The sequence below is a fragment of the Juglans regia genome, chromosome 13, assembly GCF_001411555.2.
Source record: "Juglans regia cultivar Chandler chromosome 13, Walnut 2.0, whole genome shotgun sequence".
NCBI classification, from domain to species: Eukaryota; Viridiplantae; Streptophyta; class Magnoliopsida; order Fagales; family Juglandaceae; genus Juglans; species Juglans regia.
This window is the reverse complement of record NC_049913.1, coordinates 10,383,582-10,450,788: the sequence shown is the minus strand read 5'-3', so window position 1 is coordinate 10,450,788 and position 67,207 is coordinate 10,383,582. Positions and strand designations below refer to the sequence as shown.

General features: G+C 35.3%; 4 protein-coding genes and 1 long non-coding RNA gene across 8 annotated transcripts; 2 read left to right on the top strand and 3 right to left on the bottom strand.

The window, feature by feature from the left end:
* Positions 1 to 19,562: 19,562 nt before the first annotated feature.
* On the top strand, positions 19,563 to 23,196 carry LOC109020913 (phosphatidylinositol 4-kinase gamma 5-like). 2 transcript variants are annotated; one of them, XM_019003445.2, is made up of 2 exons: positions 19,563 to 19,825; positions 20,615 to 23,196. In XM_019003445.2, exon 2 carries the CDS (start codon positions 20,889 to 20,891, stop codon positions 22,830 to 22,832), a length of 1,944 nt encoding a protein of 647 aa, XP_018858990.2. In that variant the 5' UTR covers positions 19,563 to 19,825; positions 20,615 to 20,888; the 3' UTR covers positions 22,833 to 23,196. The 2 variants fall into 2 exon arrangements, with proteins under 2 accessions (XP_018858990.2, XP_035539893.1); XM_035684000.1 differs by having other exon boundaries at positions 19,566 to 19,825; positions 20,909 to 23,196.
* A 3,082-nt stretch (positions 23,197 to 26,278) lies between these two features.
* Positions 26,279 to 29,354, top strand: LOC118344152. Its single transcript, XR_004797925.1, has 3 exons — positions 26,279 to 26,442; positions 28,278 to 28,363; positions 29,244 to 29,354. It is a non-coding gene; the product is annotated as an uncharacterized LOC118344152 (long non-coding RNA).
* LOC109020914 (DNA-3-methyladenine glycosylase 1) lies at positions 27,295 to 29,548 on the bottom strand. 2 transcript variants are annotated; one of them, XM_035683999.1, is made up of 6 exons: positions 29,142 to 29,548; positions 28,421 to 28,478; positions 28,255 to 28,338; positions 27,980 to 28,121; positions 27,725 to 27,880; positions 27,295 to 27,624 (listed from the first exon to the last, which is right to left on the bottom strand). In XM_035683999.1, the coding sequence occupies exons 1-6, from the start codon at positions 29,512 to 29,514 to the stop codon at positions 27,565 to 27,567; spliced, it is 873 nt and encodes a 290-aa protein (XP_035539892.1). In that variant the 5' UTR covers positions 29,515 to 29,548; the 3' UTR covers positions 27,295 to 27,564. The 2 variants fall into 2 exon arrangements, with proteins under 2 accessions (XP_035539892.1, XP_018858991.1); XM_019003446.2 differs by having other exon boundaries at positions 27,296 to 27,880.
* Positions 29,549 to 38,734: 9,186 nt separating this feature from the next.
* Positions 38,735 to 42,843, bottom strand: LOC109008265 (UDP-glycosyltransferase 89A2-like). Of its 2 annotated transcripts, XR_004798000.1 has the most exons (2): positions 40,825 to 42,843; positions 38,735 to 38,748 (listed from the first exon to the last, which is right to left on the bottom strand). XR_004798000.1 is itself a non-coding variant. In XM_035684490.1 (1 exon), the coding sequence occupies exon 1, from the start codon at positions 42,522 to 42,524 to the stop codon at positions 41,097 to 41,099; it is 1,428 nt and encodes a 475-aa protein (XP_035540383.1). In that variant the 5' UTR covers positions 42,525 to 42,843; the 3' UTR covers positions 40,429 to 41,096. The 2 variants fall into 2 exon arrangements, 1 of the variants encoding a protein (XP_035540383.1); XM_035684490.1 differs by lacking the exon at positions 38,735 to 38,748 and having other exon boundaries at positions 40,429 to 42,843.
* A 17,398-nt stretch (positions 42,844 to 60,241) lies between these two features.
* Positions 60,242 to 62,076, bottom strand: LOC108989420 (UDP-glycosyltransferase 89A2-like). The gene has a single exon (XM_035684028.1). It carries the CDS (start codon positions 61,811 to 61,813, stop codon positions 60,386 to 60,388), a length of 1,428 nt encoding a protein of 475 aa, XP_035539921.1. The 5' UTR covers positions 61,814 to 62,076; the 3' UTR covers positions 60,242 to 60,385.
* Positions 62,077 to 67,207: the final 5,131 nt, after the last annotated feature.

Genomic DNA, 67,207 nt, shown 5'->3' with positions numbered 1-67,207 from the left:
GTGCAGAAAAAGTTAGAACCCGGTCCGTCCGTGCGGACCGACCTGACCCGACCATAAAAAGCGGGTGGAGCAACTTGCGGGTCGAATCCGCTGAAACCGATATTATAAATTTATAAGAAATCTCAAATTCATTTCAAATCGTCAAATTTGAACTCGTAGAACTCTCAAGAAAATACTTTCTCGTCCTTTCCTATTTGCCAAAACTCTCGAGAACCTCCGCCAAGATCGCCAAGAAATCTAAGACCAAAAAGATGGAACGCGTCAAGACCAGCCTCAAGGAGTCGAGCCGCAACCTCTCCCTCTTCAAGTTCAAGTTCGGTGCCGTCGTAGCCCTTGTCCTCTTCATCGTCTTCGGTCTTCTTTACACCCTCTTCTGAGGGTTTTCACCACCACGCAGCGCCAGCTATCTCCGTAATATTTTCAACCAATAAAAAAAGATGGATCGTGAGAGAGGACCAACCATATGAAGCAAGCAAGAGAGGGCCGAAGACGAGGAAGCTAGCCCAGAGACTAAAAGCAAGAGCAACACGATTCATGCTATTTCTGCTTAGAAATTGAAGCGGTCTGACAGCATTAGCATTCATGGAATTTGAATGGAGTGGTTTAATGTTTCTGTTCATGGGATTTGTAATTTTTGCCTAATTGTGCATTTATCTATGAGTTCTTGAGAAAATTGGCTCTGTTTGTATCGGCAGATGCTGGGTTTTGATCGGATTGTATAGGGATAGTGGGATTTGTAAGGTTTTTGTTGGATCTGTTTGTATACGATTTAGGTTCCCTTTCAATCTCGGGTCGGGCCGGGTCAGGCCAATACATGAGTCGGATTGGTCAGGTTGCAGCCCTACACCCAAGTTGTTGTTCACAAAATGAATTAATATTAAAGACATTTTCATTAAAGTTGGTTTGGAGAATGAGATGATATGAGAATTTTATAAATAGTAGTAAGATACTTTGTGAACATTAGTAAGATGGTTTGAGTCGAGTATTTTTTGGATTTTGGAAAAGATGAGAGAAAAAGTTGAATAAAAAATATTATAAAGTTAAAATATTGTGACAATATAATTTTATAATATTATTTTTGTTTGAAAATTTAAAAAAGTTTGAATTATTTTTTTATTTTTTATTTGAAAGTTTGAAAGTTTTGTATTTGAATTATGTTTAGAAATAAGATGAAATAAAATGAAATGAAATTAGATGAAAATTTTGTAATCCTAAGAGTGTGATGCAGCCAACGAAACCCCAACATGTGGAATCTTTGTATTCATTCTTGGGGTACAGCATTTCTTGGGTCAAGCAATGAAAGTAACCGTAAGAACCTACAAGTCAAATGGGTCTGGCGTCGGATTAGGATACCAGACACTGGTCGTATTCGTAGGTTTGATACACGCACTGCGAACCTTGCCTCGCGCGCGCGCGCGCATAGCATCCCGCTTCATACGTACACACAACTCCAATTAAATGCATGTTATGATGTCTGGTCCAAAAGTTAAAACACTGCCCTGAAAGCATACGAACAAAAAAACAAATAAACCGGGCAGTAGAATCCATGTGCGCCCACCGCCTTTGGTGTCTCCGACTTTTTTTTAATTTAAGCGTATTGGATTACAATTTTCATGTCTCATCCGTTCACAGGCATCTTGCTTGTCTGGATTTTGTCCCTTGTGATTTTGTATGCATCTGCCCTCACTCGCCAACCGCAATGCTCTGCGATACCGTTCTTCATTTTGAATTTCTTGCTTCCTTTTAAAAAACAAGAAATGATATTTGTCAGTCATAAGATGAATAAATAAAATTTAGACATTTTAAATTGTATCTAACATTACTTCTTGAAAAAAGATCGACAGATCAAAGTTAAAACAAATTGTCCCCTCCCGATTGGTTGACAGTCTCGAATGACATTAAATATAATTTTGGAGTGTATAAATATCGTATTATATTTTTTAAAATATTTGTGTGAGACTTACAAATTTTAAAACTATACGAAATATTTTATAATGAAGAATAATTTGGAGGATTAGAATTCAATTTGATTCGAGTAGATCAGCATGGAAACGATCATATCTCATCATCTATGTGAAAGTAAATGGATTTTCACATACTGTGCATGGTCCATGCAAGACCTACTTGTTTAATTACAAAAGTGATTTTGATTTTGTGTCTCTCTTTTGGGGCACTGACCGAACAGTCTACAATCAATGGAAATGATTTTTGAAACAATTAAAATCTACCCATAACTAAAATAGATTTTAGGTGGAACCATCCCATGACTAATCATTGAATTTTTTTTTTTTTTTTCTCAACAAAAGGAGTTAGAGGAGGCGATCAAAGATTGCTTCCCTATTAGGACATGATCACAATATTACTCAATCCGTTGGAGAGCCAAAAATGAAGGATTTAGACGGCAAGAATCGCAAGCACTCCCTACAAGTCGGATTTGAGTCATAGTTTGACCCCAACCTCGCAAGAGTGTCAATATAAGTCCACGAGCCAATAAGTCATCAATAATCTCGAGTGCTTTCTGTTGCGGGATTCGATCCAGGACCTAGTGCCTATTGTCAAACTCATTGAAATCACCTGGTCATGCGTTTAACTGTATAAGTAAATTTAGTGTGAATATATCATTTATTTTCTGTTGCTAGAATATGCAACTTCGCAAGAATAGATCACACCAGTAATTCATATAAAAACAGTAATGTTTAAAGCACAAAAATAGATTCTGAAAGTGGACATGGTTCATGAAAATACTGTGATGTATGGGAATGAATAATCCGAGTTTCAAGCATTATAAAATCATTTGCTTTCCCACATCGAAATTGCGTAGAAAATAGGTGTTTGGTGGATAAAGAATCATACCATGCACTGCTGCATTCAAATACACTGCATTCACTGTTAATAATAGTTGAAAATGATAATAAAATAAAATAAAGTCTTTCGTTATCCAAAGAGAATAATGAATTTTCGATGGGTACGGAACGCAGGCTGCTTTGCCTCAGCTTTACTTTTTCCGCTTGCGAAAAAAAAAATAATGAAATCGACAAGAACGCGTGGCATGAAAAAAACGACAGGTCTGATCGGATAATAATACGATAAACAAAAATCGGCATAAAAAATTAAAAAAAACATACGATACACAAAAATAATAATAATAATAATAGTAAATAAAGGATCCCACGATTCACCATCACATGCAGTCTCGTGCAGGGCTTTAGTTGACTGCTTGATTTTAGTGGGATCCGTGACCAATCATAGCCGTTGGCATCAATCCTCACGATTATAGATACGTTAGAATCTTGCATTTATTTATTTATTTATTTTGTTGTAGCCCAAACAGACCACGGACGGCCCTAATGTTTTGAATATCATATTAGGTATTGTATCGGTCAAAACACTAAAACGAAATATTTTAATATTGATACCATTTAACAATAGCATTTCAGGATAATATTTCGAGATAATATTTCGGAATAGTCGATATATAAATAAATTATATTCTAAAATTATATTCTAAAATAATAGTATATATATAAATAAATTATATATAAATACATATATATAAATTATAAATAGTTTAGTCTGAATTGGAGGTTAAAAAATAAAGTTGTAGTTTGAAAAAAAAAAAAAAGCCGAAATTGAAGCCGGTACAGGTCGAAATTGAGACCGGTACGGCCAGTATTTTGGCCGGTATAAAATAGATATAGTATCTGTACTGGCCGAACGGCCAATACAAAAAATTTCGACCGTACCGATCAGTACAGTACGAAATTCACAATTATGGACAGCCCTGCACGTCCTCACTTTTTTTAATCATGCAAACTCTCTATGGGTTTGAACGGCCAATATTCCATGTTTGCTTTCTAAGAAATTCTAGAGAGAAACAAAATAAAAGAAACATTTTATTATTCAGCAATTGTATACATATATTAACATCCTATTGATTAAGATGTTGAAAGTAAAGTAAGTACATATTGTAACACTCTAATAGAAATCCAAATTATATGACCTATATTTTAAAAGGACTAGTCAATGATATAATTAGAGCTCCATTAGAATCTTATAAAGAGCAAGAACTTCTCATTTCCAAACAATATGGGATCTCATGAGATATCACACATATAGATGAATTTTATTAAAAAAAATTAAAAAAAATTTATGTAAAATTCGCACATTTTAAAACTATATAAATTATTTTACATGATTAATAAAGTGATCGTGACTCTTTTTATTTGAAGACCCCTGTAAATTATTTATTTATTTGTTTGTTTTAAATGAAAAAAATATAAATTTAATGCTTCCTTAAAATTATTGGTCATACTAGTGTGCATCTTTTAGCATGGTGGAATTGATTAGACTAAATATCTCATAGTCTTCTTTTATTATTAACAAGTCTTGTTTTTTATTAATAAATAATTAAAAATTATTATTTAAACGTCTTTACACTACACGTCATCTGCATGACATAACTTAATTTTTAAGATTGAGATTTTAAAATCTATTTTTAAAATCTATTTGTAAACACTTTAAAATATAAATATTTATTTAAAAAAAAATATTCAAATTAAAAACATTTATACAACACACCATGGTAACTCACTCCCTAAAATAACGTTTAGCATTGCAAACTTTTGCCACCTTTCGATTTTGTGATAAAATGCCAATAACGTGTATGAGCCAAATAAAAGAAGTGTAACAAATGAAAATAGAAGAGAAGATCAAGAATGAAGAGCAGATTCCGAAATGGGAAAAAGTTTTCTGTAATTCCCTTGCTATTTCTGGAATGAAACAGTACACCCTTATATACAAAAACAGAGAGAATATGCTAACTAACTCTTGCTATAAAAAGACAGTATTGCCCTCTATATACAACTCAGCAAAATAACAGAATTTCAAACGTGTGTGTCATGTGATTGCAGCCTTCTCCTTTTCTTTAATTTTCTGTTGCGATGCATTCTCCAACACCCCCCCGCAAGATGGAGCGTAAAGATTTACGACTCCCATCTTGGATAAGTGATTTTGGAGTACTTTAGATGATAGAGCTTTGGTCATGGTATCGGCAACTTGAGCAAAGCTTGGGACATAACGAGTGCATACACTGCCATCTTGAATTTTGTCCCTAATTAGGTGGCAGTCGAGCTCGATATGTTTAGTGCGCTCATGGAAGATTGGATTTGCAGCAATATGTATGGCGGCTTGATTATCACAGTGGAGCATGGCAGCTTGTGGATGGTGAACTTGGAGGGCAGCCAAGATAAACCTAAGCCATGTTAATTCAGAACAAGTTGCTGCCATGGAACGGTATTCTGCTTCTGCCGAGGATCGGGAAACAACAGCTTGCTTCTTGGACTTCCAAGAAATTAGAGATGAGCCAAGAAACACGCAGTAGCCACTGACAGATCTCCTTGTTTCTGGGCAAGAGGCCCAGTCAGAGTCACAGTATGCCTCAAGTTGAAATGAGGAAGAACTAGGTAGAAACAGTCCTTGACCAGGAGCAGCTTTAAGGTAGCGAAGGATTTTCTGTGCTGCCAAGAGATGAGCATCAGTAGGAGTGGCCATGAATTGACTTAGAGTTTGGACACTAAAACTGATGTCAGGTCGAGATATGGTGAGGTATAGAAGACGACCAATCATGCGTCTGTAGATACTTGGATCACAGAGTGGTACTCCAGTAGCTTGAGTCAATTTAAGGTTTTGTTCCATGGGGACTTTGGCTGTGGTGCTGCCGAGATTGCCTGAGTCTGCTAGGATGTCAAGTGTATACTTTCGTTGGCATAGATAAATACCCTTGGAGGATCTTGCAATTTCAATACCAAGAAAATACCTTAATTTACCTAGGTCCTTGATCTTGAAGTTGCTGTGTAAAAGGGACTTTAATGCATGGACAGAATCAAGATCATTACTTGCCACTAGTATGTCATCAACATACACAAGGATGGCAACAAAAATGCCATGTTTCTCTCGAGTGAAAAGACTGTAATCAGCCTTGGATTGTGAAAAACCTGAGTTAACTAAAACAGTTGAGAGCTTGGAGTACCATTGCCTCGATGCTTGCTTGAGGCCATATAAACTCTTGAGTAATTTGCAAACTTGGTGAGGAGATCCTTTGTTGTAACCAGGAGGTGTGTTCATGTAAATGTCTTCATTGAGATCCCCATGGAGGAAGGCATTGTTTACATCAAATTGATGTAAATGCCAACCTTTAACTGATGCAATAGCAAGAAGACAGCGTACAGTGACCAATTTTGCAACAGGAGAGAATGTCTCTTGATAATCAACCCCTTCAAGTTGAGTGTAGCCCTTAGCTACTAGCCGTGCCTTTAACCTTTCAACACTTCCATCTGAATTGTACTTTATCTTGTAAATATACTTGCAATCGATGGGAATTTTTCCAGGAGGTAAATCAGTGAGTTGCCAAGTATTGTTTGCTTCCAAGGCAGCCAGCTCAAGATCCATTGCTTTGCACCATCCAGGATCCTTAAGAGTTTGTTTATAAGTCTTGGGTTCAATGTGTGATGAGATGGTGGTGGAGAAAGCTTGATGTGGTGGTGAAAAAACATGATATGAAAGAGTGTTGTGTAGAGAAAAAGGTTTACCTGAGGAGGACAGTAGCTGCTGGTTCAACTCAGGAACAGGTGCAGTTAGTGCAGTCTTTTGACAATGAAAATCCTGTAGGTATTGAGGGGCACTTCGAGTTCTAGTTGACCTTCGAGGAGGAAGGGGAGAGAAGGTAGGAAGTGGAGGTGGAGTGGGAATGGAAGAGGATGTTGTGGAGGGAGAAACAATTGGAGATGAAGTGCTGTCTGTATTTGAGCTGACAGGTGTTGGAGGTAGTGATGGTAAGGAAACTGGTATGGAATGTGGTAAATTTGAAAGAATAGGAGGTGGAGAAGGTAAGGAACTAAGAGATGAAGGAGATTGAGTGAGATGAAATGGAAAAGTGGTTTCATGGAAATGAACATCTCGGGACAAAAAAATTTGTCCAGTTTGAAGGTCAAGTAATTTGTATGCTTTGACACCAAAAGGATAGCCTAAGAAAACACAGGCTTTGCCTCGAGGATCAAACTTTTTCCTCCCATGAGACAAAGTAGAGGCATAAGCAAGGCAACCAAATACTTTTAAATGGTTGTATTTTGGTGGATTATTGAAAAGGATTTCATATGGAGTCTGATTTTGCAAAAGGGGAGTGGGAGTACGATTGATAAGGTAAACTGCTGTGAGAACACAGTCAGTCCAGAATTGAATGGGGATATGGGACTGAATTTTCAATGCTCGAGCAACATTCATGATATGTTGATGTTTTCTTTCCACTCTTCCATTTTGTTGGGGAGTCTCTACACAGCTCTTTTGGTGTATAATGCCTCTAGTTTGAAAAAATTCTCTCATTTGGAACTCGGGTCCATTGTCACTTCTAAGGACCTTCACTTTAGTTTGGAATTGTGTTTCAATTAAATTGCAAAATGAGATAATACAAGACCTTGTATCTGACTTATTTTGAAGCATGTAAACCCAAGTTGTCCGAGAATAATCATCAAGTATGGTGAGGAAATATCGAGATCCATCATTTGCAATGGTGGAGTGGGGACCCCATATATCACAGTGAATAATATCAAAGACATGTGAAGATGAATGCTGTGATTGAGTAAAAGGTAAACGATGCTGTTTTGCTAAAGGACAAATTGAGCAAGGTGTATGATCATTGAACTTGAAACTGTTTCTTACAATAGGATCAGTTATCAAAGATAATCTTGAGAAGGAAGTATGGCCAAGTCGATAGTGCCATAAGTCAGAAATTGGAGTCATGTGAGTGGCAGATGCATATGGGGAAGAGTATGGTTGAATGAAGTTAGGCAAAGCATCAACTAGAGCTGAAGGTGACACTTGGGACCTGAGGAGATGATAAAGACTGCCTCTAACTTCACCCATCCCAATCGTTGTCCAAGATGCTAAGTCCTGGAGAAAACAAGAATTGGACATAAAGATTAGGCAACAACAATTGTCTTGGGCAAGTTTCTTGGCAGACAACAAGTTAAAATGGAAAGAAGGAACACATAAGACATTATTTAGAATCAAATGGTCAGAAAGTCTTACTACACCAATATGGGTTACAGGGACAGCTTCTCCATTTGGCAATTTGACTTGATAACAAGTAGTTGCTGTAATGGATGTGAAGAGGGAGGTGCAACAGATCATGTGATCTGTTGCACCTGTGTCAAGTATCCAAGATGAAGTGTGTGGTTGTGAAGGGTGCTGTGTGTGAGTGGAAAGACAAGTGGCCATACCAGAAACTCGTGAAGAGCTGACTTGGTGGTTTGAAGGTGAAATAGGAGATTGAGCTACTGTTAGTGAAGCCATGGCTGAGCTGGTGTCCTTGGAATGCAGCAGAGAAATGAGTTGCTGGTATTGGCTCTTGGTGAGAACCATAGAGTCATTTGAGTCTTCATCATTGTCACTATCTGGCTGTGCTCGAGAATGAGTGACAGTTGCTGCAACATGCTTGGTTTTGCTGTGGAGCTTATGGCCAGGGGGATAGCCATTTAATTTATAGCATTTTTCCATGCTATGACCAGTCATATGACAATGTGTGCATTGTGGTGGATCAGCATTGCCTGCCTTAAAACAAGTATCAAAGGAATGGCCAGGGATTTTGCAATGGGAGCAATAAGGGCGATTGTTTTTCTAGTTATTGAATTTGGCAGGGGTTTTGGATGAATGATAGAAGGGTTTGGCTTGCATGGCTATGGAATCAGAGGGGTTGGGAGTGGAAATGATTTGATGTTGGCGTTCTTGTTGCTGAATCATTGAGAAGACACGGTTAAGAGGAGGTAATGGATCAAGCAGCATGATCTGGTCTCGGGTATGAGAGTAGGAATCAGATAGGCCCATGAGAAATTGAATGACACAATCACGGTCATATCTTTCATGGAGAACCTTGAGTTTTCCACATTCACAGTTAGGAATAGGATCATAAACAGCAAGTTCATCCCATAATCTTTTCAAAGTACCAAAATAGATATTAACAGGATTTTGATTTTGTGATAGACTAGCTAAATCTCTTTTGAGTTGGAAAATGCGAGGACCGTTTTGTTGAGTAAATCGATCTTGAAGTTCCAACCACAAGGTTCTAGAATCATCAACTAAAGCCAAGCTAGATTTCACAGAAGAACTTACAGAATTCTGCAACCATGAGACAACCAAGTCGTTGCATCTCTCCCAAGCTTCGAAAATGGGGTCGGAAGAAGTAGTTGGTCTAAGCAATGTGCCATTGATGAAACCTAGTTTATTTTTGGCACGAAGAGCACGACTAATGGTTCGTGACCAGCTGACATAGTTATCAGCCGTGAGAAGATCAGAAACCAGGGCAGCAGCTGGATTATCACCATTCTCAATTCTGAATGGGTTGAAAGGGTCTGAGAAATTGAGGTATCTATTTGGGGAAAGGTTATCATTGGTGGATTTTGACGTATTTTCATCTTCTACATTGGCCATTGGATCGATTGGAGTCTGATACCATGTAACAAATGAAAATAGAAGAGAAGATCAAGAATGAAGAGCAGATTCCGAAATGGGAAAAAGTTTTCTGTAATTCCCTTGCTATTTCTGGAATGAAACAGTACACCCTTATATACAAAAACAGAGAGAATATGCTAACTAACTCTTGCTATAAAAAGACAGTATTGCCCTCTATATACAACTCAGCAAAATAACAGAATTTCAAACGTGTGTGTCATGTGATTGCAGCCTTCTCCTTTTCTTTAATTTTCTGTTGCGATGCATTCTCCAACAAGAAGCATATTTTTTTTTTACGTAATAATTAAGAAAATATTTTTTAATAATATTATGAATTTTTTATTTTTTTTTTTAAATATTTGTGATAATTAAAAAAATATATGAGAAAAATGAAAAGAAAAATAAAAAAAAACTAGTTTTACCTTTTCGGTGGGTTATCGGGCAATATATTACTCGATGACAAAACTTCCCCTCTCGATCAATGACAATTGTATCAATCAAAGGATTTTGATCGGACAGGACCGGTCGGAATAATGGATTCGTACAATTACTTTATATAATAAATTTTCTTCAAGTGTATGTTTGATAGATAAACGCGTTCCATTGTACATCGTACCATCTAATTCGATTAAGTTTTGAAGATGATAATTACAACTCAAAAAATCTTCACAACCTCCTAACACTCCACACTCCACATTATTTTTAATTTTTATTATTTTTTTCTTTTATTAAATATTTATTATATGAATAATGAATAAAAAATTTGAAATAATTTAAAAAAAATAAATTTAAAAAAAAATTTAAAAAAATTTAAAAAATTTAAAAAAATGTGGAGTGTGAAGTGTGGTGAAGGTTGTGTAGCAATGCTCATTACAACTAACCAATGAGCCCCACTTCATCAAGTGAAATTAAAATAGAAAAACACTTAAAAAGGTTTCGTTTGTTCTTATAAAACTTATTAATTTATCTCATTTTATTACATATCATTTCATTTAATCATTATGATTTTTTTAAATTTTCATATAAAATAAAATAAATAATTTAACTTTTTCAAATCTTAAAATAAAAATAATATTAAAAAAATATATTCTAATAATATTTTATTCAACTTTTAACTTTTATTTCAATCTATTTCATTTCATCTGTAAAAACAAATGCATAGTCACAAAAGAATTATATAAAAGTAATCTCATAAATTGATGTGATTTATCATATTGTAAAGTTACTTTCATTGTAAAATATAAATAATTGATCACATGAAACTATGCCTGTTTATAAGAATACTTTTATGTAATCTCTTTATGGATATAGAAGTTCTCATTAAAATATAGAACAAAATTTATTCAGCAACCTTACACTACACAATTTTTTTTTCCCGATGTGTGATGTAGGACTACTAAGTAGAATAACTTTAAAATATAACTATTCATTAAGAGTAATGATATTTGAAGGTCTTTACATTACACATCATCCACATGACATAATTTGATTTGTAAAATTTAATTTTTAAAATTTATCTTCTAAATCAAATTATATTACATAAAATGTGTGTGTTGTAAAAACTTTCAAATATAATTATTCATTAACAATAACAAACAACTCTACAAATGAATGATAGTTCCATTATTTTAAATCAGAAACTGATATTGAGATACACCCATTTTAAATCATTTTTCCAAACATATCCTTTCCATTTTTCACATGGTGAATGTAAAACTCTCCAAATGGCCATTTTATGATAAAGAACAAATGAAAAGGAATTGATTGAATCTACACTAAATCTATAGGATTCATTTGAAAAAAAAGACAAAAAAAGAAATGGGTATAGGATTGAATCTAGACTGAATCAATGTTTTGAAATGGGCATTATATTTTGGCTTGTTGAATAAAAAGTAGTCTATACTTTTTCTTTTTCTTTCCATATTTTGTTTCCACTGGGCCGTCGGCTCAAAACCGCTGAAATGGGCCTAAAATGGCCTAGAAGTTTAAAATTAGAAGTTAAAAAAAAAAGAGTTAAAAAATCTGATTAAAAAAAATGTTATATGAATAAAAATAATATATACATGATACAAATTTACTAATTTAGACTCTAATGAAGTACTACTACAGACTACAAGTCTACCACCTAATATTTAATAAACTAATAACTAATAATAATAACTAAACTATTACAAAAATAAAATGGAAAGTCTAAACAATTACAAAATTACAAACAAAAAAGTGTCAAAGAGATATTATATCAACATTACAAAATTACAAATCAGATACATAATACGTATAAATGATTCAAATTTCAATATTCTAAAAAATTAAGAATCTAAAGATAGAGGCATAGAGTTATTTGGGTCTTTGATTGTGACATTTAGGATGGCCCGGATGGGTAACCTTTTGAGGCTTTAACACATATTTATATTGCAGTAGAGGTAGACATCGTCTGAGTCACCTCATGTGTTGCTACAACAATTAATACTAAAATTAATACCGATGAAATCAAAATGAATATAAATAAATCGAAATAATAAAATAAAAACAACAATTACCAAATGCTCCAGATCCAGACTAATCACCACCCTCTTCGTCTGTCTCCTTAAAATCTAAAACATCCAGAACATAAATATATTTTTCCATCGTCCAACTCTATATGCATATCAATACCTCTATAATTGTAGGAGACAATGAACTACGAAAATGATCCAATATGCATCCTTTAGTACTAAAGGCTGACTCCGAGACAATGCTGCTAATAGTCTTTTTATTTGACAAAATTTAATAATCTTTTTTATGAATAATCTAATCAGAATCAATAAAATGAATAGTCAAAAATATATAATTAAAATTTTAGACATAAGTCCAAGTATCGGTAGTGAGGCAAACTACCAAACCCGCCAATTGGCCCCTCAAAACATCTTTATATTTCCAGTACATCTTTTTAATATCGTTTGTCACAGTGTGGCGAGAAGGAGGCGTAAATCTAAGTTCCAATTCTTTGATAAATTCTTGAAACTGTCTCTCATTCACAAACTGAAAAGGTAGCTCGCCTATAATTAGGGGTGTCAAATCGTGTTAACGGGTCGTGTTCGTGTCGTGTCAAGGCCTGTACGTTACACTTAACGGGTCAATACGAACACGACCAGTTAAGGATTTTGTGTCAAAATTTCAAACCCGAACACGACACGGTAAGATAACGGGTTGACACGACACGACCCGTTATGACCCGTTAATGAATAATAAATAAATTGACACGATATGACACGACACGACCCGTTCCGTTTCAACCCGTTTACGTTAATGGGTTGAATAAATACGATACGACACGACACGACCCGTTTGACTTAATTGATTTTATATAAATATTTAAATATAAATAATATTTATAAAAAATAAAAAACTAACAACAAGTCTAAAATTACAATCCAAACAAATATGATCCACACAATTTATAATAATATTCATTATCAAATATAATAAACAAAACATATAATGTTAATATATTAATATTACAATCCCAAATATAATAAAAAATTTAAAATACAGATCTCAACAAATTTAGAATTTAAAGAAGAAAGTGGAGCATCCTCATTGCCCTTTAGGTCTAAGGGTATAAAGGTAAATTTAATTTTCTTAACGAGTCATAACGGGTCATAACGGGTTGACCCGTTAGTGACCCGTTAAGCAATCGTGTCATAACGGGTCAACCCGTTTTGACCCGAACCCGTTAAGGCTAAACCCTAACCCGCTTTTATCGTGTCGTGTTCGTATTGGGTTAACGGGTCGTGTCACATATTGCCACCCCTACCTATAATAACCATACGAGCTAAATTTCTTCTACACTCATCAACATTATACTTCATATGCCCCCTCAACGTTGGACTCCAACTACTCCCATCCGCCATTTTTTTAGTCCAATATCTAGTCTAAATTTACTCTTTTCCAGTAAGGATTTTAATATTGGACTCTTCTTGCATTGTTCCTTTAAATGGGCATTTAACTGGAATGTATCATATTTCCTATAGTGACATCTATATATTTCTCACAATAATTACATTTAGCTTGTGGGTTATTGGGGTCACCACACTCAAGTTTGGTAAATGAGACCAAACTACGGAAACATGTTTATTGCCTTGTGTGTGCTTGGGGACGAGACAATGTGTACTCCCACTCTCAGGGGTTGGAGTATGGTTAGGTTATGGGGCAGGGGTACTGGTAGGGGCAGGAGTACTGGTAGAAATAAGAGAGCTATCACTGAAATTCCTTTGACAAGACATTTATGATTCTACAATACAATAAAAAATTATAAAATTAATCAACACAATACACAAAAAAAATCATAATAATACACCACACATGAAAAAAATAATGTAAAGTGCAAAACCAACACAATTTAGGGGTTTTGGATTGAAACCCCTAAATAAAATTTCAATCGAAATCCCTAAATCAATTCAGGATTTCGAATTGGATCCAAATCCGAACACCCAGAAATTACAAACTACCAAAAATAAAAATAAAAATAAAAAAAAAAAATCAAACATAGTGATAGAGGCGACATCAATTTCAAACACATGCACAAATCAGAATCTACAATACACAAATTTACAATCGTTCCCATCCTCCATCTCTGATTCAACTCATCCTTCATCCAATCTCCAATCCAAAACTCAAAAATAAAAAAATAAAATAAAAAAAATCTAGGTCCGAGAGTCTTACCTTTAGAGTTTGGCGCAACGAAGTTGCAAAGTTCAAATGACCGTGGGTCGGTGGTGCTCATATAGTCGTGTGAGAGAGAAGGGACCAAGAGAGAGCGCAAGAGAGTGAGTATGAGAGTACGAGATAGAGAGAGAATGAGTCTGAGAGAGCAGAGAGTTCAAGAAGACGTGAAGGGGGGAGGGGGGAACTTAACTTAAGTTGAAACGGTTTTTTTTTTTTAATATATAGTTTTAATTTTAATTATATAAATATTTATGCGGGGTAGAGGAAAAGTGGAGTGGGGCTTAGCCCCCTCCGTCCCCCGCCTCTGCTGGCCTCCAAGGGTGCTGGCGGGGCCCCCCACATCCCGCTCGAGCAAGACGGAACCCCCGCCCTGCATGGGCGGGGGCGGGGGCAGGGGTAGGGGCGGGGCGAGGCAGTGGGGTGCGGGGCCTCGCTGCCCACCCCTAATAAAAAGTATTACATATATATGATTATTTAAGCAATATACCGGGGAGGGGGGAAGTGGTTTGGATCATAGTTTTAGATTTCGTTTCAGAACGGATGGAATTTTCCATTCCAGTGTTGTATACGGTACACTATACCTCCTTATTCTGTTTCGCTTCAAATTTTGGCCCTTATCGACTATTCTGGTTGGATTTGTCATTTCGGCTCCATTCTCTATTGTTTTAAATATCATCATTTTTTTATATTATTTATTTTTTTTCTCGACTCAAGTGTGTATTTTCTCAACATATATTTATTTTATAAATCATCAATTCTTCCATATATATACACACATACATGATACACACTTATATATACACGTATTTATTTTATTTGTTGTTAGTTTATATATACATATAAATATTTATATGTAATATATAGTTAATCTTGAAACAATATACAAGAATGTACTAGTATTTAGATATTTCGTTTCAATACTTAAACTCGAATGATCATCGAAACGGAATTTAAAACATTAGTTTGGACTATGTGTGATATGGGTTTGGTGCAAAATATACTTAATATGAGATAATATGATACAAGTAATATTATATATAGTTTTATAATGTGCAAGTTTCACGTATTCATTTAAAAAAAAAAAAAATTTACTATTAAAAATGAGCAATGATATTCCACCGACAAATCCCACCGAGGATTTGTACCGATTATTTTTTTAACTTAATGGCTAATTAAGTGTTTTTTAATGAGTTTGTAATTTTATTTAAATGTTAGGAGTTTGAAAATTGAAAAAGTTTTTGCACTGTCAGTAGAAATCCTCGGTGGGATTTCTAAGGGTGAGTTTGGATCCCAAACTCATCTCAATTCATCTCAACTCATCATTACAACTTTTTTAAATCTCAATACAAAATATAATAAATAATTCAACTTTTTTAAATTTTAAAATAATAATAATATTAAAAAATAATATTCTAATAATATTTTATCAACTCAACTCAACTCAACTCACTTCAACATCCAAACACAACCTAAGTAGACGTAGCAGGGTCATGAATATAAGTATGAGGAAATGATATTCCCACTGAGAAAAGCCAAAGACAAGACCCATCGATTGTATTTTTTTCCCTTAACAGTTAATAAAGTGTTTTTTTAAATGTTTAAAGGAATTAAAAATGTTTAAAAAAAAAATAATACAAAAAGCAAAATTTTCACTCAGTAGGAACTTTCGGTGGCTTTTCTCGGTGGATGTATCATTATTATCCTTAAAAAAAAAATTTTTTTTAATCAAGTTCCAAGTTTGTTTATTTATATTTTTTCAAATGGATTACGATGAATTTTCACGCCACAAGACCGCAAAAATTAATTATATATATTATAGTCTCATCTAAGGCAAGAAGTTGTGGATAAAGTTATCTTTAATGAACGTAACGCCTATAATTGGCTGGTTGTGGCCTTGTGGGTAGTACTTGTAATTAGTGTGCTGTAAAAATAGAGTAGTATTACTCATAAGTCTCACATTATATATACTCATTTAAAAATGTCATTTTATTTTTTTCATCCTATTTTACGTATAAATATGTCTGAAATCATTTTTATTACGTGAATAAAAATATAAAATAATATATTTTTAAATGAATATATATGGTGTGAGGTTTATGTCTTAAATTTTTCATATAAATAAGTAGTTGGTGGTGTAATGATTAATATTGCAATTTTACTAAATGTAAATCAATTGCTGACGTGTAAATCAAATATATGAATTGATGTAATAAGCGAATTATTTGACAACTTGGCATTTTGTTATGAATGATCATGACGACATTTCGTGTTTTTATTCTTTTCGTGTCTTCAAAGAAAGATTAATTATATTATTTACATTAGTTAAAAAGGTATTATATTTAATTATATAATTAAATAAGTTGATTTGGGAAAATCCAAATATGATAACAATTTATCAACACAAAACATATAATGGGAAATTTCCTATGATTGTACTAATTTGGTTATAAATATAGGATTATGACACTTTTACAATGTAATTTATATAAATCACAATTCCAATTAATAATTAAATAGTCTTCTCCCATTCCAATAATTAATTAGCTAATCATTTTTAAAAATAATTAATTAGTTAATGAAAAATAATTCTTCTCATCAGTCACTATTTACTATCTCACCTCCCACATCTTATCAAAAATACTCCATATTCTATAAAACTGTTAAGTATGAGGTGTGAAGATGAATAGTAACTGATGTATAGTAAAATCTTTTTACCGAAATGTGATCCCCAAATCGAGGTAGTGTAATATGCACATTACTCATGACTTGTATCTTAAAAAATTAACAAGATACAAGTATTTTTAAGAAAAGCAAGATACAAGTATTCTTATAAAAGATTAAAAAATTATTGGATCATGTCGAATATTTATATATAAAATTTCTATATTCAATGAGTATTGTCTCAATTTGCAACATGGACCGACAAAGAAAGGAGAACAAAGAAGAGTATACCATAATTGGACAATCGGATGCTACACTTGAAGAAAAGCAAGATGCAATTAGGGCTGCAAACGGGCCGGTCCGGTCCGGTCCGGCAATGGACCGAAAATTTTCGGTCCATTATTTTTCCGGACCGGACCGGTCCAGTCGGTCCGCCCTCTTTTTTTTTTTTTTAAATAATTAATAAAAAAATTTATTTAAAATACTAAATTAAATTAAGTGACTTATTAATGTGGATTATATAACAAACTCAATAAAAAAATATTTTATATGGTCAATGATAATAAATTAGATGAAAATTATATTATTAATTTATATAATTACTATATAATTAACTAATTGATATTATATATTTATTAATTCATAGAATATTAACAAGTGTTAATAGTATATTTAAAATTTTATATTGTTAATAGTGATAGGTTAAATGAAGATATATATAAAATATTGTTAATTTATAGAATATTAACAAGTATTAATAATATATTTAAAATTTTATATTGTTAATTGTACAATTATTATATATAAAATATATATAAAAAATATATATTTTTTTTTAATTTTTCATTCGGTCCGGTCCGGTCCGGTCCGAAAAAACTGTGGATCGTGGACCGGACCGAATGATTTCGGTCCTCTAAAATATGGACCGGACCGGACCGGTCTAAGTCTTGATCCGGTCCGGTCCGGACCGAAACGGTCGGTCCGTTCGGTCCGACCGGACCGTTAATCACCCCTAGATGCAATTGAAAAGACAATATGAAATTAGATGATTAAGAAGTTGAAAAAAATGTTAATCCGTGGGTTATATTTTTGCATTATTATTTTTTTTTAATTTTATTATTCATACTATATATATATATACCTATAAAAAACATAAAAATGTTTCGATTTTTGTTATATTTTTTTCTTATTTTTCTAACTTTTATTTTCATATAAATAGTCAAGTAGTTGAATTTGTAAGCTAAGTTTTTGTTTGGCTGGTCGAAACAAGGAGGCATTGTCTTGTGAGCAAGCAAAGTTGCATCCAATTTTCTTACCTAGATGAACAAATTGTGATAACTATAAAGCAAAATGTACTTTTTTTTGGGCATGGTGGTGAGGTGACTTTCTCGAAACCCCATAAAAGCAAAGAAGGCACTCAAGGTGTACGGTTGCTTTTGAATCAATTTATTTTGATAGGGTGCCATGATTGTTGGGTGTGGAATTAGGTAAAATTTAATTTTTTAAATATTTTTAAAAAATATAAAAAGTACTAATATATTAATAGTTAATTTTTTAATTAATAAATAAAATAAAAAAATAATTTAATATATGAACGATTAAAATAAAATATAAAATTAGACCGCATAATTTGATTATTCATTTTGTTATTCTTTTTAATCACTAATAAGTAGAAAAAGTATTGGTATTGAAGCAGCTATTAAGGCTTTATTAAAATGTAAATATAAATAATAATTTTTTTTACATCAGTTAGAAGTATTTTTAAGTAGAAAAATAATATTTATAATTTTAAAATATGTAAACTTTGTATATATATATATATATTTTAAAAAGTAAATAAATTTAGGATTTACGTAAAAAAAAAAAAATCATATTTTAAAAAAGAAAAAGTACGCAGAACTTACACACTTTTTTAAAATAAATGATCAGTTCATATAATTTTAAATAAAAAATTATAAATTCAAATCTTAATATTATACTTATTAATTTATTTAAATATTTTAGGTCTGAGAGAATATTAAGATATAAATAATAAAATTTATTTATTTTTTAACTTAAACTTTTGAGATGAAAAATGATTTAAATCTTTGATAGACTTTTTATATTTTAATTTGAAAATTTATTTTCATTAATCACTATTTATCATATCATTTTTATACCTTATAAAAAATATCTCATAAATTTTTTTTTTCATATACTATAAAAAAAAAAAATTATAAACGGAGGTTGTGAAATTGAATAGTGGCGTAGCATTCCTCTCAACGATTGTCTTGACCATGTCTTTAGGCCCTCCTGTTCCTCCGCTCGTTGAAGGGTAACTTCGATATTTCGTGGCCAGTAGGGGGATAAGATAGGGATTTAAATAAAATAATAGTTTTTAGGAATTTAAAAGAAGTAGAACCGCCGCAATTTACTGACACTGTATTAAAGAACATTCACTGTGACGCCCAACACATCACCACCCAATACCTTATCTCCACGCCAACAGTCATAAATCCTTAGGGACTAACTCATCAAGCGTCCCAGATTTCCCTAGCTCCCTCAGATCCAGCGGTCCCGATTGCGTGTTCTAGAGCCTTCGAATCTCAACCTAGGTAGAGAGTACAGAGACAGAGAGTGGGGAAGTGCGGTCAGATTCTTGACCAGGGTTAATTAGCTTCTAACCCAGGCTTTACTCCCCGAGTTAAAGAACATTCCGAGAGAGTCGCCCCCGGAGAGAGAGAGAACAGAGCTGAGAAGCTCAAGGAGGGAAAAAGAAGAAGGAACAGAGAAAGTGAGCGGAGGCTATCCCGAGTCAACTCGGATCGATCCTTGGCCTTGAATCCATTTTAATTCTTCTGACTCGGTTCGTTGGCCCTTTTTGGTGCTTCTTCAATTTGAAGAAAGTTCTCTAGCGGCCGGTGTCGTCCTCCGGAGGGCGTTTCTGACTCCGGCTTCTTCCAGATCTCTCATTCCGGTAAGTCTCTCTCTCCATTTCGTCAACTTAGGGGGAATTTCTTCTCTCTAATTTGGTTTTGGGACGGTTCAACATCGTTACCATAATCTCTTTCCCCCAATGTTGGTTTGGCTTCACGAAACAAAAAAAACGACTTTGCTTCCGATTTTATTTTTGGGATCTCTTCAAGCGGAGCTTTCTGGCAGCTGAGAATTGATCAATGTGTTGCCGCTGTTGGGATAATGTGCTCAATAATTGTATTCGAGTCGCTTTTATCTTTTATCTTCTTCTTCTTCTGTTTTCGCGGCTGAAACTCATTCCTTTTTATTTTCATCTTTCTCCGTTACCAAACGTAGCTTCCACGATTTTGTCGAAATAGTCGCTGTCGTCTAACCTTTTTCGGTTTATTGAAGTTTGCTCGAGTTGTGAAAGGATTTGATTCTTTTTGAGACTCGGACGTTTTTAATCCAAATTAATGCTCCGTGTTTATCGCGAGGGAGTTTGCATTTACTTGCGGTTCCGAGATCTTAAGGGTGCGCTAATGAATTCTAATTTTAAAGGCTAACGAAGCTTACGGACCTGTCTCGTTTACAACCGATGGCATATCGCAGATTCATTTCGCGGTCCCCAAATATCATTTTACTATTTTTTTCCACTTTCTGGTTGTTTTTGGAAATGGGTGAGGGGCGGTGTTTATTTTAGTCCAAATTAAGTGAATTACTAATCAAGATCGAAACTCTTGTTGGCCATTTATGTATTATTTGATGAAGTTAATATATATTTTTGATTCATTTATCATCACTTTTTCAGATTCCTTTATTATTTGGGCACTATGGCTCACTCGATGTAGCATCGAGCTACATCTTCTCCTTCCATCACGGTCATGTTATTTTGCTCGGTTCTTTGAGAATCTTGGGTGGGATTTGAAATTGATTTCATCGATTGATGATTTTTGGGGTGACATACTTTGCTCTCCAACAATTGCTGTCGGCTTTGGAGTTTGGTGTCTCCTGGGGAGGGAAGAAATTCTCTTCCGCCACCGCCTCTGTTGCCGGCTGCAAAAACAATCAGTTATATATATTTAATGTCTCGTGAATTGGACAGTCCTGTTCAGACTCAGATGGCAGTGACAATCTTCAAGAGCCCGCTTAGTGGGGAATACCATGGGAGCATGAGAATGGAAGGGAAACAGCCTGCTGGGAGGAGACGCGTTTTTGTGCAAACTGAAACTGGATGTGTTTTGGGGATGGAATTAGATCGTGGTGATAATGCCCATACCGTGAAGAGGAGGCTGCAGCTTGCTTTAAATTTCCCTACAGAGGAGAGCTCGCTCACTTTCGGGGATATGGTGCTGAAGAATGATCTTAGTGCTGTTCGAAATGATTCCCCTCTTCTTCTTAAACGGAACCTTATCCATAGAAGCTCCTCAACCCCATGTCTGTCACCCACTGGGAGAGATACCCAGCAGAGAGATTGGAGTGGTCCTATTGAAATATTAGGGCAGTCAAATCGCTTTGCTAAAATGAAACAACTAGTCAAGGAAATTGTGAAGGCGATTAAGAACGGGGTTGATCCAATTGCTGTTAATGGTGGACTTGGTGGTGCATATTATTTTAGGAATAGTAGAGGTGAGAGTGTTGCGATTGTGAAGCCTACCGATGAAGAACCTTTTGCACCGAACAATCCAAAAGGCTTTGTTGGCAAAGCTCTTGGACAACCTGGTTTGAAACGTTCAGTGCGAGTGGGGGAGACGGGGTTCAGAGAAGTTGCGGCTTACCTTCTCGACAATAATCACTTTGCGAATGTGCCTCCCACTGCTCTTGTGAAGATCACTCACGCAATCTTCAATGTCAATGATGGGGTGAATGGTAATAAGCCTCACAAAAAGAAGCTAGTCAGCAAGATTGCATCTTTCCAACAGTTCATCCCACATGATTTTGATGCCAGTGATCATGGCACCTCTAGTTTCCCAGTTGCGGTTGTGCATCGAATTGGGATCTTAGACATTAGGATTTTTAACACGGACAGACATGCAGGAAACCTTTTAGTGAGAAAACTTGATGGTGTTGGGAGGTTTGGTCAGGTGGAGCTCATTCCTATTGATCATGGCCTTTGCCTGCCAGAAACTTTGGAGGACCCATACTTTGAGTGGATTCACTGGCCCCAGGCTTCAATTCCATTCTCAGAGGATGAGCTTGAGTACATAAAAAATCTTGACCATGTTAGGGATTGTGAGATGCTGCTTAGGGAGCTTCCTATGATTCGAGAAGCTTGTCTCAGGGTCTTGGTTCTCTGCACCATTTTCCTCAAGGAGGCTGCCACTTTCGGTCTCTGCCTTGCTGAAATTGGTGAGATGATGAGTAGAGAATTTCGTAGTGGTGAGGAGGAGCCTAGTGAACTCGAGGTTGTATGCATGGAGGCAAGGAGGATGATAGCAGAGGAGTTGTTATCCCCTAAAGCTGATTCTATAGATGAGAATTTCCAGTTTGATATAGACTGCGAGGAACTGGAGTTAGACGTTATGCCAAAGAAAATGGTACTAGATGATTATATGGCCAGAGCACCATTCCAGTCTGGAATGAGTGGCGGTTATGTTCGCTGTCCACTGTCTAGACTGGAAGAAAGCATCGAGGAGGAGGATGAGGATGAGGATGAGGAAAGTCAAGGAGAAGAAGAGCAAGAGGGAATTGCAACTCTGCCAGCTGCTGAAACTATCCCAACAATGTCAAAGCTTTCCATGTCGTTGAAGAATACTGTTTTATGCGAGAAGAATAAAAAACACCAGAAACATACTGGAGCAAAACTTGAAAGTGGCTATTTATCAAATACGTCCTCTGGGCATAGGAGTGCAAATGAGCAGCTTCCTGCAAGCATGAGCTTCGTGAAGCTGGCAGACATGAGTGAGGATGAATGGACAATGTTTCTGGAGAAGTTTCAAGAGCTGCTTTACCCAGCATTTGGAAAACGAAAGTCTGTGACCCTAGGTCAGAGGCAGAGACAGAGGCTTGGTACGTCGTGCCAGTTTTGAGATTGAGATTTCCTAGAGTTGCTTGACAGAAGAGGACTATAAGAAGAAATATAAGACTTGTAGGCTTGTGGGGACTTGAAGGAGTGTTAGGATAGGTTTGGTTTATTATGCCTTTTCTTGTTCGCAGGAGTTCTGGGAGCAAAGTTTGTAGCGACTGCTGTAAATATTCTTGGCTGATGGCCGAGTAGAATTGGTTGTATTTTTTTTTTTCTTTTTTGTCTCTTCCCCCCCCCAACAACAAAAACCCTCTTTCGTTCTTTCTTTCTTTCACTCGTTTCCTTTATGGACTTGTTTGATAAATAACTTGTAGACTGAAATCCAAAAAGGAAGTTATGTGAATATATAGTAGTGTGTTCAACTTGAACTTGTTTGGAAATTGCTTAATATTTGATTGTATGCTATCAGAGGTGTGGTGTTTGTGTTTCGCTGTACAAGTATTGCCCTTTCATAATGGGGAAAGTTTTATTGATGATGGCACTGATATAAGGCATTGATTGGCATTTCAATGGCCAGTCTTTTTAGGTAAAAACTGGTACAGCATACCAAAGCCTTTTTGGGTCAGACCATTCTTACATACTCTCAAAATTTTTCATAATTTTTTTATCTAGGCATTATTTTAATATAATATTTTTTAATTTCAAATAATTAATTTTTTTTATCTACTAATTATCTAATCAGCATTCAAACACAAAAGTCAGTATAATTTTTTTAAATTTTTATATAAAATATAAAAAATAATAAAATTTCAAAAGAAAAATAATATTCAAATAATTATTAAACTTTATAATACATTTATTTAATTATTTTTTTCTTCTTTACTAAAACTCAATATTTATTCAGGTTAGATTCAATTAAAAAAAGCTAAGCTTGGGCTATTCTGAGATCTTCTTGATAGATTGAACTGGATTTACAATGATATTTTACGTGAAAAGGGGCACTTGAGATGAGCAAAAACCAAATGGGTACGTGGTAAAACGTTGGCTCCAGATCCAGTCAAATGTTGCTTGCTACTTTTTCTCAACGAATTATTAAAAATGTAATCAATTAAAATGTTCAGTTTCAGCGTGCAAAGACTTGGAAGTGCTTGTAATCATTGCCACCCAGGCAGATGGGATCCCCGCAATGGATTTTGGGTGTTAGAATGTGAACTGAAAAGTGAAAAAGGAATGACCTGTACGCCGGTTTCCATATCCAAATGCCTTTTTTTTTTTCGTTTTTTTCATAATCTTGGTGGAAGGAAGGTTGTCTTATCATTATCGTCTGGATTTCAAGCTGATAAAAAAAAGAAAGTATTAACTTTGAATGATTACTTATCTATAAACAAAACGCATGTAATCGATCTGTTACCTATTCTATATTGATGACTTTTCCGTGAAGCTAGATTTTAAGGTTGATGCTCTTGTAGTCCAAATTTGCCCATCAATTGGTTCGTTGCCAGTACTGATATCTCTGTACAAAAAACTTATTCCTCATCATTAAAAAAAAGGTAAAAAGATGTAGCAGACAATGTAAAATCATCACAAAACAAGAGAAAGTCGGCTTGATTTGGACCTACTAATGGGTATTTCAATGTTCATGCCTTTATTCAAAGTGTTCTAGGTCCTCTCTGTTCTCAAAACACCTGGCTGTCTTCCATTTTCTATTTTTTGTCCCATTGTTTTCGCGCCGTCTATATTTTGTGGGTTTTTATTTTGGTCATGTGTTATCACTTCAAATGTCACTGTGAAAAAGAACAAAGAGTCTTGTTTATGTCATGGTTGTTCAAATTGGCTATTCAGGAAGAACGACTACAAAAATCCTTTTGTCAATGCTGACATAGAAGGCAAGAAAGACATTAGCAACCAACAAAGTTACGTCATATGTTCCGGTCCCACGAACATCTGGACTTTGGTAGGGTCAGTGATTGGCCTTTCAACCTGTTTGCAGGGTCAGTGCTCAATATATATATATATATATATCGATTTTAATCTGTTTTTCTTGTCAATAGGTAGGAGTTTCCTGTGGTTTGTGCTCTTTGGTATCGGTAGGCTCGTGGGTTTTGCTATATTTGGAAACTGAGAGTTAGGAACTTTGTCGTTGTCTTGGTATGATAGGCCGAATCTTGCCTTAGCATCTGAAAAGTTACATGAATTACATCTCTGTACTAATAAAATTTATTTGCCCAAAGGCATTAGCTATAGGGTCTTTAGTATTTATACACCAATTTTTTTGCACTCTGAGCTCTCCAGATTCTCTGGTAAAAGGCCAATAAATTAATTCCTTGCCATGCCAGGAGTTTTGGCCAAGAGTTCTGCTAAAAAAGGTGACCCAGGGTATCATCTCTAATACATCTGTGGGGCAGGCTCGTACACATCTTGATCAGAATTATCAGTCTCTTTTTCATTAGTATCGGTATTCTCCGGACTATTAGTAAAAATTACGACACGTTTGGCTTTTCGTGAACGAATTTGATACTGTGTGTGTTTCAGAATCAAGGAGCACAATAAAACTTAAGAACTACATCTTGCTACTGGCAATATTAAAGAAGCTTGCTTAGAGATTGGTGGCAAGGGTTGCTTTCAGTGGTGGCCTTTTATGTCTGTCGTTGTGACAAACAACTTCATATTTACAACACCAACCGTAAGAAAGGTGCATTGAGGATAGACTCGAGGTTTGTTCGAAGTTTCCCATCTACCAGTCCTTGCAATCAAAAGAAGATCCATCCCATACTTTTTAGGTGGAGAAGTAGTTGCTTAATTTGACTAGAGCTGACATGAAGGAAGTAAGGAAAGATAACATATTATATTGCATTGGCAGAGGATGATAGTCTTCACAGTGAATGAGGTGAACGTGGCTGCCTTATCTTTGATTTGAGATGTTTTGTTTTATATTACAACTTGTTTCAGGTGTGAGGGGTCGTGTGGGGGTTGTTTGGGTAATGCTTTTTAAGGTTTGTCTAGCTTTCTTTCCCTTCATATATTACATCTTGAAGCAGAAGTGATATTTGGCTTGAGAGTCTTGGAATTATGGTTGAAAAGAGGTCTGCATGTTGCAGAGATGTTTACTTGTAATATAGTTTTTTTAATAGAACTTGTAATATAGTTCGTATCAAAGACTTTCTTACTGACATTCAGTAGTCATGAGTTTTTCATACATTGAACTGCAGAATAATAAAGGGCAACAAGAGATTATTGCCACAAATGAGAAATGCTTCATCCGCAAAGAGCTTTTACAAAAATAAACTTACAAATTAAATGCGCCTTGACGTAATACGTCAAATTATGAAATTCCTTTTACTACAAAGTAAATCTAACAGTATCATATCAACTCATATCAACAAGTGAATTTACTTTCGTAAAATTTTTTCCATAGATCTAACACTTTCTCTTGCTAGATTAGTATCAATAATGATCCATTCAGTAAGATTACTTTCCATTTAAACTAATGTCTGGTGGTGGACAGTCGTCCTCTGATGGCATCTCCGGACTTGAAAGGCAATGCCCAAGGGTAAGAGCCAAAAACAAAGGCTAATAGAACATGCTCGATGAAGTAAAATGCAAACTTCTCCTCAAGACCTGAAAGATGCTGCATAACCTTTTTGGGTGGCTGGTAAAGTTTCATACATCTTAAGGTGGGCAATCTTCTTGTACCTCCATTTGGGTGTTTCCAACGCTACAGAATTTAGTTGAGATCGACAACATGATCTTATATTATAAAATGAGTTTGACTTCTTACAAGTGGGTGTATAAGCATACTAATTATCATGGAATTCATTTAGAAGTTTATCTGTATGTCAAAAAATAATTCAAAAATTGTGAATCGAAGCCATTAAACTTGGATGCAGCTAATGTAGGTAGGGAGAATAGTCTTGGCCCATGATCTGACCCATGAGGTTGGGCTATAGAGCTGATTCTGATACAGCTTCTCCTTGCTAGCTATATGCCTCTATCAGCAGCATTACAGTCCTTAGTTGTGTTCCTAAAGATAAATCGACCAAACTACTCCTACATATTCATTGACCCACGCGTGATACATTAACTTCTTGTGCTCTTTCTACTTTCGAATTTGTTCAAACAATATTAGAAGTCTACAAAATATCATGGGTTGATCATTGGCCCTCTTACTAATCTGTGCTGCACGGTCATATTTACTGCATGCTTTTGCTTGGGCTTTGGCAGATGCTTCTACCTGTGCTACTTAATAGAGCCTTCAACTGTCAAACTAGGGTAGAGGTGTCAGTCTGGAGTGGCTGGATCCTAGAGGCCCGTTAAACTTTGTGAACCTGTTACCAAATATCCAGCAGATTATATGTTTTTACTTTCTCCACCCTCTATGCATGGGCAAAAGAAAATAGAAAATATCAAATTTATAACTCTTTTATAATTATATATTAAATGGAGAGTAATTTTGTAATATTGAAATTATTTTCTTATAGAAAATGACATATTTGCATTGGTTGAGTGTAAAGTAGGTTATAAAAGAGTTGTAAGACGAAAATTTGCTCACTGGTTGTACAAGAAAGATATCAAATGCAACGATTATTAGGCAAATAAATTAGTATATCAGAAGAAACACCATAGGATCAGAACATCCAATTTTGGTACCATATTCCAATACATACACAACTTTTACTCAAATAGCTATGCTAGTAGAAGTCTATCTATCTGCAACTTCTGTACAGAATCTGTCCATATCCATGCATGTTAGATGTGCCTCCATGGTCTCTCAGCAAGGCCAACACATTAGCTGCATTTCAACCTCTGTACAGAACTAGTCCATATCCAGGCATGTTAGATATGCCTCCACGGTCTTTCTGCAAGACCCACACATTCACCATATCTATAACAATCAACAAGATGATCAATTGTCAAACCAGCAGCTTGCATAAACGAACACACAATCACTGGCCCTACCAACCGAAATCCATGCTTTATCAGATCCTTGCTAAGGGTTTCTGCTTTTGGTGTCCTCAGTGGAATATTTCTTGGGTATCTGTACCTGTTGATCACTGGTTTGTGATTCACGTAACCCCACATAAAGCTACTGAACGATCCGAATTCCCTCACAATCTACATTAAGGTCAGAAATTAAGTACAATGAGCAACCTGTTGCATGTCATATTAACCAGCCGAGTGAAACTTGCAAATGCATTGGTATTTTAAGCTTGCCTTTAATATGCATTTGGAATTGTCTACTATACACCTTACTCTGCCCTCTGCTAACATTATTGCTTTGTTGGATGCTATGTCTGTGATTTCCTTCTCCCCCATTTTGGCAACAACGTTAGGATCAAATCCAGAAAAGGCTTCTCTATGTTACAAACCCAAGTATAAGCTTCAATCATATGTTGATAAATAATGACATGGCTGTTTTATATGTAAGATGAGTATTAAAGAAGATTGTAAGTTTAAATAGTAGAGGTGGCTCAAACAATTAAGGTTACCTGAATAGTTCCCTTCTTTTCAGGATTTCAGTCCAGTTGTAGTCCATCAGCATGCCAGACATTGCAAGCAGCTCAAACAATTGGCTGTTTCATTATTTAGCACGTAGAGGTTGGCATATTTCTCTGTAACTAGCTCTAGATTCAGTAAAAATTACAAAGAGCTTACCTGTCATCGTAAACTGGAACTCCCCAGCACTCGTCATGAAATGCTACATAAACTTTATCTGTATATAAGACGTTATATAAATTTCTGTGTAGAATTACTTTATTATACTAAGAATTGGGTGAATGAATATTATTACAGTAGGCGGAAATTGATGGGAATTTGGAAACATACTTTGAACAGCTATCCCATGACAGTTACATTGTTGCCATTGGTACCATATAATTTACAGCTGTTGCAGAACATAATATTATAGCTATTTAATGACTTGATAAAATCTTAATTTATGTTCTGCTCTCAAACACCAAGTATAGAAGCTCGGAGACTTCTTTCTTAAGCAAGACTATCACCAAGTATAGAAGCTCGGAGACTTATTTCTTAAGCAAGACTATCTGTTAGCTTTCCTAGTAGATTCCACATTCCAACTGCTATGGCAATTTAGAAGCAATTCAGCAATATGATCGGGAGAGTACAAAAGTGCAAAAGCATTTTAATTTATGATCAGCAATGTGAAGCTTATAAGACTTCAAGGGTTGACATGAATGTCTATCCCATATACTCTCAAGTCACTACAATGGAACTATGGTTCATTATTGCAGATCTCTATGCAGTTTGTTGAGTCCAAATATAACTTCTAGCATAGTAACAAAGCCATATGAATTTCATAATCGTAGAAAGGAAATCAAAATTTTCATAATCGATAAATCACTTTACCAAGTCTTACCACTATTCTTTGTAACCCAGTTGCACCTCTTCAACTCGCCAGTACCAGTATCCTGACTTTGCTGTTGCGCATTTTTATCCACTGGAGCTTCTCTCCTTTCAGGTGGTGCAATCAGCCGAAGTGCTAAAGAAATCTTCTGATCCAGTGGAGTGGTAGAATCCGTAAGAGAAGAGTCGTTTGAGTTCTGTGACCATGACAGAGACAATGATGATAGGGATAATGATGAACTGCTTCTCTGAAGCCCAATTGGGTAAATTCTCTTAAGGTTTTTGGACAGACTGCTTTGTGCTGGCTTCTCTTTTTCTTTCAACACTTTGTTCTTCTCCAGAACATGTCTTCTTACATTTGCTTTAGACATGCTGGAGAAAGACATGAATGTTCTTGTTTTAACTTGGGTAGATGTAAAGGGTGGGTTGAGATTTATAAAAGTAAGGGGGGTGGGGGGGTTTTAAACACGCAAACAATACTAAATTTGGTTGGTGAAAGGTGAGTTTCACAATTATGGATGACCATTTACTTCTTAGTTTTTAAGCAAGATCTCTATGACTATTCTATATACATGATGGGAAAACTTAGATTTCTTGAAAATGATACTTAAAATTACATTGTACCCTCTAATATAGAAAAAGAACTTGGAAGTCTTACAGATTTTCTTTTTCAGATATACAAAATGAGAAATAAAAAAGAGGATGATGAGAAATCTATCTAACATAATGATTAAAACTATTTGACTGATGGGGTTCTCTAAATAATATTGAGATTGGGACAGTTGTTACTAAGATTATATAGTCAAATCGTTTTATAGAGTTTTGAGGACCCAAACACATAAAAATTTCCTTTTTCTCCTTTTAGGGCTCAATATCTTATGTGGGATAATCATGGACATCATGCTAAACTTTCCCAGGCTGAGTGGTCTCCATAGATTTTTAACCATATTCATTCAAGAACTTGATAAAAAAGGCAATTAAAGTTGGAGAGAATAAAGCAAAAGTAAACCCCATAATTACCCACATCAACATTGTAATTTCTAATTGTCATCACTATTCTTCCCTTTTTTTTTTGTTTTTTTGTGTTGTCTCACAGAGACAGAGAAACCACAGCTGAAAACCCTTCCCAGTAAAAGAGGGTGAAAATGGGAGGAGGGCTGCACTTTTAGTAGGTGTAGTAGTGTTAATACAGTCTTCCAAATTACAGGAAAATAAAATGATACCTCTTTTAGTTGCAGTGTTTGTCTCATTGCAAGTGTAATGGGTCCGTCTGGTTTATTCTTAATTCTTACTTCGTGTGTCCTCAAAGGTTCGAGGCTGAAGCATGCATACCTGCTGTCGGCATAGAGCATAGACAGAGATATGCCATCCATCTTTCTTGTAACCCATTAGTGTTACCATTTTATACTATAATTTGAAGGGTTATTTTATTTAGAGATTTTTTAAAAATTATACCTTAAATCCCAAATTACACATTTTTTTTTTCTTTCTTTTGTTGATATGACCTCATGAAACTATTAAAGGTTTCATTTAGCCTTGATTTTTAAAAATTAATTTATAATTTATCATATTTTTCTAAGATCAAAACGATTAAAATAGAGATGATTTCACTTATTTTCATTCATCTCAATAATCATCATATCTTAATAGGATACAGATATGTCACTTAATTCAATGCATGTCAATATTTATTAAAAAAATGATAATTACAATCATGAATGCATAAGTATTATATAATTATTTAAAAAATAAATAAATACGATATCTACATAAAAAAAAATTAATTTTTTAATAATAAATTTCACTATTTTAAAATAACTATACAACATTTATATATTTTATGATTATATATAATATTATTCTATTTATTAACATGTTGGACGTACTGTTGATATAGAGGCATGACACATCGGTCAATATAAAAATAATTAAAATTAAAGTTTTTTTTTTTTAACTATTTATATCCCATGATAAACGTGTACTTATATTTTACGCATTAATTTTTTAATTAACGGAACTCTTTATTTTTTATAGATATTTTTGAATAATAATGCTCATATAATTTTTTTTTAAATGAGAATATTTTTATAAAAATTATATTAATTTTTTAAATTATTTTATAGAAATGCTGCTTGAGTGCTTCTGGGATTGTGTGTATTATTTTTTAAATTTTATTTATTTATTTAGTTTTTTCGTGAGCAATAAAGCTCGCGGGTTATTTGACATTCACGTGGCTTAATCCCATACGCTGACGTTTCTGACTTGATTAGCCAGGTGTTTGAACCACTCACAGTCACTGCCGACAGTACACTTACGACAAAAATCTCTGTTCTCTCCCTCACCGACCTTTGAGATTGCCGCGAAAACAACGGCTCTCTAAAACCCTAATCTCTCTCCCTCTCGCCTGCGTCTAAGCAAGACTGCATCCCTCTCCGCCTCTCAATTTTCGGAGATTTTCTTGGGAAACAAGGTCCCGATTTGTTCTTCCCCGCTTCCCTCTTCTTCGCCAAATCCCGCGGTATCCGCCACAAAGCTTGACGACGAGCTCATCACTTGTACCACTGTCCCAGACCATAGAGACACAGTGGGAGAAATTCTCTCCGTTTCGAGGAGCTTTGGCTTGAAAAAATCTTGCTTGTTCTTTTGGTTTCCCTAAATTGTAAACTTTTACCAACTAATGTTTAATTTGTACGGCCTGGTGTGAGCTAGCAGATAAAGTTATTGGATTTTTCCGTTTCTTATAGCTGACATCTGTGTTTGATTGTAAAAAACATTAGTTACATTGAGAATGGTATGAGTTTTGTCATTTAAAGACTTCTTATGATTTCTGGTAGGCTCTTGTTTCTGCACCTTTTCTTTGTGAGTTGCTCTTCAATAGTTTTAGGGGCTGTTATTCAATTACTGTAGGCTCTGGTTCTGCACCTTTACTTTGTGAGTTGCTCTTCACTAGTTTCAGGGGCTGGTATTCAACTATTGTGGTTTGGAATATGCTAGTATTTGCTGTTTCGAGATTTGAGACAGTTCAAGATGCCCTCTTTGTTCTTGCCAAGATGAAAGCCCTGAACATGCATGGATCAATACAAACATATAAAAGTCTGTTGCACAGCTTGAGGGCACTGAAACCATGTGGGATATTCATGATGAAATCAAATTTGGTGGAACTACTCAGAATGAGTTACTGCTTTCTCTTGAGAATTGGAAGTCAATTTGGAAAAAGTTGCTTACACTATAGTTAAAGCACATTGTGCTTTAACTAAGAGATTACAATAGTGTAATATTCTTTCGTCAAATGATGGAGAAGGGCTTTAAAACCTCAAACAAGAGATTACAGTGATGTGATAAAAAGATTGTGCAAAAGGTGTATAACAAATGAAGCAAAATATTTTGCTGTATGAAGTCACCATCAGATGACTTCATACAGAAATTTGTAAGGTGATGCTTAATGCTTTCCATCAGGAAGGTGACCTAGATTCTGTTTTTGAATTACTTGTTAGGATGATCAAATATAAATTGCTTCCTGATTAACCCGTGGGAAATGATGATTTTCATGCATCTCAACGTCAAAAGGAGCTTTCTTGGCTGATGGGGAAGTCAGTATGTGAGGTATAACACTTGAATATATATCATACTCATTTTTTAAATGCGCTATTAAATTTGAAATGGTTATTTGTTTTGATCAGAAAATTAGACAATCAAAATTGTAACAAGTAGCCTGAAAAGGATGATCCAATTCTGTTAATTGATAGAAAAAATTCTTTTTAATTCCTGAAGTATTTGTAAGGACATTTGATTGCTCGTTTTAATAAGTGAAAGCTATATATACCGAGTATCATCTTTAGGGCATTTTTGGTTGGGTGAGGAGGTTAAAATTTATTTCTGTCACCTGACTTCCCTTGATATGTGCAGTTATGATATTTATAAGAAATTAATGGTACCCTGCCAAGGTAAGTCATTGTATAAATCATCCAGAACAAAATGTGACCCAAGCCAAAATATCACAAGTACAGCATTGTCCAGAACCACCACAAGTGGAAAATTATGACCATAAATCATTTTTACCCGTTTACAGCTAATGAATACTTTGATGATTTAACTTGTGCCTGGATATGGCTGTCATTACCACAATCAACCAGGATAGAACCAAAGGCAGAATGCTAGAGAGGTATTTTACATTTAACTTGATTACATACCTGCTTTGTAGGCTATCTACTGTTGCAATCCCTATCATACAGGTTTCGAAGGCAATCCCCTTTATTTTATTAGCACTGGGTGTCCGAGAACAAAGTCCCGACTAATCTTGAGGGTGCACAGGCCTTCGACAAAGAGTTTTCTGCATGTGAACCTCCGGTAATTCAAGGGGAAGTTCTCCCAGTCCGATGACCTCTAGAAACTGTTAGCACCCAAGATGATTTGAACCTTAGACCTGGAAGGAGCATACAATCAAGTCCAAGGCTTTTACCAATTTGCAAAGGGAAAAATTTGCAACAGTGCATGTTACGAGAATTTATTGATCACTTATTTCATCTCTGATTCTTACAAGTGAGCCTTGTATGCACTATTTTTTTTTTTTTTATTACAAATGATTCTACATGCAGCTGTAATTGTTGGGCACTGGCCTCTGTCCATTCTCAATGAGATCTCTTTTCTCGCAGCTGTAATATATCACTTGCCTCGTGGCATTCCTTCTGAAGCCAGACTTGATACAGTTTAGACATATATGTTTTCCTCTGTAGCTCTTAAGTTGCTTATTAATCAATTTCTTGATTTTGGGAAGCATCTACCGGAGTTTCTAGTTTCTGCCCCCAGGGTTCCATTGCTGTGTCCTCAATGACTTTCTTTTTTGGATCTATGGATTTTAGGCTGAAGCCTTTGTTGGTTTCTTTTCAGTTATTTATTTTATGTTTGCAGGTCTGGCAGCACCTTTCGATGGACTAACTTAGAACTAGGAATGTTGAAGCTCGATGTTCAATATATCATATATGTGAGTTATAGATGCACAATGTATTCAATTCTTTTTTTTTTTTAAAGACAAACGAAAGATTTCATCGTTTCGCCAGAAAAAGTTTGGAACAAATTTCTCTGTTCAGGTAATTGACAAGCAGCCAGCATGTCATGATGCCTTTCTTTGCTGGGTTTCCGATGCCTTTATCTGTGAGGGTGTTGCTTGAATGAGTCATTAGTACGTGCTCCTCTTAATTTTAAGCTGCTCGTAAGAGTTGATGCTATTTGAAAGACTGGATATTTTTAAAGTGGCCAGGTTACATTTGAATATTTGTTAAAGTATCCAGTACTCGGGAATTCCTGCCAAGTGTTTGTTTTTTTTAAATTTTTTTGATGATGGGAGAACCACCCACGACAGATTCATTAGGACTCCCCCATGGCAAGGCAGGTGTTTGATTCCTGCGTAGTGTTTGTTAAGTCCTCAACTTTAGCATTCCAAACTTTAGGAAAAGACATAACCCAGTGAGTCTGACGAAAGGTCAAGTACCAAATGCAAACTCTTCTTCCCTGCCATAAAAAACCTGCAAGCAACGTGCTCAGCTGACGCTTCCCTTCCAATCTTCCAAGGAAACAAACACTGCAAATTATTTCGAAAACAAACAAAACCTGGCAATAAACAACACCAAAATTCACCCCTCAAAAACTGCTACATATAAACGGCACACACAAACGGGATGTAAGTGGCTATACGTGGCAAAGTTAATGTGGAAGTGAAAAATATAAAAAGAAAAAGTAAAGAAAAGGCCAATGTAAAGAAAAATGCAAGTATTTCTTTTTCCGTCAGAGTTGTAACCCTGTATGCAGCTTAGCTCCAATTATGGAGATCATCGATTCTTGTCTGAAAAGTAGATCCCTTTCTCAATAAGAATATGTGGCTCAGCTCCAACTATGTTGCAAGAAACATAAATCCAACAGATGCGTGTAAGGGGAAAAGAGGATGTTGCAGTACTACTCTGTTGAGATCAAAGAAATTTGGAAAAATGGAACACATTTAATATGGCTCATCGAAGAAATAAACCGCCTCATATTTTGCTCCCGGTCTTCTTCAATCGGCTCCCCAGTGCCCATTTCTCCAAACAATTCTTGGCAAAAAAAAAAAAATCCTTACATAATCATCGACCTCAAACCCACATGACAACCCCAAAACAACGGGAGTTCTGTGGAGAGTTAAGGTTTCTGACTCTTTTTATGCTTTGATGCGATCTTTCTTGAAAAATGACAGCAAATATGATCTGGGTTGTTCTTATTCCTCATCGAGGCCTTATATCTGGTAGCTATTTCATTTTTGCACCTTGTCTTCGTGGAGGGAACCAGATCTTACGAGGACGAAACATGAAAGCGAGAAACAGATCTTGCGAGGAAGAAAGGTGAGAAGAAGGAAGATCTGAGGAAGAGGAATGACAAAGTGGAGGGGAGACGGAGAAATGAACCGTTTGGATAGCTTGTCTAAAATCCAAAAACATATAAAACGAATCGTTTCATTAACCACGTAGGACACGGTTGCGGGGCACTTTCTCCAGCCGATCGACTGCAAGTAAAATTTTTCTATTTTTTATATCTTAGTTAAAAGTTTTAAAAAATTATAATATTAAATAAGATAAATTGAATTGATTTTAATCCATTCTAATACCTAAAAAGCATCGCGATTCAGGCTAATCAAAGCAGTAACCAACACGTTTGAAGCATCATCATGGGTGCGCGTGCGTGTTTTGTGGGTGAAGGGGGAGGGGTGGAATAGGAACCCAAGTATATATGTGATAGGGTTATTATTTTAATACTATTTATCTATTACTTTTTTTTATTTGATTTTTAATTTAATTTAATGATTAAAGAAGTTTATATCAATAAAATTATATATACATTTTTAATTTTTTTAATAATTAATGATGTTAAAAAAATATTTAAAAAGAAAATGATAAAGGTAGTGATACTCTTGCCACGCAATACTACCGGTCCACTACTAATTTATTTTTTAATTTTTTTTCCTGGTTAGGATTTCAAAAGCCCATTTCATCTTGCTTAGATCACACACTGCTAAAGATTTAACCGAGACTCAGAAAAAAGTGTCAGCTTCTGACAAAAGAAATATGAAATTCCTTTATATCAATATTCAAAGGAAAATGGTAGTCCACGACTTTACTTTCTATTTTCACCGTTTATTTATTTAATTTTAATTTTAATTTATTTATTTTTTATTTAATAATTAAAGAAGTGAATTTTAATGTATTGATATATTTTTTATTTTTTAAAAATATTTAAAGATATTTAAAAAATAAAAATAAAAATAAAATAAAATGTGAAATTTAAACTAGTGAGTACGCCCAATCGTCAAAGCTGGTGGTATACTGACACCACTCATATTCAAATCGATCCCATTTTCACTCCCGCTCAAAACACCCTGCAGTTTTGTCCTCCTCGCATCCCCGTCGATGGCCAGCCAATAACCCAAACTCTCTCTTATGCTCCCTCTCTCTTCTGCTTTCTCTCTATTGTTGAGAAAGAAAGCTAACAAAAAATTTACAATTCAATTAAGAGTAATTGCAGTTGTAAAGTATGTAAGCACCATGCAATCGTTTTGAAAAAGAGTCAGATTCATTATTAAAAATTAATTTTTATGTAGACCTCGTATTTACTCAATTTTTTCAAATAGACTGCACAATACTTACGAACTCTACGATACAAATATCATTTATCTTTAATCAAATGTTGGGACAGAAGATAAATATTATGGATGCAGTATGCGAATAATTAATTAGAAAAATAAAATTAGAAAAAGGATAATGCTAGTCCTCTCGCTACCGCTTGCATTTTTTTTATTTTTTTTTTGTTTTTTACTTCAGGATTAAGGAAGTGTTTTTTAATGAAGTTGTGATTTTTTTAAAAAAAAAAAACATATTTAAAAGTGTTAAAAAAGCACATGTAAAAGAAAAAGCAAAGCGAAAAAAAAAAACACATCAAAATAACTAATGGGAACCAGCAGTGGCTATAATGTCGTCTTAATTTTAAGGAAAATGATATTCTCACCACTAGTTCTTATAGTTCGATGTTATTGCTGAAATTTTTTATTTTTCTTTTTACTTAATGATTAATAAAGTATTTTTTAATAATATCGTATTTTTTATTTTTTTAAAAATATTTAAAAGTATAAAAAAAATATCTGTAAAAAAATAACAAAAAAAAGACCAATTATACTTAATTGTGGACATAGCACAAAAACAAAAGAAAAAAAGAAGAGTTTATGCCTATTTATTTATGTAAAATCTTACCGAAAATGTGTGAACAGAAGAAATGATAAAATATAAAGAAAAATTCATTTTTTAAAAAAATAATAATTCAATTTTTAAATAAAAATTATATTCTAATAATATTTTATTTATTTTTCACTTCTCAACCCACTTGACTGTCTTAATCTCTATCGGTACAGACCCACGTTTGTGGCCCGATTTCGATTGAAAGAATACGAAGATAGAAAAATGCTTAATACAGTCGTCTCATGTAATCGCAGGGGAATTGCGTCCTACATGGAAAATGAATCCAAAACGATTCGTTTAAAAGCTTTGCTCTCCCTCCCTCAATTTGATCTCCCACCGAAGCCACCCTCGAACCTTCCCTCCCTTCCTCTGCCTCGGAACTAGTCTTCTTCTTCGCATGACAACTCTGCCTTTCCCTCGAAGCTCTCCCTCCTTTCCATGGCAGCTCTGCCTCTCCCTCCCTTCGTCTTTCCAAGGTCGTCTACCCAAGATCTCGACACTCACCCTTCCTCAGGTATAGATCTGTTGACTTGGAGTGTTTATGTCACCCTTCTTCCCCCCATTCTCCGATTTCTCTAGGCTTAAAATTTTTTTGGTGATCTCTATTTGCTTGTTGCTACTCAACCCTCTCCATTTCTAGTTATTCGGCTTAGGGGGCTTCCCTTCAATTGCACCGACATTGACATTTTCAAGTTCTTTGCTGGGCTGGACAATGTGGATGTGCTTCTCGACAAGAGATGACGGTTCTTGAGAGAAGCCTTTGTTTTCTTTGCGGGATCAATGCAGGTTGAGTTTGCTTTACAAAGAGATCGACAGAGCATGGATAGGAGGTATGTGAAAGTTTCAGATGTAAGAGGCAGGATTGCATAATAAGAATTTAATTTTAAATTGATCCCTTCAAAACATTAGGGGAAAAGAGTAATTGCTTTTTCTTTTTCCTTTTTTGATAATTGATTATAAATAATAATAGACAACAATATCCAAGTCAATTTAAGTACATCCGAAACTTTCTCCATATATATTTTGATGAGTGGGGCTATTATGTCGCTCAATTCTTACTGCTGGGCATACTGTACTGTCCAATGATTTTTTTTTTATATTTTTTTTTCACGTTTAAATATTTTTTAAAAATAAAAAAATACATTAATATACTTAAAATCACTAAGTAAAAAAAAATGACTAGCGGTCACATTGAGCGGTAACAATGGGGCGGCACAATAGTTTTATTCTATTTTGATAATAGCACTGCACATAAACCCCTGGGTTTTCAGTATCCAAGTCAAAGAGATGCTCTCCAACATATTCACCTAGTTCAACAAGCCATGAACAGAACAATCTTTAATCCCACTTGACGACCCACACGAAGATCTGCTTGAAGACCCAAAGAATCACACAGTTCGCACACACTGAATGGAGTAAGTACAAGGGGGATCACTTCACATCATACACAAAGAAATGTAGTTGATTGAGAAAGAGAAGCATTGATTGTAGTAGGAAGATGAAACTGATTAATAGTAAAAGACGTAATGCGAGAAGACGGGTGACCAAGGCGGAAATGCCACATTTGAGGAGAAGTTCTTTCACTAAGACATGCTTGTGGAGACACATTAGAGGATGGAGGTGACACCGAAACATCAACATGTAGTTCATAGAGACCGTTCCTAACATGTCCTTGAAGAAGTGTCTCCCGGGTTTGCAAATCCTTCACAAAAAAAGAATGAGAGTGAAACTCAAAGTAGACAGCATTATCTATACAAAATTGACGAACTGAAAATAAGTTGCGAGTAATTAAAGGAACATGAAGAAGTTGACGAAGAAGAAAATTGCCAGAAGAAGAGTTTAAATTAGCGGAGCCAATGTGCTTGATGGGAAGAGTTGATCCATCACCAATGCTGACTTGGTCGGGGTCCTGATAAACTGCAGCATCTAAATTAAGGTTAGAGAAATCATATGTGAAATGGCTTGTTGCAATCGTGTCTGGAAACCAGGCATTGGAGGAGGGGACAGGGGACGTAGTGGTGAAGTTGGCGGTAAAAGACGAGGGTGGAGGGCTTTGGTAAGCTTGATTAAAGCGATGGTAACATCTAATAGCTGTATGCCCTGGTTTCTGACAAACTTGACAAGTGGAGCGAGGGGTAGTGCGATTGGAAGGCATGGAGTTGCCCCCTCGATGGATGTTACGGCCATGTCGCCCACGGGAGAAGCTGTTACGCCCACGACTAGAGAAAAAATTTTGAGAGTGAGGGGTACTGGTGATGGTGTTATGCGCAGCAAGGGGAGTGTTAGACAGCAGAGAGTTGGTCTGATGATTGAGCCGAGACTCATGGTTTAACAAATAGCTGTAAATTTGTAGAGTGGAGAGAGGGTCTGGTTGAGTGGTTAAGGATGTTACAAGGGACTCATAATCCGAACCTAGACCAGCCAACAGGTAGACAGTGAATTCTAAGGTAGGGATAGGTTGACCAGCAGCCCCAAGAGTAGCGGCCAGAGAAGTAGCTTTGTGAAAGTACTCGGTAATGGAATCCGAGCCTTTCTTCAAAGTTACAAGCTGGTACTTAGTTTGCATGACATGAGTTGTTGATTGGGTTGAGAATAAATTGTTCAGAGTGGACCATATTTCATGCGACGTGGTGCAAGAGAGAACCTGAGCTAACACAGCATCAGAGAGGGAGGCGTTAATGGCTGACATTATGAGCTGATCTAGTAAAACCCATGAGGTATGTTTGGGATTTACAGAACCATTGACCATGGGAGACGCCATTGATAGAGTACCATTCACATAGTCAAAGAGCTTATGTCCCTTGAGAAAGGGTACAATTTGTGCTTTACATAGGAGAAAATTCTCTAATGTAAGCTTGTTCGTAATAAAATGAGTGGACGAGTTGATAAGCTTTGGGTGGGAAGAAATTTTTTCTGATTTTTCTGGGTTTGCCATGGCTATACCGAGAGGACGTTGGTCCTATGGGCTCTGATACCATAAACGAACAAACTGGTGTTTAATCTAATAATGCACACAGAGTGTTTGATGAAAAGCCATTGAGAGAACTATTGAAAAGAAAACTCTGCTTTTCATTACGTAAGTAATTCCCATACATATTGTAGGCTCTGTTCACTGCTATTTATACACATAATGGAATTCAAAGGCATTGTCAGACTCAGTACATCAGAATAGGACAAAATGGTACATTTGGTTATTGCAGACCCATTTATCCTCTTGTGCGTGATGCATTCCTGCAGAGAAATATTTCAGCCAGCTGGTGGATATAGTGGAACGCTTGCAGCCTCTGGTGGATGTAGTAGAACGCTTGCCTTAATACTTACCCACGAAGACAAAGACCCACACGAAGACCCACGGTGACGAAGACCAGACGAAGACCTTCTCCTTCAACTTACTCCCACACGAAGACCGACGAAGAAACAAAGTAGATGGCACCACTCCCACACGAAGACGAAGACGAGGCAAAAAGGAGATCTGCAGTTCTTCAAACACAGACGAAGACGCTAGGCTTTGGGTGTTTTGATCTGTCTTTCTCGACTACTGTTTCTTTTCTTTTGTTTTTTTCTTATATATCGGCTGACGTGGTCCCACACCACATCATCCGATTGCGCAACGACTCATCCAGCCGCTTGTAAGTAGAAGAACTGACGAAGATAATAGGTCGCAGAAATGATTATTTCTGTGGATGACACAGCTAAATATATATTGTAGGAAAATGCTACAGCTGGCTTAACTCTTTGACAAGACGATCGAAATCCCTGGAAGAGCTCCCTCCATCCCCCACTGCTTTAAACGCCTTCTCCCTCAGCACCCTAGCCCTTGCCTTTTCAGTGCTATCCCTGCTCATTGCCTCCGCAATCACCCTTCCCAACTCCGCCGGGTCAGGCACCGAGTCCACTCCCTCGCATACCCTCACCGCCACGCCCATGTCCTCCACCAGCATCCTCGCGTTCACGTACTGGTCCGCCTCCATCGGCCATCCCAGGATCATCGCCCCCCCAACTATCGCTTCCAGCACCGAGTTCCACCCGCAGTGACTCAGAAACCCTCCCACTGCTCTGTGACTCAGTATCTTTACCTGCGCTGCCCATCCCTTTATTATCAAACCCCTTCCCGCCACGCCTTTCTCGAATCCATCCGGAACGACGCCGTACCCGTCCGCCTCCTGTTCTATCGTGCCCGCTTTCACTACCCAGACGAATCGGGTCCCGCTCTTTTCGAGCCCCGAAGCCAAGGCCTCCATCTGCTGTTTATTCAGCAGCTTCTGGCTCCCAAAGCAGACGTAAAGAACGGATCCGTCGGGGCACCCATCAAGCCACGTGAGCGTATGGGTATCTGAATCTGGGTTCGGGTTGCCCGGATCAGCTCTGTCGTTGACTCCCCTTAAGTTCAAAGGGCCAACACCGAAGACGCGCGGGTGCCCCATGACGGTCCTGAGGTGATCCAGGTGCTGGCCTTCTAAATCTTCGAAGCTGTTGAAGATGCAACCCCAACTCGAGGTATTTGCGAGCATGCCATCCTTCAGGAACTCCGTCTCGGGGTTGGATTCTCTGTAGAAGCGGAACACTGAGGGCAGATGCTCCTGCTTGAAGGACGGAGACCGGGGAAGATCGGGAAAGTGAACAATCGATAGAGAAGGAACGGTTCGTACGTTGCGCCAACAGTAGTCAACGACGGAGGCCAAAAAGGAACAGGTCGAGTAGAAAGCGATCCTGGGGATGCGCAGCTGCTGAGCGAGGCGGAGGGTCCAGCCGAGGAAGAAGTCGGAGAGGATGGCGACGGGGGGAGAAGGGTGGGACTGGAACCAGCGGAGAAGCGGGTCGTAAAGCATGCCCAAGGCGCCGATGATGTGTAAGTTACCGGCGTTTCCGATGTCCCTGACGTTCTCGACGCCTGGGGGTAGTTTAGGGTGGGGAGGGAAGGGGAGAATTAAGGTATGAATGGAGGGATGGGCGGAGAGGAGAGGGGCGAGGGTAGGGAGGTTCTTAGGGGTGACCAAAATGGTGATGGAAAGTCCACGGAGGGAGAGTTGGTGGGTGAGATCAAGGAGTGCGAGCATGTGGCCTTGAGCTGGGTAAGGAAAGACCAGAATGTGCACCTTTGAACTGCTTGGACTAGGAGCGTCTTTGGAGGTCGCTGCAGACATGGTGTCTGTCGGTATGTAGACTGTACGTGAGAGAGAGAGAGAGAGAGAGAGATGGGTTCTTCACTTTCTCCTCTGTGAAGGTCGCAGCTCAAGTCAAGTGGCTATCCAAGAACATAAATAATGAAGATAAAGAGAGAAAGGAGAGAACGTCCACACGCACACCGACTGTTGACCACTGAAGTCTTCGATAGAATCATAGAACGCCACGCGCTCTCAAGAAGAAGCGTCCTCGTTAGTATTACAACAGTGTCGATAAGTATTCTTTACATAAAAACTTGTAATAATAATTTTTAATAATTTATTTATGTCGGAAAATCTTTCGAAGCCAGTGCCATTCGACACATCTCTTCAGAATAGTCCCATGCACGTACCCTCAAAAATTTCTCTAGAAACTGTTTGGTGTATGGTTCGGTGAAGATGATATTCGGAAGTCCAACAGTATTGCGTGATGGTCTTTTTGGGGGTCTGGAATTACTGTAAGAGCATTAGTTAAAGAGCATTAGTTAAAAGATAATGCTGAAGCTCCCGCTGGGGCTCCGCTGGAGCTCTAGTGTATTTTATCATATATATTTTTTAATTTTTTTTTATATAGATATTTTTAATGATTTTAAATATTTTTAAAAAATAAAAAAATTTATAATATTATTAAATAATACTTGTTTAATCACGAAGTAAAATATAAAATATTTTTATGATTTTTTATTTTACTTCGTGATTAAGAAATTATTTTTTAATAATTTTTTTTTACTTCTTGATTAAAAAAATATTTTTAATGATGTTCTAAATTTATTTTATTTTTTAAAAAATATTATATAAAAAATAACTTAAAAAAAAACACATACAATATATGCCTACAGCGCCCCAACGGGGGCTGTTGCACGATCCTTAGTTAAAATTTAACGTAAAAAAAATTTAATTGGTGGCTCTACTGCCACCGTTGGGGCTTTTATATTTTATCTATATTTTTATTTTTATTTTTTTATATATATATTTTTAATATTTCTAAATATAATATTTTTAAAAATTTATAATATTATTAAAAAATAATATTTTAATCATTTAATAAAAATAAATAAAAAAAATCTGAGTGGGAGGCCGGAGGACTAGTATTTTTCTTTTTAATTTAACTAGTCAATTTTTAACATACTAAATAACAAATTTTTTAAATCTATTATTATTCTATTTAAAATTTTTATTTATTTTAATTGTAATGGTAATTGTAGTATTTATTCTTTATTAAAAAAATACACATTAATTTCTAACGTTTTAATGGATATAATTTTTTGACGGTTACATTTTTTCAACGTTCATATTTTTTCTAATGGTCTTATTCTTTCGATGAATATATTTTTTTAAAGATTATATTTCTCTAACAGTTATATTCTTTCACTATAAAACAAAAAATTTTATCATCAATTTTAAGCACTTCAACTCAAGTGTTTTTATAAAATCATTTTTTGTTTCATTTTCTCTCACTAGATCGTTTGCTTTTTCTAAAAATGAGAGACATAAATGATTCCTAAAACATCAAATAAAATATATGATCCAAAACATAAAATAAAATGAAGGGTCAAAAACCTCAAATAAAAGTCATGAATCAAAACATCATTTGTCCCGTAATTGTTTGGCTTTCCATTCCCGTCTCTCTTGTATTCACATTACCCATTTACTTTAGCTCACAAAACAAAAACAAAAACAAAAACATGGGAAAGTTATTTTTTATAATATTTTATACAATAATATTTTAAAAAGAAAGTTATTTTTGTAAATTAATTTATAAAAATAATATCATTTATTAAAATATTATTATTTTATAATATATATTATAAAATATATTGTGCAGATATAATTGATCAATCCTGCTACATTTTGTAAGGATAAAAAATAAACAAAAAACTAAAAGGGTAGTATTTTCTCTTTTCTCTTCTCACTCCCACGTGCGCCTCCTCTTCTTTTGTCACCTACCACATACCATAAAGCAGATGAGAGGAAAAAGGGTTAGTATGTGCCTAATATTTACTGAAAAGTTTGGAGTGACAAATATGGCTGTACGCGTCCTCGTCAACAAGCTATCAAATCTAATCTTTTCTTTCAAAACCAACATTTTTTTAATATAAAATAATTATTCTAATCAATCACATTAATAAAATATATAAAAATATTATATATAATAGAACTTAAAATTTATAATATTATTAAAAAAATATTTCTTTAATCATTAAGTTGAATAAAAAAAAAAATTATCGGTAGACACTATCGAGACCCACGATCGGTAGGATTTAGCATTTCTCACATTTTAAATTATAATATTATATGTTTCTTCTCACATTTTAAACGTCATGTTAATGGTCTAATCTCCAAACAGTATGAAGCTCCCCTACTAGCTACCCCTTGCATGCGCTGGCCAACATGCACTCAAAATATATATACTTAAAATTAATTTAACAAATTAGAAGATATTATTTTAATTTTTATACAAGTAATATAATTAATAGAATATTATAAAAGAACTTTAACAAACAAATTAACTACTACGATCAGTACTTTAACAAAATGATTGAGTTTGCATCATTAAGATGATGGTATTTAATGTCGTGTTTCGGGTCAAATGAGATTTATTTTTCATTTTTTTGTATTATATTTTGTTAGATAATTGTATAACCTTTGAACTGGCCTTTAAGGACAATTGTGTGTAGGTAGACTATATATAGTCATCTTCAATTGGTTTTTGGAACCATCTAAAATATACAAAAATTTTCTCTCTTTTTATTTTCTCTTAATAAGATATTTAGGCTGTAGATTTGTTAAGTATTAGTCTAGTTTTATACTACGTAGTACACTTTGCCACTAAGAGGAAACGCTTGTGATTTGTTAATCTGGAGAAACTTGTGGAATAATTTTATAAGTTGAGCTTGATGTATTTTTCCGTTGTGCTTTCTTATACTGGTATGAGAGCTTTTATAATTGTTTTCGGTTTATATTTTTTCTTGCATATGCTTGAAATCTGGGTGCTATTTTTTTTTTGTCATTCGTTTTTTAAAGCCTCGTGCTCACTAGTGGGGCTGCCCATTTTTTTTAAACTACATTTTTTTTAAGCTGGTGAGCACCGCAAGGTGCTGGGAGCACCACCAAGGTGCAGCACCACCCTGCCGCTTGGAGTTGTCAATTTGGCGGTGTAAGCATCTGAGGCTGCTTGTGGTGGACCCTAGCTTCGGTTGCGGTGCTGCTGTGTAAGGGCTACTGTTCACGTGAACAGTAGCCATCTGAAGGTTGAAGATGACTTTAAGTCATCTGGGTTTTTTTTTTTTTTAAAAAAAAAAAAAAGAAATCTGGGCTGGGCCATTCGGCCCTTCTGTGTCTGTTAAAAAAATGGCATTTTTTTCGAAGCCCAATACTGATTAAGAACACAAATAAAAAGAAGGGGATGAAAATGACACTCCAGGGACTCGAACCCAAGACCACCGATCAAAGGTGGTACGCACCATTGGGTTGTGACTTACCTTTGGTTTAGGTGAGGGTTTTAAACGTATTTACTATACATTTATTTCGTTTTATAAAAATAATAATTTTTTTTGCATGATTTAATATATGTTTAGATATATTGTTATATTACATGTGATATTTTATTTAATATTTTAGATTTAAATGTGATTACATGTGAATATATGGTTATATTCATTTTATATTGATGATGTCTCGCGTAACTTGGAATTAGAGACTGAGCACCTAGAGGCTGCTAAGACGAATCATACGGCCTATGTGGTTGATTTTGGTTTGCGCAAGGCATCAAGGCCTAAGCACCAGAAGTCCAAGAATAGGGTAGCTGCTGGACAAATTAAGAAGGTGTTATGAACTTCTCAGCGCAGCAAGAAGGGCAAGCGCTAGGGGTTTAAATTTAAATTGAGAAACCGAATCGGTTGGTCTAGTTTTGAACCGGTCCGGTCTTGAACCGGTTCCTATATTATGAAAATCGGCCGGAACCAGTCCAATTTCGGTTCCGTAGTTTCTGGAAACGGACCGGACCGGTTGGAAAAAAAATATATATATAAATTAATTTTATATATTATACAAAATATTTATATATATAAGTTTTATATATAATATATAATAATATATTAAATTTATATATATATAATATAATTATATATCATATATGAAATAATTTCATATTATAATTTATAAATTATAACATAAAATGTTAATATTAAATATGAACATTTGTAATTTGTTTGATCATATGTTATTAACATTTATAAAATAAAAGTTTAATCTTAAAAATGAAAATTTAATTGATCATATGTTTTAAACATAATATATATATTAAATTATTAATAATATTTTATAATAAGAAATAACATTTTATAATATAATTTTTACATTTTAAAAAAATTAAAAAATTGGACCGGATCGGACGGGAAACCAGTAAAACCGGATGTACCGGTTTAGAAGGGTAACCGGGACGTAATCGGTTTTAAAAAATGAAAAAATAGGTACATACCGGTTCGGTCTTAAATTTTGTCCAAAACCGGACCGGACCGGACTGGTTACACCCCTAGCAAGCTCAGGAAGAACAAGTCAAAATTAGAGTGCTTCAACTACGGAATGAATGGTCACTTCGCTCATAACTGCACTTAGCCGAAGAATGTACACTCTGACTTTTCTCGCATTATTTTTGTAACTAGCCATGTGATGGTTGCTCACTCTTATCCTGTGTGGACTGTTGAATTAGGAGTAACCGAACACATAGCGCGAGATAGAGTCGGATCTGTGGAGTGTCACCGGATTCCAGCTAAGAGCTGTAATATCAAGCTGGGGAATGGAGCTAGCATGGAGGTATTGGAACTTGGTACCTACAAGCTGGACTTGCGAGGTAGCCGCACTATTTTCCTCCACAATATGCTAGAAGACCCTGATCATCATAATTAAATAACATGAAAAATATTCAAATCTAACCTAATATTAATTAAGTTTGATGCTCTGAAAAAATTAAACTGAGAAATATCTAATTATTACCTTTGCACTTGAAACACTAGCATTGGCAGCTTCTTTACCCGCGGCTTTTGCACCATTTCAAAATGAAAATAGAAGATCGTGTAGAGAAATAAATAACAAACGGAAGCGGAATTATGAGAATATGGTGACACTCCCGTGAGGGTATTTGTCCCACAAGTTGGTGATGAACAAAGGAAATTGAGTGATCTAATTTGTGCACCAATCACCCCTATTTATAGGCTATCATGCACCGGTTGGCAAATGGTACATCCATTGGTTAACCAATGGTAACCCAAAGGTCATAACCTTAAGGAGTGACACATCCTATTGTGAAATGGCACAACCATTGATAAACCAATAGTAACCCAAAGGTCACAACCTTAAGAAGTGACACAACCTTTTGACTAAATCAAAAGGTTGTGTCCATTGACACTTCCTTAAACATCACCCCTTATGGGAACCATCACCATGTTAGAGAATATCATTCCAAGTAATACATCGTTTGGTGATCACACCTCTTAGAATAACATCTCCCATTTGATCACACAAAACGGTGATGATCCAGTTGAGTATTTTACCTTGGTACCAATATAAGCTTTCCACTACTCAACTCTCATCTGTTACTCTTGCAGATCGGCGTCAGATCATGACAAGCCTCTATGTGTGTAAATTTTTTGTCATTATCTTATTTGACCGCACCCTTTACCATACGTGCTCCCACTGATCATATATTAGGGGTGACTTCATTTTACTAAAAAGAAAAATTTAGTGAATGGCATCAATTCTCTGTGACTAGATTAATAATCCATATATCGTGATTGAATCAATTATTCATTCCCCTGTCACAATTGACGACTTCAGCCGAATACATAACACATGTATCGATCTGTGCTGAATTTTCGTTAAGTACTTCCTCTAGAAGCTATTCTTGAGATTTTTCCTAATCACCTTATCAACGACTTTGTAAATGATTAACTGTTTACTTAGTTAATCATCATGCACTGAAATTTTGTCAAGTACTCACCCTAAGGCCATTCCTGAGGTTTTCCTTGATCACCTTATCAGTAACTTTACAAATGACCAAAATTTTCATTTGGGTATCACCATAACAGCAATTTTCTAGGCGTCCCCAGAATTTGCTGAGTTATGCATGTTGACAATGAGATTGCTTCACCTAGGTTTCTCTCAATCTCATTCTAGTCACATGTTCTCTGAATTTCTCCAGAGATAAACCTTTGGTCATTGGATCCGCTACCATCTTGGTCGAGGAAAAAAAATTAACTTTGACCTCACCTCTTTCCACTATATCTAAAATATAGTGATAATGCATATCAATGTGTTTTCTCTTGGAACTATGTGTTTCACTTTTTATCAAAGAAATGACAGACTGATTATCACAAAACACATTGATTGGTTCTGTGGATGTACCCAAATTTAAGCTTTCAACAAAACGTTTTATCCACACCGCATTACTCACTGCAGTACTACAAGCAATATACTCTGCTTCCATAGTAGACTTAGAGTAACACTGCCCTGTTTCTTACTTAACCAAGAAACTGTTGTTCCACCAAATAGAAATATATATCCAGCTATAGATTTTCTATCATATACATCACTTTCAAAATCAGCATCACTTCCAAAATCAGCATCACTATAGCCGATTAATTCTAGATCACTGTTTCCAAAGCACAATTTAAAATTTTTGGCACCTTGTAAATATCTTAATATACGTTTCACTACTTGTGAATGTTTTTTACCTGGATTGGATTGAAATCTGCTTACTAATCCTACTGCATGACAAGTATCTGGTCTGGTACTTGTCATTGCATACATGAGGCTTCCCACAGCTTGAGCATAGGGAACTTTAAGCATTTCACTTATTTCCTCCTCATCTTTTGGGCACATACTTTTATTTAAAGTATGAACTTTGTAAACAGGCGTACTTAAAGATTTACAATTTTTCATACCAAATCTTTTAAGCACTTTTTATAGATATTTCTCTTGATCTAAATACAATAGATTTGAATTTCTATCTCTATAATTTCTTATACCAAGAACATAGGCAACTTCACCCATGTCTTTCATTTCAAATTTAGATTTCAAAAATTCTTTTGTTTCATGCATCATATCTAGACAATTACCTGTCAGTAATATATCATCAACCTATAATGATAATAACGTTAATTTATCAACATTTTTCCATATGTATACACAATGATCTAGTAGACTCATTTCATATCTCATTTCCAAAATGGCTTGGTGAAATTTCAAGTACCACTATCTTGAAGATTGCTTAAGTCCATACAGTGACTTCCTCAACCTGTAGACTTTCTCTTCATATCCTTTAATTTGGAATCCTTCTGGTTGAATCATAAAGATATCATTTTTTAATTTACCATTGAGAAAAACTTTTTTACCTCAAACTGATATAATTCCAAATTCATCATGGTAACAATGGACATGATGATCCTTATGGATGTGAACTTCGCCACAGGCGAATATATATCCACAAAGTCTACACCTGGTTGTTGGGTATATCCTTTGGCCACTAACCTTGCTTTGTACCTTTCCAAACTACCATCATCTTTAAATTTTCTTTTGAGAATCTATTTACAGCCAATAGCTTTTCTATCTTTTAGAAGATCTGTTAACTCCCAACATTATTTTTGTTTATTGATTCTATTTCATCTTTCATGGCCTCAAACCATTTATCTGAATCAATACTATTGACTGTTTCAGAAAAAATTTTAGAATCATTATCTAAAATTTTCAAACTGGTACTTAGTGCATAATAATCTTGAAATAATATTGATGGTCTTCTGGATCTTTTACTCCCATTGTCTCCAATATTAATACTTGAAGATTGATTCTCATCTAACTTTCTTTTATTTTTATTATTCTGGATTTGAATAATATCAGAATTTTCATTGTTAGACTCTATGGAGATCTGTTGATTCTCTAAATCATTTAATAAATCTATCTGATCAATAAGAGTAATAAGGTTCATATTTTTCAAGAAAATGACATCCCTACTTTCTATCAATCATTTTTCAAAATGTTAAAATCTGTCACCACTTCCGTTTTCTACATATCCAATAAACCTGCATTCCCGGGTTTTACTTTTTAATTTATCCCTTAGTAACTTTAGGATAAACACTTGTGCCTTACAATCCCACACTTTGAGCTTACTTAAGTCCGGTTTGTATCCCGTCCATAACTCATAAGATGTAAGAGGTTTCGCTTTAGTTTCAACTCTATTCAATAGATATATAGCAGTCGATAATGCTTCACCCCAAAAATATATTAGTAGATAAGCATATGCCATCATCGATCGCACCATATCCAATAGAGTTCTATTTCTCATTTCTGCAAAGCCATTTTGTTAAGGTTTATATGGCATAGTATAAATGTGTCTTATACCATTCAATTTGTAGAAATTATCTAAAGTTTCAAATTCTCCTCCTCTATCACTATTCAAACTTTTAATGGGTCTATCTAACTGGGTTTCTACTTCTAATTTAAATTTTTTAAATTTCTCAATTGTTTCAGATTTATACTTGAGTAAGTAGATATGCCCATATCTTGAATAATCATCAGTGAAAGTAATAAAGTACTCCATTCCTCTATGAGTTTTTATTTTAAAAAGTCCACAAATATCAGAATGTATAATTTCTAGTAAATCCGTGGATTTCTAACTTTTTGAAAAAGATTTACTACTCATTTTTCCTTTGAAACATGGTTCACATATATCAAAATTATCTGAGTTTATTTGTGGTATTAATCCACTTTTATACATTCTGATTATTTTATTTTTATTTATATAGCCTAATCTTAAATGCCATAAATATGCACAATCTGTAAACACATTCAAATACTCATAAATAAGTACTTTACTAATATCAACATTCAGTACATACATATTGTGATCTTTCACTCCTTTCACTGATATATTGCCATTACTTATTACAACGGTTCCAGATTTAAACTCAACTGTGTAGCCTTCCTGATCTAGTACATGCACTGATACTAAATTCATACGAATACTAGGTACATATAGAACATCACTAAGTAAAGTAACGGAACCATTCACTTTGAACTTACATGTACCTTGTCCCAAGACATCGCAATATGTATTGTTGCCCATATACACTCTGTGCTCTCCTGTTTGTTTATCTTCAAGTTTAACAAACATATCTTTGTTCCTACATATATGTCCTGTTGCTGTAGAGTCAACCCACCATGAATTTGTCGCTGGTTCCACTAGCATTACTTCTGAGATTGTCATCACAATTTTCTTACTTTCTTGTGCTTTTCCTTTGTTAGGATATTGTGATTTGTAATGACCATTCTTTTCACATTTAAAACAGTTTCCAGAAAATTGTTTATTTTGTTTCATTTTTAACCACTTCTTTTTCTTAAACTGTTTTGACTTCATCTTATTCTGTGTAGAACGTTTGTCCTGAGCCATCAATAAATTGGATGATTCACCATCTTTATTCCTTCTTTTCATCATTTCTGCTTCAAGTACTAAAAGTACTGGAAGCGATATCATTGTTACTTCATTTACACTGTGTGTTAAAGAAGTAATAATGTGATCCCAAGATGAAGGAAGACTATTTAGTATGGTTGTGACTTGCATTTTGTCTGTGAGAGGATGACTGGCATCATGTAATTTTTTTGCCATTAACTCCATTTGAAGTACATGATCACCAATATCATAATTTTTTTTCATACAAGTCCGGTTATACTTATCCAATAATAACTGTATATAAATATCCGACCTTAAACCATACTTTGCTTCAACTGCATCCATAATTTCTTTAGCAGTTCCATAGTCTTCAAATAAAGGAATAATATGATCACTCATGCAATGCAAAATTAAAGTTTTTGTCCATGCATTGTGTTCTATCCATTTATCTTTATTTGAAATGCAGCTCAAACTTTCACTTTTATCATTTTCTACAATTTCTTCACATGGCTTTGGTGTTATTAATGTATATAAGGTCTTTTCATGGGTTAGAAGAAAAGTTATATGCCTTTTCCAGACCCGAAAATTTCTTCCATTTTATTTTTCTATCTCTGAGGGATCAATATTTTTCTTTGGTGCCATGAATAATAAACCTTAAAAATTAATTAACAAGAACAATGTAGAAATAATAAATGTGTACTATTTAAATACAATAGTTCAATTGTGAAAAAATTAAAACTATTACAAACTTAATAGTAATAATAATCCTTGGATTTAATCCAAGGTGGCAGCCTAGAAATTCTCCTATTATATTTTATATAAGGAGAATAATGAATGTGATGCCCCGATCGAGGATATCCACGACCTTTCCTTGATGTTTCACATTTTTTCAAAGAATTTTTGGTGATAATTTTGACCAACAGGTGCTTTATAATATTTTGGCTTGAAATTTGGAGCACAACGGCTTTAGAACGGGCCAAATTGGACTTGGAATGATCTCGAACGGCCCAATTGAGCAAATCTGCCACGAACCGGTTCAGGAAACCGAGTAAACCGGTTCAGCCGGTTCAAATCGGGTTTTGGAGAAAACCGAAAGTCGACGGCTTGGTCAACAGCTCGGTCAACACTTCCGTTCACGGCTCGGCTCAGGAATCAGCTTGAATCTCGGCTCAGAGAACGACTTGGTGGCTCGGCTCCAGAAACTTTTCTTTAGAATTGGGCAAAATGACAATGTCGTTTTTGCCCGTTTTATCCTCCCTTAGCTGAATGACATTGTCGTTTAGTCCACCAAAATTTTGAATTTGGTGACCGTTAGACGAAACGGTACCGTTTCGTCCTGGGTTGTCTTCAACCTCTCGTTGGGGCGTTCTAGAGATTGTGAAGGTCTTGTCTTCACTTCTGTCTGACCAGATGGTGGCCGGCGACGAAGACTCCAACGTGCTCCCAAGGTCCATGAAGTTTGGCGGCGGTGAAGGGCTCCGGCAACTGGCCGAAATAGTGACAGTGTGTGCAAATGAGCTATTTAATTCACTATTTCTTTGTGTAAAATAATGCCAATAATTTTCTTCAAAATAATAACAATTCACAATATTTTGAGGATTACCAGTGTACTCTAGACCTCCCACCGTAATCTGAAAAAGTTTTTCTCTCAAAATTTCAAACAAACGAAGATGATTAAAATATGTAAGTGTGGTTGCCAAACCAAACACTTGCCTATTTATCGTCTTCGCAATGCGTGATAAGATTCCATCTGACATAACCTGACTCTTGATACCTCTGTAGAGAAATAAATAACAAATGGAAGTGAAATCATGAGAATATGGTGACACTCCGGTAAGGATATTTGTCCCACAAGTTGGTGATGAACAAAGGGAATTGAATGATCTAATTTGTGCACCAATAACTCCTATTTATAGGCCATCATGCACCGGTTGGCAAATGGCACATCCATTGGTTAACTAATGGTAACCCAAAGGTCACAACCTTAAGGAGTGACACATCCTATTGTGAAAATGCACAATTATTGGTAAACTAATGTTAACTCAAAGGTCACAATATTAAAAAGTGACACAATTTTTTGACTAAATCAAAAGGTTGTGTCCATTGACACTTCCTTAAACATCAATCCTTATGAGAACTATCACCATGTTAAAAAATATCATTTCAAGAGATATACCGTTTGATGATCACACCCCTTAGAATAACAGATTGATGTTACAATACTCCAATTAGCCAAACTTTTCACTACAATTACATCAATGGATTAAAACCAATATGGACAATTACAAAGAAGGTAATTAATACGTACCTTGGGATGGATGTGCCAAGGAGAGCCGTGCAGTAGTAGTACTGCTAATAAGTACTAGCAAAAGGCATACAAACTTCATAGGCTCCATTATATATATCTTGCCCTTCTTAATCTTCTTCAGAGGGCATGTATGTCTGACGTTGCTGATCAGCTTCAAAAGGCGGAAGAGAAAATAAATATGAAAGCAGATGTTGAGCTTTATAGAGACGATCTAGTTCAGACCCAAGTCAAACAGTAGTGCACGAAAGTCAAAGCAATGAACTACTATTCCAACATCCTCCTAATTTCCCACTTTCAATTTGTAAAATGATTGGTTATTAAATATTATAGGAACTGATCGATCACCATAATATAATATAATATGAATTATGAATAAAATGCATGAAGCAGCTGCCAGCTCGTGTAGTACTACTCCCATATATCATCATATCAGTTGGCCGGATTAATACCAGCATCAGAATCTCATGTAATTAATTATTTAAACCAATTAGTTATATAATTATAAAATAAAGTTTTTTTTTAATGCATGATAAACGGTTATTGAGAGAGTTGTATATATTATAAGATTAAATCTTTACAATCTCTTAACACTCCAACTCCACATTATTTTTATTTTTTATTTTTTTTTCTTTTATCAAATATTTATTATATGAATAATGAGTAAAAAATTTGAAATAATTTAAAAAAAATAAACTCAAAAAAAATAAAAATTTAAAAAATATAAAAAAATATAAATTATAAAGTATAGTAGAAGTTACGTAACAAAACTCTTTACGTCTATATGCGGCCATGCAATCAAACGAGAAGAGGTTTTTGTTGTTTTTTACGTACCTAGCTAGGAAGTTGGCAACATAGCTTGGTTTTCTCTGTCTATTTTATTTATGAATAATAATACATATGCTTATAATTTTTACTTAATTATATTTTTATTTATAAGTTTCATTTTTTCAGTTTTATTTTAAATTTTAAATTTTATAATTTTAAATTTTAAATTTTAAATTTTATAATTTTAAATTTTAAATTTTAAATTTTATAATTTTTAATATATCAATAATTGATACGTGAAGAAGTAATTTCTTTTATAAATTTTTTTAAATATAAATAACATTTTTCTTTATTCATAAATATTTGCTTCTTTTCCCGATATGCTGCATACAGGAAGATGAAGTTAGTGCAGTTATATTATTCCTATTTTTTCTTTGTTATAACTTATTTCCGGGGAGATGAAAAATTCACTTGATGTGCATGCTTGGCTGCAGACAGCTTGCATTCCTAAAGGAAAATGGTAGATACCCGTTGGGGCTCCCGTTGGGCACTAGTGTTTTTTATATGTGTATTTTTTTAATTTTTTTTATATAGATATTTTTAATAATTTTAAATATTTAAAAAAAATAAAAATTATAATATTATTAAAAAATACTTCTTTAATCATGAAGTAGAATAAAAAATATTTCATGATTAATGAAGTATTTTTTAATGATTTTTTTTTTTTTACTTTAAGATATATTTTTTAATAATATTTTAAATTTATTTTATTTTTTAAAAAGATTTAAAAATATAAAAAAAATCTATATAAAAAATAAATTAAAAAAATACACATAAAAAAAAATATATTAAGTGCAACAGGAGCTGTAGCATGATCCATCCCTAAAACCTGCATACAGCAGATAGAGGAAGTAGCTCGTCCTTGTAATTAATTTAGTTCCTCTGAAATATTTGGTATCACACAGATTCTCTTCCTTTCTGATGTTTAAACTAATTAATAAATTAGCCCAAATTAGATGAGCTTGCTATAATTAGTAGCCTTTTAATCATATTCTCAGAGTAAAAATATTTTAGTCAAACAAATTATATAAAAATAAATCTATAAAGTGATGGAACTTGATGATATACATTTTTCTTTTGTAAGGAGGATCTGGAACCTCCAGAATTTATTGAAATCCTCATTTATGACGAAGAAAAATCGTAGTTACTATAAGGACATTATCAATAAAATAAAATCAACAATTGCAAGTGGAATTGATGCGGTAAAAATCTTGCTTGTTCTTTTGGTTTCCCTAAATTGAAAACTTCTACCAGCTAATGTTTAATTTGTACGGCCTGGGGTGAGCTAGCAGATAAAGTTATTGGATTTTTCTGTTTCTTATAGCTGACATCTTTGTTTGATTGTAAAACATTAGTTACATTGAGAATGGTATGAATTTTGTCATTTAAAGACTTCTTATGATTTCTGGTAGGCTCTTGTTTCGGCACCTTTTCTTTGTGAGTTGCTCTTCAATAGTTTTAGGGGCTGTTATTCAATTACTGTAGGCTCTGGTTCTGCACCTTCACTTTGTGAGTTGCTCTTCACTAGTTTCAGGGGCTGGTATTCAACTATTGTGGTTTGGAATATGCTAGTATTTGCTGTTTCGAGATTTGAGACAGTTCAAGATGCTCTCTTTGTTCTCGCCAAGATGAATGCCCTGAACATGCATGGATCAATACAAACATATAAAAGTCTGTTGCACAACTTGAGGGCACTGAAACCATGTGGGATACAATAGTGTAATATTCTTTCGTCAAATGATGGAGAAGGGCTTTAAAACCTCAAACAAGAGATTACAGTGATGTGATAAAAAGATTGTGCAAAATGTATTATCTAATAAATGAAGCAAAATATTTTGCTGTATGAAGTCACCATCAGATGACTTCATACAGAAATTTGTAAGGTGATGCTTAAGGCTTTCCATCAGGAAGGTGACCTAGATTCTGTTTTTGAATTACTTGTTAGGATGATCAAATATAAATTTCTTCCTGATTAACCCGTGGGAAATGATGATTTTCATGCATCTCAACGTCAAAAGGAGCTTTCTTGGCTGATGGGGAAGTCAGTATATGAGGTATAACACTTGAATATGTATCATAATCATTTTTAAAATGCACTATTAAATTTGAAATGGTTATTCGTTATTTAAGATGCTTATATATATATATATATCATCCAGAAATTAAAGGTACCCTGCCAAGGTAAGTCATTGTATAAATCATCCAGAAAACTGGCAAACAAAATGTGACCCAAGCCAAAATATCACAAGTACAGCATTGTCCAGAACCACCACAAGTGGAAAATTATGACCATAAATCATTTTTACCCTTTTACAGCTAATGAATACTTTGATGATTTAACTTGTGCCTGGATACGGCTGTCATTACTACAATCAACCAGGATAGCACCAAAGGCAGAATGGTAGAGAGGTATTTTACATTAACTTGATTACATACCAGCTTTGTAGGGCTATCTACTGTTGCAATCCCTATCATACAGGTTTCGAAGGCAATCTCTTTTTTTTTTTATTGGCACCGGCTGTCCGAGAACAAAGTCCTGACTAATCTTGGGGGTGCATAGGCCTTCGACAAAAAGTTTTCTACAAGTGCACATCGGTTAATTCAAGGGGAAGTTCTCCCAGTCCAATGACCCTTAGAAACTGTTAGTACCCATGAGAATTTGAACCTTAGATCTGGAGGGAGCATACAATCAAGACCAAGGCTTTTACCAATTTGCAAAGGGAAAAACTTGCAACAGTGCATGTTACGAGAATTTATTGATCACTTATTTCATCTCTGATTCTTACAAGTGAGCCTTGTATGCACTATTTTTTTTTTTTTATTATTACAAATGATTCTACATGCAGCTGTAATTGTTGGGCACTGACTGGCCTCTTTCCATTCTCAATGGGATCTCTTTTCTCTGAGAGTTTGAAAGGAAGAACATCGCAGCTGTAATATATCACTTGCCTCGTGGCATTCCTTCTGAAGCCAGACTTGATACAGTTGGACATGTATGTTTTCCCCTGTAGCTCATAAGTTGCTTATTAATCAATTTCTTCTTTTTGGGAGCATCTATCGGAGTTTCTAGTTTCTGTCCCCAGGGTTCCATTGCTGTGTCCTCAATGACTTTCTTTCTTTGGATCTATGGATTTTAGGCTGAAGCCTTTGTTGCTTTCTTTTCAGTTATTTATTTTATGTTTGCAGGTCTGGCAGCACCTTTGGATGGACTAACTTAGAACTAGGAATGTTGAAGCTTCGATGGTCAATATATGTGAGTTATAGATGCACAACGTATTCAATTCTTTTTTTTTCAAGACAAACGAAAGATTTCATCGTTTTGCTAGAAAAAAGTTTGGAACAAATTTCTCTCTTCAGGTAAATGACAAGCAGCCAGCATGTCATGATGCCTTTCTTTGCTGGGTTTCCGATGCCTTATCTGTGAGGGTTGTGAAGAAGTAAATCACCCATAAACTTACAATGGAAACTTCACGCACTTTATTGATAAAATACATGTCCCTTATATAGACTTTACAATTCTATCTAAGGAAATATACAGCTATTGAAAGACTGGAAAACAAATCAATTACAGAATATAATTACATAAATGAAATGATGTACACACATGATACTTGGCTTGATTATTGCAGCAGTTACTTCCGGATTTGCTGGAAATTTGAAACTGATACTTGTTTTGTATCACCTGGTTGTTGCTTGAATGAGTCATTAGTACGTGCTCCTCTTAATTTTATGCTGTTCGTAAGAGTTGATGCTATTTGAAAGACTGGATATTTTTAAAGTGGCCAGGTTACATTTGAATATATTTGTTAAAGTATCCAGTACTCGGGAATTCCTGCCAAGTGTTTGTTTTTTTTTAATTTTTTTGATGATGGGAGAACCACCCACGACAGATTCCTTAGGACTCCCCCATGGCAAGGCAGGTGTTTGATTCCTGCGTAGTGTTTGTTAAGTCCTCAACTTTAGCATTCCAAACTTTTGGAAAAGACATAACCCCAGTGAGTCTGACGAAAGGTCCCAAGTCCTCAACTACCAAATGCAAACTCTTCTTCCCTGCCATAAAAAACCTGCGAGCAACGTGCTCAGCTGACGCTTCCCTTCCAATCTTCCAAGGAAACAAACACTGCAAATTTTATTTCGAAAACAAACGAAACCTGGCAATAAACAACACCAAAATCCACCCCTTGACTATATCTACTGTTACTTTATCCACCTCCCATTTTATGAAATTACTTGCTGCAACTTTCATTTCCCATTTTATTTTTTTGTAGTGAAAACTCGGGGGTTGTCTGCAACTTTAAGATTAAAATACTAAGTACAAACAGAGGCACTAAATTACTTACTAATACTCACATAATTTTTTTTTATTATAAAAAAAAATAAAAATATATATATATTTTTAAAATAAGACATTTTGTATCATAAAAATTATTTTTATATTCAATTCGTATTATTTTATTAAATAAATATCTTACATTTAAGATTAATTTACTATTTGATGTACAAAATCATTTAAAACATTAGTATTGGTGTATGGATATACATATGTAAAGTCATATTTACATAATATGATCTTAAAATCTTTTACATTAGCTTATGCATATCCAAATATTTAGGTACTTATGAATAGGTTTTATCCAAAATTGAATAATCACAATTCATCCTACAAATTATATTTTAATCATTATTTATCTCTCATTCTTCTCTCACAATCATTTCTTTTTCTCCCTCCTTCAACAACATCACAAATCTTCACTTGCACATTCATTTTATTATTATAATACATTATATATATTTTTTCATTTTATTATATTTTTAATATAATATATAAAAAAATTATATTTTTTATTATTATATTGTCAAATGTATATAGTAGATGCTAATTGCCAAATATATATAAAAACATTGATTTTAACAAAAAATTAATAATAATATTTTATTATTATTCTGTCTTAAATATGAATAACTCAATATGAAAATTTTACTTGAATGACAAAGTGGATATGTAAAAGAGATAATTTTACATATACATATACATAAATCAATATTAATACTCTTATAAGAAAGACAATTTATTTCATTTAATCTTTATAATTTTTTCTTCAAGAATTTTTCTTGAATTTCCAACTCAATTCATCGTCGAAATATCCACCGGACAGACCCACGTTTGTGGCCCGGTTTCGATCGAAAGAATAAGAATACGAAGATAATAGGTCGCAGAAATGATTATTTATGTGGATGACACAGCTAAATATATATTGTAGGAAAATACTACAGCTGGCTTAACTCTTTGACAAGACGATCGAAATCCCTGGAAGAGCTCCCTCCATCCCCCACTGCTTTAAACGCCTTCTCCCTCAGCACCCTAGCCCTTGCCTTTTCAGTGCTATCCCCGCTCATTGCCTCCGCAATCACCCTTCCCAACTCCGCCGGGTCAGGCACCGAATCCACTCCCTCGCATGCCCTCACCGCCACGCCCATGTCCTCCACCAGTATCCTCGCGTTCACGTACTGGTCCGCCTCCATGGGCCATCCCAGGATCATCGCCCCCCCAACTATCCCTTCCAGCACCGAGTTCCACCCGCAGTGACTCAGAAACCCTCCCACTGCTCTGTGACTCAGTATCTTTACCTGCGCTGCCCATCCCTTTATTATCAAACCCCTTCCCGCCACGCCTTTCTCGAATCCATCCGGAACGACGCCGTACCCGTCCGCCTCCTGTTCTATCGTGCCCGCTTTCACTACCCAGACGAATCGGGTCCCGCTCTTTTCGAGCCCCGAAGCCAAGGCCTCCATCTGCTGTTTATTCAGCAGCTTCTGGCTCCCGAAGCAGACGTAAAGTACGGATCCGTCGGAGCACCCATCAAGCCACGTGAGCGTATGGGTATCTGAATCTGGGTTCGGGTTGCCCCGATCAGCTCTGTCGTTGACTCCCCTTAAGCTCAAAGGGCCAACACCGAAGACGCGCGGGTGCCCCATGACGGTCCTGAGGTGATCCAGGTGCTGGCCTTCTAAGTCTTCGAAGCTGTTGAAGATGCAACCCCAACTCGAGGTATTTGCGAGCATGCCATCCTTCACGAACTCCGTCTCGGGTTTGGATTCTCTGTAGCTGCGGAAAACTGAGGGCAGATGCTCCTGCTTGAAGGACGGAGACCGGGGAAGATCGGGAAAGTGAACAATCGATAGAGAAGGAACGGTTCGTACGTTGCGCCAACAGTAGTCAATGACGGAGGCCAAAAAGGAACCGGACGAGAAGAAAGCGATCCTGGGGATGCGCAGCTGCTGAGCGAGGCGGAGGGTCCAGCCGAGGAAGAAGTCGGAGAGGATGGCGACGGGGGGAGAAGGGTGGGACTGGAACCAGCGGAGAAGCGGGTCGTAAAGCATGCCCAAGGCGCCGATGATGGGTAAGTTACCGGCGATGCCGATGTCCCTGACGTTCTCGACGCCTGGGGGTAGTTTAGGGTGGGGAGGGAAGGGGAGAATTAAGGTATGAATGGAGGGGTGGGCGGAGAGGAGAGGGGCGAGGGTAGGGAGGTTCTTAGGGGTGACCAAAATGGTGATGGAAAGTCCACGGAGGGAGAGTTGGTGGGTGAGATCAAGGAGTGGGAGCATGTGGCCTTGGGCTGGGTAAGGAAAGACCAGAATGTGCACCTTGGAACTGCTTGGACAAGGAGTGTGTTCGGAGGTCGCTGCAGACATGGTGTCTGTCGGTATGTAGACTGCACGAGAGAGAGAGAGAGAGAGAGAGAGATGGGTTCTTCACTTCTCCTTTGTGAAGGTCGCAGCTCAAGTCAAGTGGATGGCTATCCAAGAAAATTGAAATAGAAAATAAAGAGAGGAAGGAGAGAACGACAACACCCACACCCACTATTGAGTCATTGACTACTGAAGTCTTCCATAGATCATAGAATCTGCTACCCCTGCCCCGTATGGGGCGGGGCCACTCCTCCCCCGCCCATGCGTGCATGGTGATAGGGTGTCAAAATCTTCCCCGTATCTCCCCCCGTATCTCCCCCCCCCGGGCGTCTGTTCACCAGGGTGTGGGGGTGGACTTTCATCTGTCCGCACCTTTTACTGGGCCGAAGGCCTAATTAATTTTTCTGAGTCCTAAGAGCATCTGCATTGACTTTTTTAAAGTGTATTTCATTTTCAAATTTAAATAATTTTATGAAAAGTTTACCCGCATTGAATTAACCAAGTCATTTTCAAATAAAATTTGATCTACAGTAATTTGCTCTTTCTTTTCGAAGATAAAAAGAATTGTTTCAAATCTAAAGGAATTGTTTATTAATTTCGATTATCTCTCTCGCGATACTTTCTCTTTCTTCCCTTTTTTTCTCCTGCGTTTCTTCTTTTCTTCTTCCCTATTTCTCTCTCGCGCTTCGTTCTCTTTTTTTATTTTATTTTTTTCTTCTCTTATTCCCTCTATCGCGTATGTTCCTTCTTTCTCTTCTATTTTTTTTCCATTTCTCTTCTTCTGCAACCATTATCTTCGGCAACAATTCTCTCTTGCGATGGCACTCTCCAGCACGGCACAACGGTAGCTTTTCTCCAGCACGACAAGCACACGGTAAGATTTAAAACCCTAGCCGAAATTTCACTCTTGATTTTTATTGTCTGGATTTAATTTTGTTGATGTTGTTTAGGTTTGATTCGATACCCAAGTCTTGATTCTACTCTTGATATTATTGTTTGGGTTTGATTTTGTTGATATTGGGTTTGATTTTGTTGATATTTGGGTTTGTTTTTATTGAAGTTGTTTGAGTTTCCCGAACTGTTTATTGAATTATTTGGAGCGTGGGCTGAACTTGTTGAATTGCCCTGAAGTTTGAAACATGGTCTCGGGTAGTTTGAATTCCCTTGAATTTTTATTGAATTATTTGGAGCGTGGGCTGAGCTTGTTGAATTCGCCTGAAGTTTGAAACATGGTCTCGGGTAGTTTGAATTCCCTTGAATTTTTTATGTATATTCAAATCTTAAAGCAATACACTCGAGGCTAGCTGGGATGCTAGCTTTGTGTTAATTATTGCTTGTATTCGTTTTGTTCAAGAGAGTTGATTATCTGAGACTATCCTCTTGCCGTTATGCACTTGTTTGTATCTTGAAGAATGGTTTTCATCCCAGCTTACCTTTATTCATACAAAAATCCGTTGGGCAACAACTTGGCATGTGGTCAATACTGGTTGCCCGAGCCCTTCGCAGACAAAGTCCAAGTGTATACGTCTTTCATATTCTCCATGAGTTCATAAACAATGAGTTCATGAGAATAAATTATCGATGAGCAAAATAGCACTAGATTCAATTTACTTCCATCTAAACAATAAATGTAGCTAAGCATGCCAACACAAGTACCACAGTGCTAAGTGTAGTTTTTTGGGATTGTAGCTTATGCTATTTTGTGGTTGTTATTTTGGATCACAAATATAGGTGTGATGTTCATAGTTTTATATGTTGGTTACCACCCTATTCATTACTCTTATTTTGCATTAGTTGGTAATGATGTTTGTGAGAATTGGCTTGGTTGTATTGAAAATCGATGTAATTATTTTGATATTATTGATATCGTGTGATAACATTTTGTTTATTGGATTGTAAAAGTGACAATGAATATGATTGTTGGAGATTATAGAAAGTTATGAAAATAGAATTAATTAAAAAATAAAAATTAATTATAAAAATATAAAAATAAAAAATAATAATATTTTATTATTATAGAGAATGTGATAACTAATCCAATGTAGACTTTAAGTTTTGAATGGTTAGCTAAAAGTGAAAAAGTTACATATTCTTCAAAATTTGAAAAATAAAATAGTCAATTCAATACCAATGCTCTAAATGGTCCAAAATTTATTTTTGGGCGGCCCATAATTCATTTTTGGGCCATTTTGGGTCCAAAATTTAACTAAAAAAATAAATATATTTAAAAATTGAAAAAATATATACATATATATAGATAGAACTATTAACTATATACTAAATTTCAACTATTAACTAATTAAGTAATAATCATCACTAAGACACTAAGCTATTACAAATTATAATTTACAATTATACAAATGAAGACTCTTAGAGAACTAATAAACTTAAACTATTACAATACTGCAAACTTCTCTAAAAATATTAAATATTACAAATTGTATTATTAAATATTGTAGCAACATTATACTTAATTGTAAATTAACAATTATAACTCATAACTTTTCAATTTGATCAATTTGGGATGGCGCTGTGGTGTGAGTTCACTGAGTGATGAGTTGTGTCGACTGCTGTGAGACTGAAAATCAAGATCGTAAAAGTTAATAAGTTATAAAACCTGAAATATTAATAAGTAGAAAATAAAACAAATTAGAATTATAAAGTTATAAAATGAAACAAAAATTTAAAAAATTAAAATACAAAAAATTAAAAATACTAACTAAGATGAGATTGGGATTTGACAATTAGAATTTGAGATGAAGATGAGGCAAATGAGCATAGATCGGTCATTTGGATTCGGCATATGTATATTGAGAATATAAAAGCTAAGAAACATACACACAAAATAATTAGATACTAAAATATGATATAAAATTATAAATGTAAAAAATAAATAAAAAACAAATTGTGCAAACCAAGGCAATGGTGGGTCCAATACAAAATCATACTGCATCGGATGTAGCTGTAGACGTCGTTTCATGTATCACTATAATAATAAAATTTGAAATGAAATTAATGAATATCAATTAATTGGAAATAAATAATTTAATAAGAAATTAGAAAATGAAATTAAAATAAATACCAAATCCTGGCTGATCACCACCCTCCTCCTCGACGTTGGCCTTCTTATATTCAAGAACATCCAGAACATGAATTGGAGTTTTATTGATACAATTTTGCGTCCAAGTCAAAACCTTCACAGTGATAGGAGCTAATGAACTCCGAAATGAATCCAATATACGTCCTTAGGTGCTAAAGGCTGACTCTGAGACTATGGTGCTAACAGGGATGGCCAAAAGACTGCGGGCTATCTCTCCAAAGATTTGATACTTCACGACATTCACCTTTCACCAACTTAATATATCGAAATCTCGTGAAAATGGTGTCACCTCCACTGCTAAGTATCTGTCTATCTCTGACTGAGCCTCTACATAACTCCGCATTAAGGGGGTCTGCTCAAACCCCTCATCCCAGTCCAATCTACATCTTTTCCTACTATCGACTTCTCGAACTGGCGGGGGTAGGTGTAGGTGCCGCAATATTACCACCCCGCAGGATGGTAAACTCATCAAATAATCTATTAAGAGTTTCCCGAACCTTTGCTGCAATAAGCTCTGCCCATGTTTGCTCGTACTCAAGCCCCGATCCAAATACCATGACATCCACATTAAACCTTGGGTCAAGGATGACAACTACATATAACAAAATATTAGCCTTAGTAAAATCTCCCCAATGTTTGCCGTACTTTGACCTCATAACCAATGCCATCTCCTGCAGCCTAATGTGACCACCCGCGACCATGTCATCTAATTTTTCTTTTACCCTACATATTTACTGACAAAATTGATGGGATGTAGGGTACAAACTTCCAAATATCGTTGTGGTGACCTCATAAAAAAGTTTAAAAAGCTCTACAAAAATAGTTACAATCTCCCAATCATCATCTACGGGTTTCCCCAATCCCCCGTGATCATCAAAATATTTAACATATTGGATGTCTTCATCACCCAATAGTGCAAATGCCAGCCTATATTTTTGGGCCGCCTCCAACATAAAAAATGTTTGAGTTCCATCATATAGGTATATCAGTACAAAAACTCTTCTTGGATGTTAGGTCCGCAGACTTTGAAGCAACCTTGAATTTCTCCAACCTCGAAGGAGAAGATCTCACACATCTCACAGCAGTCTTGACCCGAGCAATCGAGTCATGAAGATCTCTCAAACCATCAGTAACAATAAGATTCAGAATATGTGCCACACATCTCACATGTAGACACTTACCACCCAAGATTGTCTTATTTGCCTATCTAAGATAGGCCTTCAGATATCCTAATGTGACATCATTAGACGATACATTATCAACTGTGACTGTAAGAACTCGGGTCAACCCCCACTCCTTTATTGAGGCCTCTAAGGCCTTCCCAATTGTCTCACTCTTATGATCGGTGATTTGATAAAATTTTATAATTTTCTTATGCAATGTCCAATTACAATCAACAAAATGTACAGTTAAAGACATATAATTAAAATTTTAGATTGATGTCCAAGTATCAGTGGTAAGGCAAACAAATTGACCAGCCAATTCACCCCCGAACTTCTCTTTTTCAGACCAAAAATATTGTTTTACATCCTTTGTCACCGTGTGACTAGAATGAATATTAAATCTTGGTTCCAAGTAGCGAGCAAACGCTTAGAATCCTTTCCCATCAACAACTTGAAAATGTGGCTCGTGCATGATGATCATACGAGTTAGGTGTCTTCTACACTCATCAGGATCATACTTAGTATACCCTCTCAAAGTTGCACACCCATTAGTCTCATCCGCCATTTTTTAAAATCCAATTTCTAGCCTAGATTGTCTCTTCTTTTGTAATGATCTTAATATTGAACTTTTTTTACATTGTTCTTCTAAGTGCACTTTTAATTGTGAAGTGTCATGTTTCCTATTGTGGCATACATAAATTTTTCCACAATGGTTACACTTGGCTTGTGGGTTGTTGGGGTCACCACCCTCTAGTTTGGTGAAATCAGCCCAAATTATAGAAACATGTTTCTTGTTGGGCTTGGGGGCGGGACAAGGTGCCGTAGGGGTAAGTGTTAGGCCAGAGGTAGGAGTAGAAGTAGAAGTAGGGGTAGGGGTATGGGTACCCTGAGCATGGAAAGAAGAGTTCGCACTAAAATCTACTGGCATATCCATGAACTCAAGCAAACAAGAAATATGAAATTAAAGAAAATATATCAACATGCCAAACAATTAACATACAAGCATTAACATATATATTGGAAGTTGGAAAATCAAACATCAAATATAAAAAAAAATGAAATACCCAAATTAAAAACATCAAACATAAAAAAAAATTAAATACTGAATTAAAATGGGTTCTAAAAGTTGTAAAG

Bases quoted from the DNA above. Each gene is read 5' to 3' on its own strand.
- LOC109020914 (XM_019003446.2), bottom strand. From the start codon at position 29,514: ATGTCTTTCTCCAGCATGTCTAAAGCAAATGTAAGAAGACATGTTCTG. The intron at 28,479-29,141 runs GTAAGACTTGGT...TCTTATATACAG, and splicing joins CTGGGTTACAAAGAATAGTG to ATAAAGTTTATGTAGCATTT. The intron at 27,881-27,979 runs GCAAGCTTAAAA...ACCTTAATGTAG, and splicing joins ATTCCAAATGCATATTAAAG to ATTGTGAGGGAATTCGGATC.
- LOC108989420 (XM_035684028.1), bottom strand. From the start codon at position 61,813: ATGTCTGCAGCGACCTCCGAACACACTCCTTGTCCAAGCAGTTCCAAG.
- LOC109008265 (XM_035684490.1), bottom strand. From the start codon at position 42,524: ATGTCTGCAGCGACCTCCAAAGACGCTCCTAGTCCAAGCAGTTCAAAG.
- LOC109020913 (XM_019003445.2), top strand. From the start codon at position 20,889: ATGTCTCGTGAATTGGACAGTCCTGTTCAGACTCAGATGGCAGTGACA.